The sequence below is a fragment of the Heterodontus francisci genome, chromosome 26, assembly GCF_036365525.1.
Source record: "Heterodontus francisci isolate sHetFra1 chromosome 26, sHetFra1.hap1, whole genome shotgun sequence".
Taxonomy (NCBI): domain Eukaryota; kingdom Metazoa; phylum Chordata; class Chondrichthyes; order Heterodontiformes; family Heterodontidae; genus Heterodontus; species Heterodontus francisci.
Genome location: NC_090396.1, coordinates 58755493 through 58827581, shown reverse-complemented (window position 1 = coordinate 58827581; position 72089 = coordinate 58755493).

The following is a 72089-nucleotide window of genomic DNA, read 5'->3' as shown; positions in this document are numbered from 1 at the left end:
GGCTGCAATGTTTGCCTACATAATAATAACAAATGGACAACCAAGTTCAATTTGCTTGTTATGTGGAGTTTTGAAAAACCCTGAGCACCTACAATTCCAACTCTTGTTTCTTTCATAAGCAATAAAATAAACTTGATTGTTGGATTGTATCACAACTTGGTGAAAATCAAATTGGTCATGATAAACAGTTATTTCTGATCTAATCCAGATATTAAGCTGTGATTACTTTTTCACCCTATTTTTTTTATTGAGGCACCAGCTCCTGCTGGGATTTGGGCTCCACAGGGACTGGCTGGTCTCCAGAACCTCACCCAAGCAGCCATTCGTCCTGTGTGAGGCCAGACAGTGAGTGTTTGGCAGGCCACCTGACTATGGAGAGGCAGAGGGCAGTAAAGCCCATTTGAGTTTGGCCTCACCCAGTGCCCTGACTCACTTTCACTACCTCACCTCCCCACGAGACTGAGGCACTCAGGCCCAGCGTAGCACCCAAAATGCTGTTCTGGTTAAGATCAGCTAAGTCAGCACACAACAGTGAAATAACTGAAATAAACAGAGATGTTATGACTCAGTATCACACTGGGTGATTACAGTGCCCACTAGCCAGGCAGCCGATTTAACACTTTGCTGGGACATACAGGGTGAATTTCTAAGATGATGATCCGGTTTGTCTTCTGTAACTTTGGCAGCAGAGCAGAAGCTCCAGAAGAATGGCGGAAACTGCCTGAAAATTTGCCCTGTAAAGCAAAATTTAGGGTAAACTCAATAACCTGTCACTTACAACTGGTTTAAAATACTTAACATCAGAACATATTTTTCTCCAATGTGAATTCCTATTAAATGACTGTTTTGAAGAAAAAGGTTAAATTAAATTATAATTTTTTTTTATTCATTCATGGGATGTGCGTGATGTTGGCCAGGCCAGCATTTATTGCCCATCCCTAATTGCCCTTGAAAAGGTGGTGGTGAGCTGCCTTCTTGAACCGCTTCAGTCCATTTGGGGTAGGTAAACCCACAGTGCTGTTAGGAAAGGAGTTCCAGGATTTTGATGGGGTGCCAATCAAGCGGGCTGCTTTGTCCCGGATGGTGTTGAGCTTCTTGAGTGTTGTTGGCGCTGCACCCATCCAGGCAAGTGGAGAGTATTCCATCACACCCCTGACTTGTGCCTTGTAGATGGCAGACAGGCTTTGGGGAGTCAGGAGGTGAATTACTCGCCTCAGGATTCCTAGCCTCTGACCTGCTCTTGTAGCCACGGTATTTATATGGCTACTCCAGTTCAGTTTCTGGTCAATGGTAACCCCTAGGATGTTGATAGTGGGGGATTCAGCGATGGTAATGCTGTTGAATGTCAAGGGCAGATGGTTAGATTCTCTCTTGTTGGAGATGGTCATTGCCTGGCACTTGTGTGGCGTGAATGTTACTTGCCACTTATCGCCCAAGCCTGGATATTGTCCAGGTCTTGCTGCATTTCTACATGGACTGCTTCAGTATCTGAGGAGTCGCGAATGGTGCTGAACATTGTGCAATCATCCGCGAACATCCCCACTTCTGACCTTATGATTGAAGGAAGGTTATTGATGAAGCAGCTGAAGATGGTTGGGCCTAGGACACTACCCTGAGGAACTCCTGCAGTGATGTCCTGGAGCTCAGATGATAGACCTCCAACAACCACAACCATCTTCCTTTGCGCGAGGTATGACTCCAGCCAGCGGAGGGTTTTCCCCCTGATTCCCATTGACCTCAGTTTTGCTAGGGCTGCTTGATGCCATACTTTGTCAAATGCTGCCTTGATGTCAAGGGCAGTCACTCTCACTTCACCTCTTGAGTTCAGCTCTTTTGTCCATGTTTGGACCAAGGCTGTAATGAGGTCAGGAGCTGAGTGGCCCTGGCGGAACCCAAACTGAGCGTCACTGAGCAGGTTATTGCTAAGCAAGTGCTGCTTGATGGCACTGTTGATGACACCTTCCATGACTTTACTGATGATTGAGAGTAGGCTGATGGGGCGGTAATTGGCTGGACTGGACTTGCTTTTTGTGTACAGGACATACCTGGGCAATTTTCCACATTGCAGGGTAGATGCCAGTGTTGTGGCTGTATTGGAACAGCTTGGCTAGGGGCGCGGCAAGTTCTGGAGCACAGGTCTTCAGTACTATTGCCGGAATATTGTCAGGGCCCATAGCTTTTGCAGTATCCAGTGCCTTCAGTCGTTTCTTGATATCATGCGGAGTGAATCGAATTGGCTGAAGTCTGGCATCTGTGATGCTGGGGACTTCAGGAGGAGGCCGAGATGGATCATCAACTCGGCACTTCTGGCTGAAGATTGTTGCAAATGCTTCAGCCTTATCTTTCGCACTTATGTGCTGGGCTCCCCCATCATTGAGGATGGGGATATTTGTGGAGCCACCTCCTCCAGTTCGTTGTTTAATTGTCCACTACCATTCACGGCTGGATGTGGCAGGATTGCAGAGCTTAGATCTGATCCGTTGGTTATGGGATCACTTAGTTCTGTCTATCGCATGCTGCTTACGCAGTTTGGCATGCAGATAGTCCTGTGTTGTAGCTTCACCAGGTTGACAGCTCATTTTGAGGTATGCCTGGTGCTGCTCCTGGCATGCCCTCCTGCACTCTTCATTGAACCAGGGTTGGTCTCCTGGCTTGATGGTAATGGCAGAGTGTGGGATATGCCGGGCCATGAGGTTACAGATTGTGGTTGAGTACAATTCTGCTGCTGCTGATGGTCCACAGCGCCTCATGGATGCCCAGTTTTGCATTGCTAGATCTGTTCGAAATCAATCCCATTTAGCACGGTGATAGTGCCACACAACACGATGGACGGTATCCTCAATGTGAAGGCGGGACTTCGTCTCCACAAGGACTGTGCGGTGGTCATTCCTACCAATACAGTCATGGACAGAAGCATCTGCAGCAGGCATATTGGTGAGGACGAGGTCAAGTATGTTTTTCCCTCATGTTGGTTCCCCCATCACCTGCCGCAGACCCAGTCTAGCAGCTATGTCCTTTAGGACTCGGCCAGCTTGGTCAGTAGTGGTGCTACCGAGCCACTCTTGGTGATGGACATTGAACTCCCCCACCCAGAGTACATTTTATGCCCTTGCCACCTTCAGTGCTTCCTCCAAGTGGTGTTCAACATGGTGGAGTACTGAGTCATCAGCTGAGGGAGGGCGATAGGTGGTAATCAATAGGAGGTTACCTTGCCCATGTTTGACCTGCAGCTGGTGGCCAAAACTTGACTCCATTATTTTGCCAATGTTAGTATGCTTGCATACATCTGGAGGAATAATACACCTCTTCATTCTGTTTGTCCAGACAAGGCTGAGAAGGTGAGATAATGGGTGGAGTTTTAACCCCCTAGGGTCGATTTGATGGGCGGCAGTGGATGGGAGGTTAAAAGTAAGAAACCTGATCCCAATATGCCCACTCCCCAGTTTTAACGGAGGTGGGTTGGAGACAGGCGACTATATTGCTCTCCAGAAACGGGCCAGTCAAATGAATATTTCAGTGAGGCTGCCTAAGATTTTGGGTTGAATTGTGACAGGGAAGGGCTGCATGTGTGGGAGGTTGGGGGTGGAAATGGAGCTTCTGTGAAGAAACTCAGAGTCCTATTTTCCCCACATGCTATAGAATTTTGATTCCACAAGGTGCGTGGTTTCACTTTGACAGGTTCCCTGCCCAGAGGGCAGCCTGATTGACAGGCTTGGCTACCAGTTAGGTGGGGAACGCTCCGGAAGAGGTCACAGCCGCAGGGATGTTGCTGCTGCTGCTAGTGGGGCTGTCCAATCTCCAACTACCGAAGGCGGGGTGGGGTATGGGGGTGGGGTAGGTCTGAAGAGGGTGGGCCAGGTTGGGGGAGGATTGGGAACGTGAAGAAGTATTTATCTTCTCCCTGAAGCTGTCCTCACCTCCCTTCAGCTGCCGGGTTTCCTGAGGCCTGGGAAACACAACCAGCCAGGGTTAAACCTGAAAAGCAAGCTAAATCAGAGGCTGCCAGTCTTATTAAAATATTTAATTGGCTGACCCGTCCCCTGACCTCCTGTTAAACCAGGAAGTGGGCAGGATGGAGGCAGGTTGGGGTCAGGTTTGAGATTTTAAAAGTTTCAACATCTCACCTGATGGAAATGCAACCATTTTTAGGGATTGAGGTTGAATTCTGTCACAGATTGAACGCTGACTGATTGGGTTTCCTGCACCTTGGGAAACCTGACAGCTGAAAGGAGGCAAGAACTTCCAACAATGCTTGTGGGCAATAAGCAGCAGAAGTGCTTTCCCCAGCAGCCCAAGCTAACCTGGGTGGCGAGTAACTCACCCCCTCTCTCCCCAGTGCCTGTCCACCATCTACAAGGCACAAGTCAGGAGTGTGATGGAATACTCTTCACTTGCCTGGATGGGTGCAACAACACTCAAGAAGCACAACACCATCCAGGACAAAGCAGCCTGCTTGAACAGCACCCTATTCACCACTTTCAACATTCACTCCCTCCACCTCTAGGCAGCAGTGTGTACCATCTACAAGATGCACTGCAGCAATTCATCAAGGCTCCTCCAACAGCACCTTCCAATCCCGCGACCTATACCACCGAGAAGGACAGGGGCAGCAGATGTATGGGAACACCACCACCTGCAAGTTCCCCTCCAAGTCACACACCATCCTGACTTGGAACTATATCGCCGTTCCTTCACTGTCGCTGGGTCAAAATCCTGGAACTCCCTTCCTAACAGCACTGTCGGTGTACCAACATCAGATGGACTGCAGCGGTTCAAGAAGGCAGCTCACCACCACCTTCTCAAGGACAATGAGGGATGGGCAATAAATGCTGGCCTAGTCAGTGATGCCCACATCTCATAAATGAATAAAAATAAGTGATCAGGCTCCCCATCAAGATCCAACTTCTCCCACCCCCATATCTAACTCCCCCTGCAATCTCAGACCCTGATCGTTGATTCCCGACACCATGTCTGACTACTTTCTATCCACTGTCCAATCCCTGACTCTTCCAGATCTTGGACTCCTTCACCAATGTCTGACCCCCCTCCTGCAAACTGTGACACCCCCTCAATGTCTAACTCACCTGCTTCTGATGCTCGATCCTTTTCTCCGACTCCTCTGCTTATGTCGCCACTGAATCCCTGCCTCCATGTAGGACTCGACTCCTGCCTATGGCTTAGTACCTTCAGTTTACCTGCTTGCCAGCCAAGCAGCCTCGTAATCTGACTGGCAGTGACCGGCAAATGGATTAAAAAATTTAAAATAGGTACTGTCCTTAAATTCGGCAGGATGTTTGGGAAACCCATACTAATAGGTTTCCTGCCCTCTCCTTGCATCTACTCTCCCCCCCTTACTCCATCCCCGTTATTATCAGGGCCAATGGGTTTACTACCACTTAAGCATCTGAAGTAACGAATGAGATAACTTGACAATTTTATTTCCACCAGATGTTGTCATGACTGCTGCTGCAGCTCCAGCATGCCCAGTGCTGTCGACAACAGAGGGTCATCAGTAGCCTGGGGCTCAGCATGGGCCTGGCCACCCACTGCCCTCCAACTGTCAGGGGCCTTGGCTGTCTCAGCCTCGATCAGCTGCTCGGGTGCGTGTACAGTGCTCTCACCAGCTTGTGACCGACTCTAAGGCCGACCGCATTCCCACTGAGCTGATTGTATCTGCGCTGGTGGAAGGTGGGGGAGTGTCATGGGACGCTACTTCCTCTGACGAAGTCTCTTCCTCTGAGGTGCAGGAGGTGGCCTGGGCCACCATTGCTGACTCAGAACATTGACCTGCAAGATACAATGAGGAGAGCACACTGTCAGTCTTTATGGTGAGCATGTAATGATTATAACAGCATTGTCTCAAACAGCACGATTTTCACAGTGATCATTGTGTACATCAAATAGATGCATGTTCACCCAGGACCCCGAGCTCAACGCCACCAACTGCACGGTCCACATGTGTCGCAGCCAGTTCAAAGGCCTCCTCCTCAGCCTGTGTCAGCATCCACATATCTAGCACTCCTCCACCAGTCCGACTCACCTCATGAGCATTGTGGGCCCTCTTTGCCAGGAGGAACCAGGAGGCAGATATTAAGCATGGCAGATCAACAACACGACACATGTCACAAGATGGGTGCTGGGCCCAAAGGTGGGGAAGGCTTAGTGTGCACTACTGAGTGAGGCACTCATGTAGGTGCCATGCTCTGAGCAGCAGACAAGGGTGAGTTCTTTCATACTTTCATCCAATCATGTCACATCGTTCCTCCCTGCTGAACCTCTCTGTCTTTGGCATGGCAGTGGTACACATGTGCCACTCTGTCTGGGGACACCCAGGTTCAGTGGGGCCATGATACAAAATGTCACTTACTTTTGCGGTGCGAAGCAGTTTGTTCATCCTCTTCCGGCACTGGACCCAATCACGCTGGATGGCCCCATGGCTACTAACCTTCTCTGCCACCTCCAGCCAGGCTGCCTTGGCCAGGCGGGATGGCCTCTTCTTACCATCGCTGGGGAAAAGGACCTCCTGCCTTGCCCACACAGCCTGGAGGAGAGTGAGCATGGAGGCACCGTCGAATTGTGGGGCCAACCTGGAGCACCCCTCTGCCATCTTCATATTTTTATCTGGTCCTTTAAATTCAAATGTTATTCCACAGTGTAACTGCTCTAACTTCTGGCTGCAAGGTTTTTCTTTCTCATGTTTTAAAACTAACGCAAGACTAAGGAAGAAATCTGTGCTGCTGCACTAGTTGTTTTATATATGACAGATAGACACAGATATAGATGTTGATGTACACTTTGTTTCTGCACCAGTTTATCTTAATTATTGATGTAATATTTCAGGTTTGTAATGCAGCTACAAGAGAAACATATTTTTGTGGTTCTTTGAGAAATAGTTTTAATTCCAGTTACATGTCTTTTCACATAATTGTTAGATAAAAAATGAATGCAGGTTCCAAGTGATATTAGTCTGTGGCTTTTCACATTCAGGAAATGAAAATCCCAAAGCATCCAGATATTATGAAAAAATGCTTTTATTTCTGAGAGAGTTTATGATAGAATTCAATCTCACTTTCATGTATATGCAAAATTAAGATTATTCACCCAGGTGCAGCAAGTCAACAAGAACAAAAGTTTCACTTGAGTGGAAGAAAAGGATCTCAACTGCACAGGACACTGGGACAAAGCAGAGTAAGTATTTGGCATAGAAACAGAAAGTGCTCGAGAAACTCAGCAGGTCTGGCAGCATCTGTGGAGAGAAAAGCAGAGTTAACGTTTCAGGTCTGCTGCCAGACCTGCTGAGTATTTCCAACACTTTCTGTTTTTATGCCAGATTTCCAGCATCTGCAGCATTCTGCTTTTATGTAAGTCCTTGGCAGCTGTCAGGAAGCAGGTGCTGGGGCACTTTAAATAGTGTCCCAACACCTGCTCCTCAGCTGAGCTGATGCCGATACCAGAGCCGGAAATCCTGTCCCCTCCACGTCATTTTGGGGGTGGGGGAGGGGGCGTGGGTTGTTTTCATAATAATGAGCCGCCGCACTGAATATCGCGGCAGCTCCGCAACGGGTGGCTCGCCATTTTATTCAGCCCACACTGTTAACTGTAACTTGTTATCAGAATTGTTCATTAAATTTGTTCAAAAGGTCATTCAACCTCATTATTCTGTGGAGATTTTCTTATCAAATAAAAATTGGAGTTTAAGGATGATAGAATCTAAATTCCTGCGATCTGTATAGCAGGTGGGGTCAAAAGACATCAAGTCCAATATTACTTTATGCATTGTTAGCAGGTCAAGCTCCATTCTAGATTTTTAATATCAATAATGATTGTTCCTTTAATGCAGATATCGAGCTAAAAGAAGCAAATAATGGCAGATAATAATAAACTGCATAGTGTAAGGAGAATTCCCATTGTGTGGAAAAGTGGAGGGGTTTATGGATGGAATTCCAGAGTGTGGGGCCTAGGTGGCTGAAGACATGGCTGCTGGTGCAAAGGGAGTGGGGATACACAAGAGTCCAGACTTAGAGGAATGGAGCGTTTTGGGGAGGGATTTTTGTGTTGGAATTGGTTACAGAGATAGTGAGGGGCAAGACTGTGAAGGATTTTAAACACACGGATGGGAATTTAAGTTGGAAACATTGGGGAACTGGGAACCAATATCTGTCAGCAAGGACTGGGTGAGAGGAGCACGGCCTAATGCGAGATAGGATACGGGCTTATCACTGTCGTTGACAAAAAGGTCATAAGGTGGTTCTAGAAACTTTAATTAAATTCAGTATTAAGGAAACATGTTTGTTCATATCTAAAAGTTACAGTGTTATTTAATTGGCTGGGTAGACACACATCACTACGTAAACACAAATGACATCTTCTGGCAGTTAGCTCCAAATAGCTTTTGATGAAAGATAATCGATCTGTTAACTGATTGTGTAATTGAATATATTCAAAAATCAAAATGGTGGTGAGATTTTGTGATGAAAATCTATAGACAATCCACAGTGAGCTGTAAATCACACAAGACTGATTAGATTCAAGCAGGCATTGACAGAAATAGGCTAAAATTCTGAATGGTGTCTTTCAGATGATCATTTGCCAATGTAACATACCACTTTTTATAAAACTAGCCAAATAATTTCAGTCGTTGAACTTATAATAGGGCAGGTTTTGACTTTGTATGATGCTAAAACAGAGGGGATAGTAAATCAGCAGCCCACTTTCCATCTCTCCGTCTTTTTATTTTCTTGGGCTCCGACATTTTCTTGCTGGAAACAAGCTGCAAGTTAAAGTCCACCCCTTAGTTTCTTATTTGTCTAGGCTGGTTCCACAAGAGGAGATCAATGACCTTAGCATCAGGAATAGCATGTACAGTTGAGTCAATAGCGAATGATTAATATTGAAGTCCATTTCAAATTAACATTGAAGCCTATTGCAGATTAACAGAAAATTTACAGCACAGAAGAGGCCATTCAGCCCATCGTGTCTGTGCTGGCTGATAAAGAGCTATCCAGCCTAATCCCAATTTCCAGCTCTTGGGCTGTTGCTCCGCAGGTAACGGTACTTCAAGTGCATATCCAAGTGTTTTTTTTAAATGCGATGAGGTAGTGAGTTCCAGACCCACACTCCTCTCTGGATGAAAAAATTGCTCCTCCACTCTCCAGTCCTTCTACCAATTACTTGAGATCTCTGCCCCCTGGCTATTGACCTCACTACTAACAGAAATAGGTCCTTCCTATCCACTGGGCTGTATTTTATGGATAATAAGATGATGGCCCATATGTGTGGGCCATGCCCCACCATTCTGGCATGATCTAGGATGCGGCAGCTCATTTTCATACGCAGGCCGGTTCCCCCCCCCCACCCTCCCAATCACGTGGTGGGAGTGGGCTTGGCGACACCAGCGTTAGCTGTCTCTGTGCAGGTGTTGGTGCTGTTTTTAAAGGGCTGTCAGACCTGCACAGAGCGGAAAAAGTTGAACACTAGACCCCCCTCCTCCGCCACAATACACTGTAAATCTGTGACCCGTTTCCCTCCTCCCAATACACAAAAATAAATGGTAACCCTGTTCCCCCCCCCCACCCACAAAACACGTAAGTTGAACATTTGACCTCTCCCCCACAATTGCACAAAGTGCAGAGGTCACCCCTTCCCCCCCACCACACTAAAAATGCAGAGTTGACTCCATCCTCACCTCTGTTGCACTAAAAATCCTTAGTTACCCCCTTCCCCAACTTGGTGGTTCCCTGGATAGGAAAGTGAAGGCGCTTGAGCACTGCCTGTCACACGGAGGATCGTGGACAGTCAGTAAGATCGCGGGGAATTGTATGTTATTGAAGACACGTCCTTCATTTAAGGCCTCAATTTTGAAAACTTGCCACCTCAAAAAAGGCGCAGTGAACGCATGACATGTGCGCCGCTGAGCCACCACGATATTTCGTGCAGCGGCTCATTTACATGGAGGGGGCAGAATGCTCGCCCCTTCCCGATGACGTACGGGGGCGGCTGCTCTGTTCCCGGCAACGGTGTCCGGCGCCACTGCACAGGCGCCGGTGGCCTTTTGAAAGGGCTTCCAGCCCTTCATATAAAATTAAATATTTAAAAAATAAAAGGTAAATGTTCATTAAGAGTTTCAATCCCCTCTCCCACCCCCCCCCTAACGACGACACACTTTATTGATTGGCTTTTCCCCCCAAAAAAACTTTTCTTTCGATCATGACCTTTCCCCCTCGACCTTTCTTTCTTTTAACCTTCAACCCCTTCCCACCATCCCCTCAACCGATCACATTCATTTTTGCTGCTCTCCCCCAGCCCTGAAAAATTTACTCCTCCTCCCTCCCCACCAGTGTCACACTTCGGATCTCCAAATGGAGATGCGAAGGCATGGGAATTCCGGCCATTTGCCAGAATATCAGTGTGGGACGGCCATCGGGACAAGGTAAGTGTTTATGCATTGATTAAAATTGATTTAAATATTTAAATGAAGGCTCTGCCACCGAGTGGCATGGGGGCCGCTCCGAGGCCTTGCTGCCACTGGTAAAATGGGGCAGGGATCTTCCTGGCATCGAGGCCTGTGGCGGGCCTCTCCTGGAAGTATTTTCCGGGTCCCCATCACGACCCCCGATGTCGGGGGGCTGGTAAAACTCAGCCCCAAAGATTTAAAGTTGGGTTCTATCGCTGAGCAGCGGGGGGGGGGTTGTGGGGGTGGGGTTGTGGGGGTGGGGTTGTGGGGGTGGGGTTGCTGCCATGGAGAGTCACAGCTGCCGGGAAGGTCAGAAAGGTCGGACCCGGCAATCCTGGCATCAGGCTCTGTGGCAGTCTGCTGCCACGACGATCTTCCAGCCGCCACCCCCACCACTCCCCCCATTGCCCTGCACCCTCTGCGCTGCCCCCCTGCCCCCAAGCACCCCCCCCCCCCACCAACGCCACCCTCCCCCCGCGCTGCCCCCCCCCCCCAGCAATTAACATTGGAGCCCATTGCAGAGCTAGCACATTCAGACTGCTGGGTCAAAATGCTGGAACTCCCTTCCTAACAGCACTGTGGGTGTACCTACCCCACATGGACTGCAGCGGTTCAAGAAGGCAGCTCACCACCACTTTCTCAAGGGCAATTAGGGATGGGCAATAAATGCTGGCCTGGCCAGCGACACCCACATCCCATGAAATGAATAAAGAACAAGATTCTGCTGTCCTGTCCTGTGCACCACTGGACACTGGCTAAGGGAAGCCTTGATGGAAATCAAGACGATTCTGCCTCTTACGGTGGATGAATGATTGCCTAGCAGAACCCAAACTAAACTTAAGAATAAGCTCAACATCTGTGAATGAACAATGGAAAGATAACTGGGTGATTACAACCTAAAAAGTACTTATGTGCCTCATCTTGAAGTTGAATTTTAGAAAATGAAGTTCCAATACCTTTTATGTGAACTTCAACAGCTCCATTATTCTTTTTAATAAAAGAGATTTATTTAAAAATTTCAGACATTTTCACTTTGGTATACATTAAAATTTCCAACTATAAGGACATTGAGAATTTTAAATTGCCCAGGTCTTTATTTAAAATGCAGTATCCAAGAAATAAAATCATAGTGACAATCCTCCCAAGGAGAATACACTTGGCAGTAAAAGATAGGAACCAAATAGATCATTTGACATATTTAGTAATCTAATACCTAGGCCCAGCAGCTATTGCTGCTCGTTTATGTGAGATAGAATCCTGAGTACTAATGCCTTAAAAGATAGAATGGCTGTGGCTGGACAGGCAGTAAGAAGCTCTCTGTGCTGAAGATGGGCAGTTTTAGCAGCTTAAACTCCAACAATATCCTGTACACAATTGCGGTTGGGGAGGGGTTTGGAAAATCAAGCCTATATTCTCCGGGCTTAAGTAGGTGGGATCCATATGGAGAGAGTGTGCATTTCATATTGGGCAAATGGATTCCCTAAAAGAGTGGTTTGGAGATGCTTCGGCACAAGTTACCACTTGTGTCAGACACCTGACTGAAAAAATATGAAAATCTGTTTATCAAATCATGTTGTTATTTTGATCTTATGTACTTCCGTTAGATATAAACTCTCAGACTATGAATTAATGTAATTTCCAGACAGTTTTTTGTTTGGGGAGAAATTTCAGTAACATGTTAAATGATATTGAAAATCTTTGGGAAGGGAAGCTGTGTTCAGGATCCTAAGAGTTGGATCACTTTAAGTCCTTTGTTGAGTCAGACATTGGGTCCTTGTCTTACATCCGTTCTTCCTAAATTCAAAAGAATTGGCACAATTAACAAAACTAAAGAAATATTTGTAAAACACAGTTTCTTCATGTTCCCATGCAGTATTTTCAAGTTGTTTTCCTGTATACTGGTGTCAAACTTAACTCTTTTCTGGAATAATTTCCTGTTACCCCAAATTCATAAAACATTTATCACCAAACATTATGACACTGTAAACAATTTGTTTGCATACATTATATGAATAACTGGGTAGCACATTCAGTGGAATTTTTTTTCATTTCCTATATGGGACTGGAATATTGTCAGATAGCTGTCAAATGGATTTCCACCATGTGATTAATGCTGAAAGTCTGAAGTGAAATATTTTACCTTCTGAATGGTCTCGACTGCTGTTCACTTCAATGATACAATTAATATTAATTCTGTAATGTCCTTTGAAACAGGTTGAGATAATGTCCAAGAAATGGCAAAGGCATTTTAAATGCAGACTTTTTCAGAGGCTTGGGTTAAAGACATTCTTGGGCCTTCAACCTCAAACTGCTCACCACACATCCACAGCATCTTGTAAGAAGGGAGGGAGATGCAGCACTGACCATTGAATAATTAAGCTCTGGTTGTAAAACTGCTGCAAAAACGCAGTTGACTTGCACTTACCTGGGTGGTGAATTTCCATGTGGCAAGTGGCACCACCATTATGGTAATGGAAATGGTGTTGCTCCCATTGGTGGTCAGGAGAGGTATTTATACAAGAGTTTCCTGGTCAGCTCATTTACATAGCCATTGAAGTAGTAGTTGATGTTAATCCAAGGTAAATCCTATTGGAGCAGTGCATGGAAATTAGAGTGCTGCTTTTAAAAAAAACCTAGTTTGGTTAAAGATTGTGGCATCAGGCTGGGGGTAAAAACTGGGAAGTAAGGAACAGAGCTTGGCTCACTCATGTGAGTGACAGTTTGATTATCCCACTGTGATGCACTGGGAATATGCTGAAAACAGCAAGGAAATTCACCCCCAAATGTAAAATGAAGCAAAACCAGTCCGCACTTGTGTTGGAATCGAAGCACTAGCCTTCAACACCTAGATTTATGTCCTGACTGCAGCTATGTGATTTGAACTTGAATGCCATTGTTACAACCAGGTGAGAAGGGGTCTAGGGGTTCCCTCTCAGCCTTTGCCTGGTTTAACTGGTTGCCGGTAAATCTGTTGGGGTCCAGTTCACGCTTCAGCTTGTTTCGATGTTGGAGTCTTTTGTCTCTTGAGGTTTATGTGGCTTCCATGGGTCTGGTGGCTTGGGAGAAAGCGAGAGAGAGAGAGAGACAACCAGGAGAGAGACTTGCTTGTTCCAGCTTCAGTTGCAAAAACTGCCTTCTGTATTCTTTTCTCTGTGGCACAAATAAAAACCCAAATTGGCCAGCAGGTCAGTGATGTGATCACTTCTGCGTTTGTGGATTGTATTGTCTTAGCAGGCCCTGGAATATGCTTCCTTACACCTTCAGTGTCTGGTAATCAAAAAATCCAAAAGGGTTAATTGGAGCAGGGAATAGTCCTTTGTCTCCACAAGCAGCATCTCTTTGTATGCAAATGTCCTTCCAGCCCAGGGTCTGGTGATCTTCAAACAGTTCATTTCTTCACTCCAGCAACAGTTTAAAATCAATGCTCATATGACAAAATTAAAATGCCTCATTCTTGGCACGTAGGGGTCTGCATGACAGTCATATTCTAAGATCACCAAACTTGAATGACTCCATTTTAAAGCTAATATAACCTGGTAATAGGCTATTAATGGAAGACCAAGGCACTTTATCTTTCTCTTATGCAAATATTCAGTTTTCCTTCATTTCAACTTTGACAGGTTTGGGAGAACCTGAACTGCCAAACAATTCAGATACTGAATACCAACCATGAGTGCAACAGGCAATGTTAACTACCCTATTTACACCTTCTGTGCAAATGACTGGAAATTCTTCTATTGAACGAGTTCATGAGAAAAATTCAAACAATATCCTGGCCATAAATCACATGTTTGACATTGCAACACTGACAAGTCCATGTCTGGATATGACCCACCAGACACCAGCTGCCAATTTTATCAATAAGGTCAAGTGAAAATCAAGAGTGATATAGTAAAACTGAACATTCAATCCGATCCACAATTCAGACTGATCTCCCTACATGACAAGGTGCAGACAGAAATTAATATTATTCTTATGATGGAAAAGGGCTGGTTGAAAAACCAAGTTGAATGTTACAGCGACAGTGTGATTGCATTACAGCTCAGGCCTTGACTCACCAGCGATTCAGCTCTGTGGAAGGCAGCCAGGGTGGAAGTGCTTTCATTACATGTACAAAGAGTGAATTTAGACCCAGATTAAAATCAGGATATCTTTCTGTGTTTCCTCATGAACTCATTCAACACAGGAATTCCCATTCAGTTTCATGTAGGGTGTAAATAGGGTATTGTGATTTTTTTGTGGGGGTGGGGCAGGGGGTGTCATGTTAATTTAAAGGCCTGGGAATAAATCCATATCTAACTTCAATTTAAATCTTTTGTTCTTTAATGTTGCTGTTCATTTCAAGACCCAGGGCAGCTGATCATTCAGACATCAGCTTATTCACCCTCTGGACAAGGAGTTATGAGAGTTATGGGGGGGTGCGGTAGACATTCAGCGGGGTACCCACATCCAATAGAAATGGAGTGGCAGCCCCACTCACAGCCCCTTTTTGCATCTAGCTGGTTTGACCCCCACCACAACTCAGGTGTCCATTTTTCCGGTTTTGTACTGGACAATCTGGATTTCATCATATCCGACCCCGTTCTGATACCGGACGCTCCTAGGCCCAATATTTTGAAGTTAATCGATAAAGCTCATTCAGTGCGCAAAAAATGCAATTGCAATGCTCCATGCACGTTTTAATTAATTATAGTAGCAGGCCGTATGTCATAAGCTCGTAGCCAGTTTTGTGTGTGCGCATGCGCATGCGCATGCGCAGATTGGCGGGTTGGAGGGGCGGGGTAAGCTCGTAGCCATTTTGGCATGTACGCATGTGCGGGGGTTGGTGAGTCAGGGGGCGGGGTCCATATCTGATATTCTGGGCCTCTACTAATGGCTATGCTACGACAACCCCCCAATCAGGCTAATGACCCAGTCGCATGAAAAAGGGGTTTTCATTATGGAAACAACCCAGAGCATAATCAGTTGCATATAAAATCAATGGGTGAAATGAGTTGCATTGCATCGGGGCGAGTGAGGGATTTTCCACATTTTTTCCCCCCTCATGGGTCTGGGTTTTTACCAGATTTTATACTTCTCCCAGGAGATCACTTGGCTTGTGAATGGACTGTCTGTATCAGGATGCATATGGCATTGCAGTTGTGTGAAAGAGGCTGGATGGTCTAGTGGCTCTTTTCCAATCTGTCATTGTCCATATGTTCATAAACTCCTAGGCCCAGAAGGGAAACAGAGGAGGATATTTACATACCAGCAACTCCATATCATCAAATCCAGTGTTTTATGAATTTTATGGAATCACTGAATATGATCTGCAAAACGCTGGTTATAATCCTGGAAAATCCCACGTAATAAAAACCACTGGATCAAATTATAAACTGAGGCAATTACAGAATGAGATCTCAAAACACCAGAATCCCTTATAATAAAAATAAAAATTGACTTATTCAGACACCAAAGACTAGCAGCCTTGGCTATATGTATCTGACGGTCAAATGAGCAGGAACGGACCCCACAAATAGAATCAGAATGCATCACAATTATGATGAAAGTTCAGTCTGTGAATGTTGTGAATAAGGCACCAGCAGAAACTCCAGGGAACAGTGTGAGATTGGTGATAGTGAAATGGCAGCCTGTTTCTGTACTTGTTCGATTTTCCTGTCCATTGAATTCAATGGAAAAAATGATGATTGTGCTGGTGTTCTTAGATGGGGAAATGATTGATTATTGCATGTGACTGGGATTGACAATTGCAGCTGCGAAACATTGTTTGTCACCATGGAAAAATAGCTGACTGATATTAATATGGTGTCTTCAATTATTCTGTGCAGATAAAGAACTTATGTTATATCCTGCAACAGACATATTTGTGTACAAGAACTAATCAAACCAGTTATGAGAAATGGAGATGGTTGAAGCTATTTAATTGATTCACTACCTAGCATCCTCTTTTCTAACAGAGCATGTATTTAATCGTCAGTAGTCTAGTTGATTAGACTAGGGCATGCAGCCTTATATTTGTGGTACGTTTGCACGATCCGTAGGCTGGAATTCAACTGGTGGTGCTTCAGAATTAGCGTAAAAAATAACCAAATATTAGACTTTTGATACAAAATTTTAATACAAGGCAGTCAGATGCTGAATGCTGGAGGGTGAGGCTTGTTCAGCTTGTCAGGGGATGGAGGGAGAAGTGCCTGTGAGTGGAAATGTTAACACCTCACACTCCCTAAGCATCTCGCTAAGGATTAACTGTCCACAAAGCTGTTAATGAGCCGAATACCTCACCCTGTAGACTGAGGAAGAGTGAATGAAGGAGTTAATTGGTGTCTGTGGAAAATAATTAATCCACACAGTACACAACTAGACCATGAATCTTCACCTTCCCCCACCTCCCCACAGGTGTGGTGTCACGTTTCCCCGGACCGGGTTCTGAAGCCGCGGGAGTGCTGGCTGCCGCACCGAAGACTGCGGCAGGCCCTCAAGATCACAGGTAAGTCTTTTTAAATTTAATCATTTTATTCATTTGAATATGTTAATTGTGGTCCCATCGCCCAGCGGCAGGGAGGGGAGACCACCACGGAGTCTCGCCACTGCTGGGAGGATCAGGCTGGGCCCTCCCAGTGTCAAGGTCCATGGCAGGCCTCATCCGGAGCTACCTTCAGGCACCCACTGCCACGGAACCCAAAACCTGGGAGAGAACAAAATCCAGCCCAATATCTGGTGTGAGTTCAGTACTTACCTTGAACCCTGATTGTCCACACTGATTTCAGTTTGTCTGCACCCATTTTTATGTTCTGGCATACACTAATGACATTGGCAAGGAATTTGGGTTGGCACATTTCGGGTGTAACATTCCATTTACACTCTCTCAGGAAGTTCCACCCGGAGTCGGTAAGTTGCTGGGCAACTGAATATGCCATTCATGCTGCTGTGGCTGTGTGTTTCTTACCTTGATCGAGTTGTTCCAAATCAGGGGCTGGATTTAACATTCCCGCCGCCGGGAGCGGTGGTGGTCGAGAAAAATGGTGGCCCGCATGTGTGGGCTGCACGCTGTCATGCTGCCACGATCTAGCATGTGGGGCGGCACAGTGGCGCAGTGGTTAGCACTGCAGCCTCACAGCTCCAGGGACCCGGGTTCGATTCTGGGTACTGCCTGTGTGGAGTTTGCAAGTTCTCCCTGTGTCTGCGTGGGTTTTCTCCGGGTGCTCCGGTTTCCTCCCACAAGCCAAAAGACTTGCAGGTTGTTAGGTAAATTGGCCATTATAAATTGTCACTAGTATAGGTAGGTGGTAGGGAAATATAGGGACAGGTGGGGATGTTTGGTAGGAATATGGGATTAGTGTAGGATTAGTATAAAAATGGGTGGTTGATGGTCGGCACAGACTCGGTGGGCCGAAGGGCCTGTTTCAGTGCTGTATCTCTAATCTAATCTAATCTAATCAATACGCTGGTCGGGCTGCGCCCTCCCAATCATGTGGTGGGGGCGGGCTCTGCGACACCGGCAGCAACGTCAGCTGCCTCTGCACTGGCGCTGGCACCATTTTTAAAGGCCATTTTTAAAGGGCATTTGAATATTTAAACCCGTACCCACAGTACACTGCAAATAAAATGTCGCTGATTTGACCTCTCCCCACAAACCGTACAAAGTGCAGAGGCCACCCTTTCCCCTCCACACTAGAAATACACACTTGACCCCATTCTTCCCCTGCCCACTGCACTAAAATTCCTAAGATCCCCCTTCCCCACCTCAGTGGTGGCAGCTTTACCTGTAGGAGAAAGTGAAGGCGTGTGAGTGCCAGCCACTGCACGGAAGATACCGGGCAGCCAGTAAGATAGTGGTCAATTATATGTAAACGTATTCAGGCTCTTTATTTAAATATTTCAAGTCGTGTCCTGTCGCTGAGCGGCGGGGGTGGGGGGCCGCCACAGAGCCTTGCCACTGCCGAGAAGATTGGCCCCAGCACTCTCAGTGTCAGGCTCCTTCGGGAGCTCAATAAAATTCAGCCCCAGGTGTCTGCAATTTGAGACTTGTGGTGAGGCCATCTGTATGTGGTGTTCCTCACTGGTCAAGAGACCTGTGACGATAATAAAACCCACACGGAGCCTGATTCCACATCTTAATCCCTTAGACAATGTATCAAATTGAAAGAAGAAAAAAGAAATATTCATGCCCTTTGCTAACAGAAATTTTTGGTTAGAACACAAGTTTGCCAGGAGGTCTTTGTGCTGCTATGTGTTATTCATGAAGCAACCTGAATAATTTCCTTTAATTTATTTGACGAGTAAATAGGGTGCAATATTTGTCAGCTTATAGCATGTATTCCAAAAGACAAACAAAGCCTTCTGTAAAAGTTTGCAACAATAGTTTTTCATTTGTATTATTTGCATGTCAGTGTTCACTTTACTTCTCATCATATTTTTCCTACTCGTTGAATGATTTCCACAAAAGGGGGACAGGGATGGAATTTTCGTGACTGTTGCTCACTTTTCTATTTACAGACTTGGCAACAGGGGCACTACTAATTCTGTACTGCTGTGCTACAGTGTTATCCAACAAATGGTGATCAGCATAGCCCAAGCTGAAATCAACCAGTGTAAAAGATCTTTTTTTTTCTTTTTGGGCCTCCTTATCTCGAGAGACAATGGATACGCGCCTGGAGGTGGTCAGTGGTTTGTGAAGCAGCGCCTGGAGTGGCTATAAAGGCCAATTCTGGAGTGACAGGCTCTTCCACAGGTGCTGCAGAGAAATTTGTTTGTTGGGGCTGTTGCACAGTTGGCTCTCCCCTTGCGCCTCTGTCTTTTTTCCTGCCAACTACTAAGTCTCTTCGACTCGCCACAATTTAGCCCTGTCTTTATGGCTGCCCGCCAGCTCTGGCGAATGCTGGCAACTGACTCCCACGACTTGTGATCAATGTCACACGATTTCATGTCACGTTTGCAGACGTCTTTATAACGGAGACATGGACGGCCGGTGGGTCTGATACCAGTGGCGAGCTCGCTGTACAATGTGTCTTTGGGGATCCTGCCATCTTCCATGCGGCTCACATGGCCAAGCCATCTCAAGCGCCGCTGACTCAGTAGTGTGTATAAGCTGGGGGTGTTGGCCGCTTCAAGGACTTCTGTGTTGGAGATATAGTCCTGCCACCTGATGCCAAGTATTCTCCGAAGGCAGCGAAGATGGAATGAATCGAGACGTCGCTCTTGGCTGGCATACGTTGTCCAGGCCTCGCTGCCGTAGAGCAAGGTACTGAGGACACAGGCCTGATACACTCGGACTTTTGTGTTCCGTGTCAGTGCGCCATTTTCCCACACTCTCTTGGCCAGTCTGGACATAGCAGTGGAAGCCTTACCCATGCGCTTGTTGATTTCTGCATCTAGAGACAGGTTACTGGTGATAGCTGAGCCTAGATAGGTGAACTCTTGAACCACTTCCAGAGCGTGGTCGCCAATATTGATGGATGGAGCATTTCTGACATCCTGCCCCATGATGTTCGTTTTCTTGAGGCTGATGGTTAGGCCAAATTCATTGCAGGCAGACGCAAACCTGTCGATGAGACTCTGCAGGCATTCTTCAGTGTGAGATGTTAAAGCAGCATCGTCAGCAAAGAGGAGTTCTCTGATGAGGACTTTCCGTCCTTTGGACTTCGCTCTTAGACGGGCAAGGTTGAACAACCTGCCCCCTGATCTTGTGTGGAGGAAAATTCCTTCTTCAGAGGATTTGAACGCATGTGAAAGCAGCAGGGAGAAGAAAATCCCAAAAAGTGTGGGTGCGAGAACACAGCCCTGTTTCACACCACTCAGGATAGGAAAGGGCTCTGATGAGGAGCCACCATGTTGAATTGTGCCTTTCATATTGTCATGGAATGAGGTGATGATAAGCTGGATAAAAGGGTTAGGGCAGAGCACTGTACTCACAATCAAGCAGCTTGCAAAGGAAGCCTTGTTGTGACAAAGGCCAAAGGATGAAAAAGAAAAAAGTGAATAAATGTGACTTATTTCCACTATTAATATTGAAGAGGAATCAAAACCAGTCAAGTTATTGCTTTCATTACAGTGCTTACATTTCTCTGCACTTAACATCAAGTGATAGATGCTGCTTATTTTTCTAATTACAGTATACTACAATTGAGTACAGTAGCATTGTGGTTACATTAATGGACTAGTAAGCCTGAGGTTTGGACTAATGATCCAGAGACATGAATTCAAATTCTACTACGGTAACTGTTTGGGATTGCTGGAATAAGACAACTTTGCATCTTGACGTGTATATCCAGTGTTATGCGATGATCGTCACACTTGTTAATTGTATATTAGTTGGGGTGGGTGGGTTCGTTGTATTCAGGTGCTCATTTATATAGGAGCAAGTTGAAAGTGTGGTTGTTGGTTGGAGGTGCATGATAATGTGTGTCTTTGTAAAGAGAAACTTGTAAGTGTGTAAAGACTAGGCTCTATCCTTCACCACCTGGCTAACTGAGTTGTAACAACACTGGACTGATTAAGCTCTGATATACTCTGATCACAGGGGAACATTGTGTTAAAAATTGGACACAATGGAATGGCTTGTGCTCAACTCACCTCGAATAGAATCCATTCTGGATTGATGTCAGTGCAAGAGTAAAAACAAATACAATAACATAGTTAATGTTAGGGCAAGTAACTGATGGAAAATGAAACATCAAAAATTTACGATGCAGAAAGAAGCCATTTAGCCCATTGTGTCTGTGCTGGCCAGGAAAGAGTTATCCTGCCTAATCCCATTTTCCAGCTCTTGGGCCATAGCCCTGTAGGTTACAGCACTCCAAGTTTTTTTTTAACCTTTTTCAAATGCGATGAGGGTTTATACCTCAACCACCCTTTGAGGCAGTGAGTTCCAGACCATCCCTCACCCTCTGGGTCAAAAAATTCCTCCTCAACTCCCCTTTAATCCTTCTGCCAATTAGTTAAAATCTATGCCTCCTGCTTAGTTCCCTCTCTGCTAAGGGAAATAGATCCTTCCTACTCACTCTATCTAGGCCTTTCATAATTTTATACTCCTGAATTAAATCTTCCCTCTACCTCCTTGATTCCAAAGAAAACAACCCCAGCCTATCCAATCTCTCCTCATAGCTAAGATTCCCCATTCCTGGCAACATCATAAACCTCGACTATACCCTCTCTAGTGTGATTACGCCCTTCTTGTGATGCAGTGACTAGAACTGTATGCAATATTCTAGCTATGGCCTAACTAGTGTTTTATAAGTTCTAGCATAACCTCTGTCTCTTATATTCTATGGCTTAGCTAATATAGGAAAGTATCCTGTATGCCTTCTTAACCACTTTATCTACCAGTCCTGCTACCTACAGGGATCTGTGAACATGCACTCCAACGTCCTTTTGTTCCTCCACATTTCCCATTTATTGTGCATTCCCTTGCCTTGTTTGCCTTCCCCAAATGCATTACCTCACACTTCTCCAGATTGAATTCCATTTGCCACTTTTCTGCTCACCTTATCTTCTTACAGTCTAAAGCTTTCTTCCTCACTATCAACCACATGGCCAATTATTGTAGCACCCACAAACTTTTTAATTATTTCAGTCTAAACGGTTGATATATACCACTAAAAGCAAGAGACCTAGTACTGAGTCCTGCACAAGCCCAATGAAAATGTGAAGCACATGCTGTATTCAAACTATTCGATAAGTATTACAATATTATTGGTCATTTCCTAATGATCTTCTAGGTCTCTTAGTAGTTTTCTAAGATTCAATTGATACCAGGTAGTTTCAGAAAAGTAGTTTTTATGGTCTAGTTCTGTTGACTTCTGTCCTCTGCTCCCCATGAGAAATAGTAGCAGTCCATCTGAAAACCAGTAACACACTGCAATATAATTCAAATTGGAACGTCAATTGAGATGGAAGTTTATCTCAGGCACTTTGAATGGGAGGTTGGCATTTTGCTTTCACAGCTCATGTTCTTCCTCGGGACAGTCTCTATGGTTTCTGCATATATTTCAGTTTGAGGTCCTTCTTACCACATTTAATATTATTATTTTCCATTTGCATTCTGGGGACAGATGTCTAAAGTTACAATGAATATTTTGGGCAGTTCTGTGAATATTCACAAGATGCCTCACCATCTCCCACCCTACAACCCCACCTAATGGCTGCATGTTTTAAAAATGATAATAGTAGGTGGCAAAGGTTTTTTTGGACTGCAGTCTTAGTCACTGCCTGTCTCTTCTGGGAATGGGCTTTGAATGCAGCACAAGGGAAAGGGAGTGAAAGACTCCTCTCACTGGTACGGTTTGAGTCACATGTGAATTGGGCTGACATCAGTTTTATCTCAAGGGAATATTACTTACCAGAAATGGCCATTAAATTCACTTAACTAACTTATCTCACCTCAGAGTGCTTACAGGAACATAGGAATGCAGAACAATTAATGTTCCAGTGAGAAAATTATGAAGCTGTTTGATGTTGTAATAAAATGTTAAACCACACTTTAAGTTTATAACTGCATGAGCAATTCCGTGCAAGTATAGAATGTATATTAAATGAAGCATATAAAAATCTTAGGAGAATTCTTTAGGTATAAACTTTCTGAATTTGTAAATTTGGGTAAAATTATTTTACTTTGGTCCTCCAAGTTAAAAGGCAAAAAGAAAGTCTTATGAAATAGGAGCAGGAGTAGACCATATGGCCCCTTGAACCTGGTCTGCTATTCAGTATGATCATGGCTGATCTTCTGCCTTGACTCCGCTTTCCCGCCCGCTCGCCTTATCCCTGGATTCCCTGAGTGACCATTAATCTGTGTACCTCAGCCTTAAATATATCCAATGATGGAGCATCCACAACCCTCTGGGGTAGAGAATTCCAAAGATTCACAACCCTTTGAGTGAAGAAATTTCTCCTCATCTCGGTCCTAAATGATTGACCTCTTTTCCTGAGACTGTGCCCCGTGTTCTGGATTCCCCAGCCAGGAGAAACAACCACTCAGTGTCTACCCTGTCAAGCAACTTCAGAATCTTGTATGTGTCAATGAGATTACCTCTCATTCTTCTAAACTCCAGAGAGTATAGGCCCAATTTATTCAGCCTCTCTTCATAGGACAACCCTCTCATACCAGGAACTCATCTAGTGAACCCTTGCTGTACTGCCTCCAATGCAAGTATATCCTTCCTTAAATGTGGAAAGAGAGTACTGAAAGAGAGTTCAGGATAGACCCACCCACTACTGACTCTCCTGAGGAGAAAAATTCAAATTTAGTGCTAATTAAACCTAACCCTCCCAGTTCGCCGACCTCAACAGGAATAAAGGCCCTAGGCAATCATAGAAAGGGTCAAACTGAAGGAAAACTTCCCCAAAGAACCACATGTTTATTGGGATGACAAAAAAGGGGCAGTTAAAGCAGCACTGCCACCAAGAAAAGACGGGCTGTAATAAGTTTTAGTATTTATGAATGAATGTGAATGAATGAGAGAGAGAGTGAGAGAGACACATGTTTTTCCCCTGTATCTTATATTTTCTCTCTCGACCCTTTAATGAAATGCTCTGGTTAAACATTGCATTTCATTCCGCTGGATATGGAGGTGTCAGGCAGGCCCCCCCATCTGCCAAGAATGAGGCATATTAATTTTGTCATATGAACATTGATTTTAAACTGTTGCTGGCGTGAAGAAAGGACTTGTTAAAAATCACCAGACACTTGGCCGGAAGGACATTTGCATACTAACAGTCAGTGCTTGTGGAGACAAAGGACTATTCCCTAGTTCACTTAACCCACAATGGATTTTGATCACCAGACATTGAAGGTGTAAGGAAGAGCATTCCAGAGACTGCTAAGGTGATACCATCCACAAAAGCCAGGACTGGTTAAACCAGCTGATCACATGACTAACTGGCTGGTCCAAGGTTTTTTGAACTAGCCACAGAGAGAGTTTGAATTCAGAAAAGATTGTTTGCTCCTGGACTGAGAAGACCTCTCCTGTCTGCTCCCATCTCTTTCTCACTAGCCTCTGGATCCACTGAAGAGATGTGAACCTCAAAGAGAGAAAAGTCTCTTATACTGAACAAGGTTTAAGAAGAATACTGGGCCCCAACGAAAAGCAAGATCTACCTGCAATCAAGGACTTTACAGCAAGCTTGAACAGTAACCAAAACCATCTTCAGATATTGCCTCAAACTTCTCCACTGTATTTCTTCTGCTCTTTTCTGTCTCTATCTGCATTTGTGTATTGTGTATTCATGCTAGCGTGGGTGTGTCGTGTATCCGTAGGTGTTAACCGAATTTAAGTTTAAGTTTAATAATGTTCAACCTTTCTTCTTTCAACCTAAGAAAACCTATTTGGTTGGTTTCTTTGCCTTACAATTGGAAAGTGGTGAACATGGATTCACTAAGGGGAGCTAAAAACACAGTTTTAAAAATTAAACCCTGTTACGGTAAGACCAGGTGAAGGCTGAGAGGGGACCCTCAACCCCTTTCTCACCGAGTCTTAACACAGCACATCCACTATCTCTGCACGTACCTCTTTTAGAACCCTCGGATGTAGGCCATCAGGTCCTGAAAATTTGTCGGATTTTAGTCCCTTAAATTTCGCCAATATTTTTTCTCTGCTGATATTAATTACCTTAAGTGCCTCACTCATATTAACCTCTTCGTTAACCTCTACTTCTGGTATGTAATTTGTGTCTTCTACTGTGAAGACAGGCATACGTCTTTGTTCATTGTCTCTGCCATTTCCTCATTCCCCATTTTGATTTCTCCTGTCTGTGCTTCTGAGGGACCAACATTTACTTTAGCTACTCTACCCCTTTTATATACTTGTAAAAGCTCTTACAATCTAGTTTACTTTCTTTATAATTTTTCCCTTTTTATGAACTTTTTGGTAGCCCTTTGCTGGTTTTTAAAACACTCCCAATCTTCAGGCTTACTATTAGTCTTTACCACATTATAAGTCTCTTTTAATCTAATCACTGTCCTTAACTTCCTGAGTAAGCCACTGATAGATCTTCTTGCTCATTTTTTGTTTTTAATGAAATGTTCTTTAGTTGAGCATTTTGATTTGTTTCTTTAAATGTTTCCAGCTGTTTATTTACCGCCATACCTTCTAGTCTATTTACCTAGTCAACTTTAGCCAGGTCTCCCCTCAGAACTCTGTAATTGGTTTTCTTTAAGTTTAAGATTCTTGTTTGGGATTGGTGTATGTTGTTTTCAAACTTAATATGCTATTCATCTTCCAGCTGACCTTTGTCAATTTGTTTGGAACAGTCTATATGAAATCTAAAGTCCCCCACAATTATTACTTTGCTTTTGTTACAAACTCCAATTATTTCTTGCTTCCTGCTCTGTCCAATGATATAACACTGTTGGAGGACCTATAAAGTACTCCCACCAGCATTTTCTGACCCTTGCTATTCTTAATTTCCATCCATACTGAGTAAACGTCCTGATCCTCCGAGCCAAGATCCTTTCTCACTATTGTCCTTATGTCATCCTTTACTATCAGAGCTATCCCTCCTCTTTTGCCACTCTGTCTTTTTGAAATGTTGTGTACCCTGGAATATTTATTTCCCAGCCTTGGTCACCTGATAACCATGTCTCTGTAATGGCGATTAGATCTAAACCATTTATCTCTATTTGTGCCACTAGTTCATCTATTGTATTGCAAGTCCTTCACATATTCAGATAAAGAGCCTTTAATTTTTTTACTGCTATTATTTGCATGGATCCTATTTGCTGATGCACTACTACTGTTAAACTCTCTGTCCCTTCCGTTACCACTTTGCTTGTCTTTACCCAAATGGCTACACTGTTCTATTGTCTCGACTCTTCTTTTTAGATTTCTAAATCACCCTTCACCTGAATCCTCAAACCACCACCTCCACCCACCAAGCTCTTTCAGTTTAAAGCCCTATCCACGGCCCTTGTTATACGATTCACTAGGACATTGATCCCAGCCCTGTTTAAGTGGAGCCGTCCCAACAGAACAGCTCCCTCTTTCCTGAGTAGCAGTGCCAGTGCCCCATGAATTGAAACCCCTTCTTCCCACACCACTCATTGAGCCCCATGTTAATTCTCTAATCTGTTTGATCCAATGCCAAATGGCGCATGGCTCAAGTAGCAATCCAGAGATTATTACCTTTGAGGTTCTGCGATTGAATTTGGACCCTATCTACTCAAACTCTTCCAGCAGAACGTCATTCCTAGTTCTGCCTCTGTCATTGGTTCCTACATGGACCACGACAACTGGATCCTCCCCCTCCTGCAAATTTGTCTACAGCCGCATTTATATAGTGCCACAGGACATCCCAAAGTGCACTACAATGAAGTACCTTTGAAGTGTAGTCACTGTTGTAATTTAAGAAATGCAGTGGCCAATTTCTACACAGCAAGCACCCACAAACAGCTGTGTGATAATGAATAGATAATCAGTTTTGTGATATTGATTAAGGAATAAATATTGGGCAGGACAAAAGGGACAACTTTCTGCTCTTCTTTGAAATAGTGCCATGGGATCTTTTATACCTGAGGAGGCAGGCAGCAATTCAGTTTAACCTCTCATTTAAGAGTGAACACCTCTGACAGTATACCCCTCCCTCAGTACTGCACTGGAGTTTTAGCCCAGATATTTGTGCTGAAGCAAGACTTGAACTCATAACTTTCTGCCTTCGAGGTAAGAATGCTACCAACTAAACCACAGCTGATACAGGGGCAAGCCTGATGTACCCAGCAGCTGTCTCCGCCCTGTCTGCCTCTCCAAGTACCTCCGCATTCCACACTTGCTGAAAGAGTGTTGGGATCCCCAATAACAACAATTTGCATTTGTATTGTGGCTTTAACGGAGTAAAATGCCTCAATGCACTTTAATGTCCCCAAATTACAGAATATAACAGTATACTTGATTAAAAAAGTCACTAATTTTGCAGCCAATTGGCAATTAACCAAGCATGATGTCAGCCAAGATCAAGTTTCTATCAGCTCAGACCAAGTGGTTAGCAAGGAAATTACCTCATATGAGTCAGAAGCAGAGTTTGAACATAATTGTCAACACAGGTCATTGTGAGTATCCTATGTGTAATAACGGCAAACTAATTGATTTGCAATGGGAATGCTTACACAGGTATGCTCACAGGATTAGAGACAATCAATTGATATCAAATATACCTGCTGTGATGATTAAAGCCTTCTTTAAAAAAAAAAAGTTGGCCAAGGGTTAATGAAAGTAATGGGCCAGATTTTCAAATCCCGCCAGGGGCAGGAACGGCTGCGAGCATGATTTGAGGTCGGCACTGGGTCCTCCCCGCCTACGGAATGCGATGCTATATTTAAAGTGCAGCCGGCAGAGAAAGAACGGGTTGGGTGTCCATATCCGATTAATTGCCTGTTGAGCTCATTAAAGAGCTCATTAACAGGCTTGTCAGTTTCAGGGAAACATTTTTAAAGGCTGGGAATGGGGCAGGTGCCAGGTACGGGTCGGGGGAGAAGGAGAAATACGACAGGGTTGTGAAGATATGAACAGTGTGGAGGGCCATGAGGGCAGAGCAGCACAGTGGGGGGCTGGTGGAGCAGGAAGGTGCTACCCAAGACATGGGGCTGGAACTTGTGGAGCCGCAGGCCAAAATGGCAGGGGAACCCCACCTCGGCCTTTCTGAGATCCCCGGCGCGATCTTACATTGTTCTGGCACTTAGGCGCCTGGCGCCAGGATACTTGTCCCTTTAAAGACGGGGATCCCACCTCCAAGAGCTGCCAGCCAATCACATGGCTAGCATCTCATAAGTATTGGCAGCGCCACTGGGAGCCATGGCCACTGCCGGTCCTGCAGATGCCTTGGAACCCAAGCCCAGTACTGGAGATGCAGACCCCAGGTAAGTTAGGTGGGGCTGCCAGAGCCAGTCTGGAAGGCCCCGGTGAGAGGCGGGTGGGAGGATAGGCATTAAGTGCAGGGGGAGGCTTGTCCAAGGAGCTGGAGTTTTTCCCAGTGGGGTTCACAGATTACCCACGGAGGAGGGACCCCCCCCCCCCCCCAAGCTCGCAGGGAGGGTGTCTTCTATTACTGGGCGACCTCCCCGAGTGACAGAGGCATCCCACTGCTGGATAAATCCCAGTTGTGGGGGAAGAGGCCCTTATGTGGTCGTTAATGGACCACTTAAGGCTCTCAATTAACCTCTGGGCAGAAAGGCCATCATTGGCCTATCCTACCCCCGACATAATCGCTTGCCCCCTGCCTCCCGTCACAATTCTGTGGGCCCCCCCACCTCTGACCCTGTCTTATGGGGGTCATAAAATCCAGCTCATCAGGTGCACAGCCCAAGAGTCAGCCAACTGCAAATGACAGACTGCCAGTGCTGTAGGACGCATGCGCCTATCCAGGCAGATGGTCTTTGATCTGTATGCTCTGATCCACAATGACCTGAGACCTCACAGCCCCCATGGCAGTCCCCTAGATGCAGTCGTCAAGGTCTCAGGCAATCTGACCTTCTCTGTGAACGGGTTGTTCCAGGGATCAGCTGGGGACTTAGGTGGCATCTTGCAGTTGGCATCTGATTAGGTCATCAGGCAGGTCACGGATGCCCTTTTCAGGAAGGCAGGGACTACATCCACTTTGACACAAATGCGTCTGCACTGGCACGGAGGGCATTGGGTTCAGCCTCCATCAATGCATTCCCCCAGGTGCAGGGCATCATCACTTGTGGCCATCAAGGCACCCAATGACCTGCCAGCAAGATCCATCAACAGGAAGGGCTTCCACTCCCTCAACGTCCAAATGGTCTGCGACCACAACAAGAGCTTCTTCTACCTGTGCGCTCACTTTCCTGGCAGCTGCCATGACTCTTTCATCCTTTGCCAGTCCAGGCTGCCTTGATGTACTTCACTCCTTTTTCAAAGCGAGTGGATGGATCCAAGGGGATAAGGGAAATCCCTTGAAGAGATAGCTACTGACCCCTTTACAGGAGACCCAGACAGTGGTACCGGGGCGATAGAACCAATGCCACCTTCTCAGCAGGCCAACCATTGAGCAGGCCATTGGGTTTCTAAAGGTGCTGCTCTAGTGCTTGGATCGGTCGAGCGGCAGCCTCCAAAATGCTCCTGTGAGGGCCTTGCTCATTGTGGTGGTCTGCTGCACTTTCCATAACACGGCCCTCTGGAGAGGTGTGGACCTTGTGGACAGTGCGGCCTTGGAAGGAGACAGCTCATCGGGGGAGGAGCAGGACGTAAAAGAGGAGGAGGAAGAGGGAGCAGGGGGATAACACTGAACAGAGAGGTGCTCCTACTGCACGAGGAGGTGGTTTTCTCCTGCCACCCTCTAGGGAAGTGAATGTCCCTCCTCTCCCTCACAGCCTCCAGCATTAGATCCAGGTGGGCATCGATGAAGCGAGGGTCTGCCCTGCCCCTAGTGCCAGGCCACCAACTCCCCTGTGACATCTCGCTTCCCTCTGGTGCTTCCCTGTGGTGCTCTGGCAGATCTCTCCCTCAGGACAACCAGCAGCCTCAGTGATGGCAGCTGTGGGAGTTGACATGAGCCCCACCTGATCTAGTTTATTCATTGAATTCTTTGAATGAAGGAATACTCTGTGGCCTCTTTAGCCTGTTTTTCCTTTACAGCGTGTAGTGTAGAAGCTTTGTTATCCGAGAGTGTGCAGTTTGAAAGCTGCAAAGTCCATTTGGCATTCAAAGGATTAAGCCATCTATAGGAAAGAACCTATAGATGGCTTAATCTATAATCCAATTATCCAGAGGGTCACGTACAGCCTCACTGGAGACTGAGGAGTTCTTTGTATTTTCCTGTCGAACATAGAGGTCACATGTGTTTCGAGCCTTGGCCAAACTGTGTGGCTGTCAGTAAGGTACTGAAGGGAAAAATGGTCACTCTCACTGTAGGCCTCAGTGGCGTCTTTCACTCTGCCAGTTACGCAATGTCTTTGAGGTTTATGTCAGGTTTTCACTGCTTATTACCACTGCCAAAATGCTTTGTACATCTATTGTGATTTGTAGATGCAGGGATTCAAATCAAAGGCCTTTAAAGAGTCTTGTTAAAACCTTTTGAATTATTTTTAACAAAGACAGGAGTTATCTTGGTGTTGCAGAATATGTGGCCGAGGACTGATAAAATTAAGTTCTTACAGATAATCCCTTATCAACATTTTCTATCAGAAAGATCTTGAACAAACAACAACAATAACTTGAATTTATATAGTGCCTTTCATTTAATAAAATGTCCTAAGGCCCTTCCCAGGAGTGTTTATCAAACAAAATTTGACACCGAGTTACATAAGGAGATATTAGGACAGGTGATCAAAAGCTTGGTCAAAGTGGTAGGTTTTAAGGAGCATCAATGGTGAAGCAAAGAAAATTGGGATGCACAAGAGGCCAGAGTTGGAGGAGCACAGAGATCTCAGAGAGTTGAAGGCCTGTATGAGGTTACAGGGATAGGGAAGGATGAAGCCATGGAGAAAGTTGAAAACAAGGGTGAGAAGTATAATCGAAGCTTTGCCAGACCAGAGCCAATGTAGGTCAGCGGGCACACCTGTGATGAATGAATGGGAGTTGGTGCGTGTTAGAGTGCGGGCAGCGGAATTTTGGATGAACTTAAGTTTATGGAAGGTGCAAGATGACAGGCAGGCCAGGAAGGCATTGGAATAGTTGAGTCTGGAGCTAACAAAGGCACAATGAGGGTTTCAGCAGCAAAGGAACTGAGGCAGGGACAGAGGTGGGCAATTTTATGGAGGTGAAGTAGGTGGTCTTGGTTATAGCAAGGATATGGGGTCAGAAGCTCAGCTCAGGGTGAAATAAAATGCCAATTGCCAAATGATTCAGCCAGTTTAAGATTCAATAAGTTGCACTGTAGATGCACTAAGATTTTTGCAAAGGGGGGTAATAGAGAATGTTGTCTTTAATATCTGACAATTAAAAGTTGCCAAGGCCTTGGTGAGAGTACAGAGGAGATTTGCTACAATGGTTCCAGGGATGGGGGATCTTCAGTTATGTAGAGAGAGTAGTGGAGAAGCTGGGATTGTTCTTCATAGAGGAGAGAAGGTTAAGGGGAGATTTAATAGAGCTGTCCAAAATTATGAAGGGTTTTGATAAAGTAAATGAGGAGAAACTGTTTCCACTAGCAGGAGGGTCGGTAAACAGAGGACAAAGATTTAAGATAATCGGCAAAAGAACCAGAGGGGAGGTGAGAAGTCATTTTGTTTTACATAGTGAGTTGTCAGAACCTGAGATCCACTGTCTGAAAGTGGGGTGGAAGCAAACTCAAAAATAGTAACTTTGAAAAAGGGAACTGGGTATATACTTGAAAAGGCAAACAAATTATGACTGTGGGGAAAGAGCAAGGGATTGAGACTAATTGGTTATTTCTTTCAAAGAGCGTACAGGAACGGTGGACTGGATGTCCTTCTTTGTTGTTTGATTTTATGATTCTAAAGAGCATGAAACTAATTTCTGTGTCACATGAATGGAAGAGAAGCATAAAATGCCATAGATTGTAATCTTCTAAATTTTTCAGTAGTGTAATTCTCAATAGTTTCCTTTGTTAAACAGTTCAGTTTTGACAGATGTTAAAACTTTTCTCATTGAGTGTTTAAGTATAAAATTACACAAAGATGCACCCAGTCCTACAATCTAGAAACATATTCATATGATTTTTAAAAGGTATGATAAAAACTTTTCCATTCATGATTGCAAATATGACTCGTATACAATTCTGTATTGGATGCTTAGATTTCCAGTTTAATGAGAGTGAATAGTATTTTTTATAAGAGGAAACTTGCAGAAAGTAAAATGTAGGAGGCTAGGTGGCACACTTGCTCAGTAATGCAGCCTAAAACACAGCCCTTATGCAAAATGAGAGCTGGTATAATGAAGTTTAATTAGAGTTAAGGTTACATTGCAAAAATGTAATGGCTGCAGGGATGGTGCAGGAGGGAAGGTTTTGGTTTCCTGGATAACTGGGGCTCTTTCTGGGGTAGGTGGGACCTCTACAAACAGGATGATCTTCACCTGAACCAGAGGGGTACCTATATCCTGGGGGGGAGATTTGCTAGTGCTCTTCAGGGGGGTTTAAACTAATTCAGCAGGGGGATGGGAACCTAAATTGTAGTTCCAGTGTACAGGATGTTGAGAGTAGTGAGGTCAGGGATAAGGTTACAAGGACGCAAGAGGGCACTGGCAAGCAAGAACCTGGTTTAAAGTGTGTCTACTTCAACGCCAGGAGCATCCAGAATAAGGTGGGTGAGCTTGCAGCATGGGTTGGTAGCTGGGATCTCGATGTAGTGGCCATTTCGGAGACATGGGTAGAGCAGGGGCAGGAATGGATGTTGCAGGTTCCGGGATTTAGATGTTTCAGCAAGAACAGAGAAGATGGGAAAAGAGGGGGGGGGGTGGTGTGGCATTGTTAATCAAGGAGAGTATTACAGCGACAGAAAGGACGTTTGAGGACTCGTCTACTGAGGTAGTATGGGCCGAGGTTAGAAACATGAGAGGTGAGGTCACCCTGTTGGGAGTCTTTTATAGACCTCCAAATAGTTCCAGAGATGTAGAGGAAAGGATAGCGAAGATGATTCTCGACAGGGGCGAGAGTAACAGGGTAGTTGTTATGGGGGACTTTGACTTTCCAAATATCGACTGGAAATACTATAGTTCGAGTACTTTAGATGGGTCAGTTTTTGTCCATTGTGTGCAGGAGGGTTTTCTGACACAGTATGTAGACAGGCCAACCAGGGGCGATGCCACATTGGATTTGGTACTGGGTAATGAACCCGGCCAGGTGTTAGATTTAGATGTAGGTGAGCACTTTGGTGATAGTGATCACAATTCGGTTAGGTTTACCTTAGCGATGGGCAGGGCAAGAATTATAGCTGGGGGATAGGAAATTATGATGCGATTAGGCAAGATTTAGAATGCGTAGGATGGGGAAGGAAACTGCAGGGGATGGGAACAATCGAAATGTGGAGCTTATTCAAAGAGCAGCTACTGCGTGTCCTTGATAAGTATGTACCTGTGAGGCAGGGAGGAAGTTGTCGAGCGAGGGAGCCGTGGTTTACTAAAGAAGTTGAAGCGCTTGTCAAGAGGAAGAAGAAGGCTTATGTTAGGATGAGACGTGAAGGCTCAGTTAGGGCGCTTGAGAGTTACAAGCTAGCCAGGAAGGATCTAAAGGGAGAGCTAAGAAGAGCAAGGAGAGGACATGAGAAGTCATTGGCGGATAGGATCAGGGAAAACCCTAAGGCTTTCTATAGGTATATCAGGAATAAAAGAATGACTAGAGTTAGATTAGGGCCAATCAAGGATAGTAGTGGGAAGTTGTGTGTGGAATCAGAGGAGATATGGGAAGTGTTAAATGAATGTTTTGCATCAGTATTTACAGTAGAGAAAGAAAATGTTGTCGAGGAGAATACTGAGATTCAGGCTACTAGGCTAGATGGGATTGATGTTCACAAGGAGGAGGTGTTATCAACTTTGGAAAGTGTGAAAATAGATAAGTCCCCTGGGCCAGATGGGATTTATCCTAGGATTCTCTGGGAAGCTAGGGAGGAGATTGCAGAGCCTTTGTCCTTGATCTTTATGTCGTCATTGTCGACAGGAATATTGCCGGAAGACTGGAGGATAGCAAATGTTGTCCCCTTGTTCAAGAAGGGGAGTAGAGACAGCCCTGGTAATTATAGACCTGTGAGCCTTACTTCGGTTGTGGGTAAAATGTTGGAAAAGGTTATAAGAGACAGGATTTATAATCATCTTGAAAAGAATAAGTTCATTAGCGATAGTCAGCACGGTTTTGTGACGGGTAGGTCGTGCCTCACAAACCTTATTGAGTTTTTCGAGAAGGTGACCAAACAGGTGGATGAGGGTAAAGCAGTGGATGTGGTGTATATGGATTTCAGTAAGGCGTTTGATAAGGTTCCCCACGGTAGGCTATTGCAGAAAATATGGAAGTATGGGGTTGAAGGTGATTTCGAGCTTTGGATCAGAAATTGGCTAGCTGAAAGAAGACAGAGGGTGGTGGTTGATGGCAAATGTTCATCCTGGAGTTTAGTTACTAGTGGTGTACCGCAAGGATCTGTTTTGGGGCCACTGCTGTTTGTCATTTTTATAACTGACCTGGAAGAGGGTGTAGAAGGGTGGGTTAGTAAATTTGCGGATGACACTAAGGTCGGTGGAGTTGTTGATAGTGCCGAAGGATGTTGTAGGGTACAGAGGGACATAGATAGGCTGCAGAGCTGGGCTGAGAGATGGCAAATGGAGTTTAATGCGGCAAAGTGCGAGGTGATTCACTTTGGAAGGAGTAACAGGAATGCAGAGTACTGGGCTAATGGGAAGATTCTTGGTAGTGTAGATGAACAGAGAGATCTTGGTGTCCAGGTGCATAAATCCCTGAAGGTTGCTACCCAGGTTAATAGGGCTGTTAAGAAGGCATATGGTGTGTTAGCTTTTATTAGTAGGGGGATCGAGTTTCGGAGCCACGATGTCATGCTGCAGCTGTACAAAACTCTGGTGAGACCGCACCTGGAGTATTGCGTGCAGTTCTGGTCACCGCATTATAGAAAGGATGTGGAAGCTATGGAAAGGGTGCAGAGGAGATTTACTAGGATGTTGCCTGGTATGGAGGGAAGGTCTTACGAGGAAAGGCTGAGGGACTTGAGGTTGTTTTCGTTGGAGAGAAGGAGGAGAGGTGACTTAATAGAGACATATAAGATAATCAGAGGGTTAGATAGGGTGGATAGTGAGAGTCTTTTTCCTCGGATGGTGATGGCAAACACGAGGGGACATAGCTTTAAGTTGAGGGGTGATAGATATAGGACAGATGTGAGAGGTAGTTTCTTTACTCAGAGAGTAGTAGGGGCGTGGAACGCCCTGCCTGCAACAATAGTAGACTCGCCAACTTTAAGGGCATTTAAGTGGTCATTGGATAGACATATGGATGAAAATGGAATAGTGTAAGTCAGATAGTTTCACAGGTCGGCGCAACATCGAGGGCCGAAGGGCCTGTACTGCGCTGTAATGTTCTAATTCTAATTCTAATTCTAATTCTAATTCTAAAAACATGGAGAATCCAGCATTGCAACAGCAATACAAGCATTTCACAACTGGATGGAACATGTTAAGATATAAGGCTCCATTATCTTGAACTGTTCCTCTCTCTTTCTATCCTTAACTATTTTCTTCCTTCTTCAGGTCTCTATAGACATGCAACATTGCCAGGTTGAGAGGGTGGATTGTTAACATGCTCCTAAGCTTCTGTCTTCACCAGCCTTGTGCCAACACACATTGTGACTGATGTGGTGTTTTGCCATTCGTTGTTTTTCATCACCATGTGGAGATCACTGCCTAGCAAAGTCTCAAATCAGTGTTTGTTACTTGTCTGATCTGCAACCAGTGACTATTCTTCTTAAGAAGGGATAGGTGAGGGATTACATGTCTCTAAGGTAATGCACCTGGCAATGGAAGGCTAGAACCAAGTCAACCCCTGCGCCAGACTCCATACTTCAATGCTTGAACCAGGCAGATCTGAAATTCTCTAGGGCACTGTCAATGATTGACCAGCCAGTTTGGCTCGTTAATAGCGCTTTGAGGGGCAGACTTATCATTTGGGCTTGGATTCTTCCCAACCAGTTTAAGGTAGCCTTGCAAGTCAGTGTCCTAATAGGCAGGTTTGTTCTGACTGACTAAGAAGCTCATAAGTGTTCTTTGTTGGTAAACTAGATGGGTTTAGTTGAATAAACTCCAGCAGTGTTTATGCACATGGATAGGATTTTTAAAAATTCATTCCTGGGATGTGGGCATCACTGGCTATGCCAGCATTTATTGCCCATCCCTAATTGCCCTTGAGAAGATGGTGGTGAGCTGCCTTCTTGAACCGCTGCAGTCCATGTGAGTTAGGCACACCCACAATGCTGTTAGGAAGGGAGTTCCAGGATTTTGACCCAAAAGCTTTTGGTGTAAGCTTTGGCTGCTGCCAACCTGTGCCTAAGCTCTCTGAACTTGCGAATCTGGGGTTTGTCCTTACAAGGAGAGAATTGGCATTCCATATTGAGAAAATAAAACTCTCCCTATGTGGTTTTCTCAGTAAGTTGGTTTGGAGACTTTCAATCATGATGATTTATTTTATTTGTACTCTGTATGTTGGTTTGATGATTGACCTTCAACAACCACAGCCATTATTCAGAGATTTAATCCAGCCACTGCAGAATTTTACCTTTGACATCCATTGATTTCAGTTTTGTTAGGGCTCCTTGATGGCATACTTAATCAAAATCTGCTTTGATTTGAAGGCAGCAACTCACATATCCTCCAGTATTCAGCTCTCTCATCCATGTCCGGATTAAGGCTGTGATAAAGTCCGGCATCAGCAATTTTGATGGCACCTAAACTGAGCATTATCAAGCAGGTTATTGGTGAGTACGTGTTGCTTGATGGCACGATTGATTGATTACTCCTTCCATTTACTGATGATGGGGAGGAGACTGATCGGGCAGTAATTGGCTGAGATAAATTTATCCTGTTATTTGTGGATAGGACATCCACTGGTAATCTTCTGCATTGTCGGGTAGATGCCAGAGTCATAGATGTACAGTTTGGCTAGGGGAGCAATTAGTTCTCGTTCACAGGAATTCAGCAGTATAGCCAGGCTTCATAGCTTTTGCTGTGCAGTGCATGTCTTTATATCACATTTATATATATCATCTGCAGAGCCCCAAAAAGCTGGCAATCTCTTGGACTCTACTTGCTCTCTCCACCTCATGGCCAAGAATATCATTTTATTGAGTGAGATGTTGCAGCTCTGAATTTGTAACCTAGCGTCCATGATATTGAGTCACTGTTACTCTTCACTTACAATTTTAAAAAATGTGTAAGTTAAGTTTCCTCATGAGACTGTTCTGAAAGCTCTAATTTTTACATTTTATTATGGAATAATTTGGGAAATAATTTTCTTACTTATAATCAGCCTCAACTCCCTTCACATCACCTCTCACTCAGCTGGAGTGGCAGGTGAGAGAGTCAACCTTGAATGTGTACTGCTGCACCATGAAAAGTAAGGGTCTGGGAGTAGGAGAGAGCAGCTACAGTTCACTTGGCCTGTCTTGGCTTATCTCGCCCATCGTGATACTGATTTATAACCAACTGACTTACAAAGACAAATGTTAATTTTATGTTTGTGTTGATTGTAATATCAATGATTCCACCACTAATAAATTTAAATGAAGGCACAGCCTCTTTTAAGGATTATGGAACCCAAACAAGCCAGTGAAATGGGCAAGATGCTGGTTACACTTTTAAATATATTTCCAAGTGTCGAATATGCTTTGACTGAGCTGGTGCCCTTTGTAATTTGCTTGTTATTCATTTTTTCGATAATTCTCTCCTGGTCTATATTGGAGTGCACCTGTTTTTTGTAGTCTTCATTGACAGAATGCCACACAGATGGTGAAGTGTTCTTGACTGAGCATGTGCGCTTGATTAGTCACACAAGCCTTAGTATGCCATTGCTAATAGGTTTGTAATACTATAATAAGCAGTGTTGATAAGCATTTTGTGCCAAAACTCAGGGAGAGTTGCCAGTCATAGGCCCACACACATATTCTTTGCTGTTGTAGTGGAAAAAGAGATGCTTTACTTCTTTTTCAATTCTGGAGTTTTATATGCAGCAAACTAAGCATAGGGTTAGTCAAAGGAATGGTAAAATACAGTCAGATCAATCTTTATTTTAAATTAATTAAATGGTTAGGGGAACAGCTAGATCTCTGCAAAGCACCTCCTTCACTTAACCAACTAAAAGTGTGTGCTTCTCTCAGTAAAGCTTTATTATCTTGGTTAAAGGGTGAATGCAATTGGGCAATATCATGATCATTAGGTACTTCATTAGCTTGGAATGTTTTGGGATGAATTTCTTTTCTTTCTCTCTTTTCTCTCTCTTTCCTTTTTTCTTGCTAACTATCAATAATCAAGCCAATCTGAGTATAGAGATAATATTGCAATGTCACCTGTGGGATACAGAAATTATTCCATGAACAAGCTAACCTCAAGTCATAGGCAACCAAGTTGTGAATGGGCTACAGAGCACAGGTTACAAGTGTTGCAGTTTCCAGGTCATAGGCAAATACCCAGTATTTTAACTTTACCACAAAATCAAGGCTCTGCTGTATGACCCCTTCTCAATTTTTGAAACCTTGCTAAATGAATTACTAAAAACATTTTATACAGTTGCTTGTTTTCATAATGTTACATGAGCACTCAACAGCGGATATTATGCATTCGGTAATGCGACATTGCCACGGTATGCAACTAAAGATCAAGGTAGTGTACAAAAATATGACAACAACAACTTGTAATTAAATAAAGAGCCGTGAGGTTATGCTGCAGCTCTATAAAGCCCTGGTTAGACCACACTTGGAATATTGTGTTCAGTTCTGGTCGCCTCATTATAGGAAAGATGTGGAAGCTTTAGAGAGGGTGCAGAGGAGATTTACCAGGATGCTGCCTGGACTGGAGGGCATGTCTTATGAGGAAAGGTTGAGGGAGCTAGGGCTTTTCTCATTAGAGCAAAGAAGGATGAGAGGTGACTTGATAGAGGGGTACAAGATGATGAGAGGCATAGATAGAGTGGATAGCCAGAGACTTTTTCCCAGGGTGGAAAGGGCTATCACCAGGGGGCATAATTTTAAGGTGATTGGAGGAAGGTTTCGGGGAGATGTCAGAGGTAGATTCTTTACACAGAGAGTGGTGGGTGCGTGGAATGCGCTGCCAGCGGTGGTAGTAGAAGTAGATACATTAGGGACATTTAAGCGACTCTTGGATAGGTACATGGATGATAGTAGAATGAAGGGTATGTAGGTAGTTTGATCTTAGAGTAGGGCCGAAGGGCCTGTACTGTGCTGTACTGTTCTATGTTCTATGTTCTAATATATAACATAAACATAATAAAACGTCCTCAAGAGCTTTACAGAGGCTTATAAAACACAATATAACACCGAGCCACATGAGGAGATATTTGGGCAGATGACCAAAAGCTTGGGCAAAGAGATAGGTTTTAAGGAGTGTCTTAAATGAGGAAAGTGATGTAGAGAGGCGGAGAGCTTTAGGGAGGGAATTCCAGAGCTGAGGGCCTTGGCAACTGGAGGCACAGCAATGGTGGAGCAATTAAAATCGAGGATGCTCAAGAGGCTGGAATTATAGAAGTGGAGATACCTTGGAGGGTTGTAGTGCTGGAGGAGATTACGGAGATAGCGGTGGACGAGGGATTTGAAAACAAGGAAGAGAACTTTATAACTGAGGTATTGTTTAACCAGGAGCCAGAAAAGGTCAGTGAGCACAGGGGAGATGGATGAATGGTATTTGGTCCAAATTAAGACACGGATAGCAGAGTTTTGGATAACTGCAACTTTATGAAGGGTAGAATGTAGGAGTCCGGCCAGGAGTACATTTGAATAGTCAAGTCGGAAGGAAACAAAGACATGGATGAAGGTTTCAGGAGTAGAAAAGAGACAGGTGATGTTATGGAGATGGAAATAGGCGATCTTAGTGACAGCACAGATATGTGGTTGAAAGCTCATCTTGGGGTCAAATATGACACAAAGGTTGCAAACAGCCTGCAGTCAGCCTCAGACAGTTTCCAGGGAGAGGATTGGAATAGTGGCGAGCAAGCAAATTTTGTATGGGGCCCAAAGGCAATGGCTTCAGTCTTCCCAATATTTAACTGGAGGAAATCGGCCCCATACCGATCTTGTGGCGGTGGTGGCAGCGGCGAGGCCTTGTGGCGGCCGCCCTGCCACTTGGCGACGGGACCCGCGTTAAAATATGTAAATGCCTACTTATCATGCAGCCTGCAATGATTCTTCCAGCACGTTGCAATATTCATTCTTGCCGCTGGCAATACTGTGCCTTCGAATCCCCATTCGGAGAAACGTGGCGCGACACCTGTGGGGAGGGGGGAGGAGGTCTTTTTCTCTGTGCAGGAGTGGGGGGAGCGGGGTTAGAATGCCTCAGATTGGTCGGGGAGTGGGTGATGGTAAGGGATAAAGGACAAAGATGCCTTTGGGGTAGGGAGAGGTCAACTTTTCAATATAGGAATTTCGGGGGGGGAAAAGGGCAGGAATGTTGTGATATGCCACTGACAGGGAGGGGGAGGGGGTGGGGGGTGAGTAGGAGAATGCATGGAAAGGTCATTTCATTCATTTTTACAAAACTTTACATTAACTGGCTCTTTAAATTTTAAATGTACATTGAGGGTTGTAAGCCCTTTAAAAATGGCACCGTCATCGCGGTGGGGTGCGTGCTGCAGCCATGCAAATGAGCCTCTGTGTTTGAAATCACGGCGGCTCCGCGCGTGGGCCCCGTGCGCACAGGCCGCAATTTTTATGGCCGCCGCCTATTTCGGCGGCCGAGTCTTAAAATGCAGCCCCAGAAGGAACGGTGTGGAAATGGGAAGAGAATCCATTGATGGAGATTAGAATCATAAGCCAGAATTTTACCAGCCATAAGGAGATGGGCTGGGAACGGGAGGGCTCGCAAAATGGTGGCAGAAGGTGTCGGGAGGAAGGCCAATGTCTTCCTTCCACCACGGGATAGTCCCAGAAGCGGAAACTATAGCAATGCAGGAAGGCCATTTTAATTCAATTAATTGGCCAAATGATATCCACTTTCCACCCGCTTTAGCATCATAGCAGCATTGGGACGGGCCCCCACTACGTAGGGACACCAGCAGTTTATTGAGGCGTCCTCTGAGCGGGTTCCCTGGGGGAGGAGTCTTCTTTTATGGTTGCTCCATGCCCATGGAGGGGCCCTCTCACCCCCACGGCTCCAATGCTGCTGCTGGAGGGTGCCTGGCTCCAGCAGATTAAAAAACATTTCTTACCTGCCCTTTGAGAGTGCCTTAAGATGGAGGCGCCCTTTCCTCCCTGCAGCATCAACACTGGCCACTCTATCAGTGGCACTGCTGAGGTTGTCGAGGCTGCTGAGCTGCTGGCCTTTTGATTGCGCTGGCAGCTCTGAGAGGCAGGTAGCTCTCCTTAATCGGATGGTTGTCCTGGTGGTCGCCTCTTAATTGGCTGCTGTTGGTAAAATTACCCTGGGTTTCCGCCGTCTGCCCAAGTAGGCTTGGAATCCACTTTCAGTTGCATAAAATTCCAGCCATAGAACCTTAGAATTGTTACAGCTCAGAAGGAGGCCCTTCTGCCTGTTGTGTCCATGCTGGCTCCCTGCAAGAGCAACTCAGCTAGTCCCACTCCCCTGTCCTTTCCCATTAACCTTGCAAATTATTTCTCTTCAGGCGCTTATCCAATTCCCTTTTGAAAGCCATAATTGAACCTGTCTCCACCACACCTCAGGCAGTGTATTCCAGATCCTAACCACTCACTGCGTAAAACATTCTTCCTCATGTCACCATCGCTTCTTTTGCCAAACATCTTAAATCGGTCTCCTCTGGTTCTCGACCCTTCCACCAACAGGAACAATTTCTCCCTATCTACTCTGTCTAGACCCCTCATGATTTTGAACACCGCTATCAAATTTCCTCTTAACCTTCTCTTTTCTAAGGAGAACAACCTCAGCTTCTCCAATCTATCCACAGAAGTGAAGTCCCTCATCCCTGCAAGCATTCTCATAAATTTTTTCTGCACCCTCTCTAAAGCTTTCACATCCTTCCTCAAGTGTAATGCTCAGAATAATATTCCAGTTGAGACCGAAACAGTGTTTGGTAAAAGTTCACCATAACCTATTTGCTTTTGTACTCTATGCCTCTATTTATAAAGCCCAGGATCCTGTATGCTTGCTTTCTTAACCTGCACTGCCGTCTTCAACGATTTGTGTCACCCTGTTTCTGCACCCTCTTTAGAATTGTATCCTTTAATTTATATTGCCTCTCCTCGTTCGTCCTACCAAAATGTATCACTTTACACTTCTCTGCAATTAAATTTCATCTGCCAGGTGTCTGCCCATTCCACCAGCCTTTCCATGTCCTCTTGAAGTCTATCACTATCTTCCTCACAGTTCAAAATACTTCCAAGTTTTGTGTAATCTTCAATTTTTGAAATTGTGCCTTGCACACCCTCGGCCATTAATATAGATCAAAGAAAGCAGTGGTCCTACTATTGACCCCTGGGGAACACCACTGTGTACCTTCCTCCAGTGTGAAAAATAATCATTCACCACTACTCTCTCCTCCTGTCACTCAGGACTTTGTGTCCATGCTTTTATTCCATCAGCTTCAACTTTGCTGGGTAGCCTATTATGTGGCACTTTATCAAACCCTTTTTGGAAGTCCATGTACAACACAACAACCACATTAACCTCAGCGACTCTCTCTGTTAGCTCATCAAAAAACTGTATTAAGTTAGTTAAACACAACTTGCCTTTAACAAATCCATGCTAGCTTTTCTTAATTAATCCACACTTGTCAAGTGATCATTAATTTTGTCCCATATTATCATTTCTAAAAGCTTTCCACCACCAAGGTTAAACTGACTGGTCTGTAGTTGCTGGGTTTATCCTTATACCCATTTTCGAACAAGGCTGTAATATCTACAATTCTTCAGTCCTCTGGCACTACTCCTGTACCTAAGGAGGATTGGTCCGTGCCTCCCAATTTCCACCCTTACTTCTCTCAGCATCCTCGGATACATCCCATCTGGTCCTGGTGACTTATCAACTTTAAATACAACCAGCCTTTCTTAAACCATATCTTTATCAACTGTTAACACATCCAGTTTCTCAACTACTTCCTCTTTCACTATGACTTTGGCAGCATCTTCTTGCATGTTTAAGATAGATACAAAGTACTCATTTAGTACTTCTGGCTGCAATTAGATAGATAAGAATGGAACCAGGCCTAAACATAACACTTGGCCTAAAAAAATGATCATTTGCAGCAGGCCACATAAAACCTGCAATTTTCTCTGAATTAGTTAAGTATATATTTTGACTGCTGCTGATCCTAGGAGAACACATAACACCACCGAACAAACTCCTCTGTGTGCTATTTTAACTCTGCTTTTGAGCTGTCTACTTTAAACAGGAGGGAGGTGAATATTTACAAATAAAACTTTTAAGAGCAGAGAAGTCTGTGAAATTTCTGCTTGACCCCTGAAAGCAGTTAGAAAATAACATAGGATATCAATCTATTAATTTAAATTGATCAATCCTGTTTGATGCCATTTCACAATGATTATGCAACTGAATTGTGATTCATTCCAGTTTAGTAATAGATTCACATTGACTAAATAAGTAGGTATCAAATTTGTGACCACGCTAAGCAGCATGAATTAAATAGTTATCCTGATACAAATACAGAAAAAACGTGAAATAACAATATGAGGATGGTCAGTGTTGATTCCTCAATGTGCAATGATAAATTAACCCTGGAACTATCTGCCACATCATAGTCCCTGTCATAATGTCCATCACCGAACTAGCACTTAGAATTGATAGTTGCTCAAGTATACTTTTTATTTGGGGAGACGTGTTTGAAAATGTTTCTATTTTCTTGTCTTTAAATTCCTTTCCTTACTGTTTTTGAACTTGTGTTGGGCTGTGACCCCTCAGACAACAGAATTCTAACTCCAAGTGACCATTTTCCATGTAATAATAATTTACAGTGGGACTTCTAATTGTAGCAACTGCCACATTCAGGCATTGCATCCACATGCTTGCACTTTCAGCAGGTGTTGCAAGGCAGTATTCGCAAGTGGGAACCCTTTTTACCACGCTACTTATCCCAAACTCTGAGACCAGCTACTAGTTTGACAATTGTCCTGGTCTTGCTTAGCTCAAGACACACCAGGATCAAACCTAAGAATATCCTGATATCTGTGGCTCAGTGCATCACCGTGGAGTTTCAAATTAATGGGCTACAGTCTTCATTTAAATAGTAGAAAAAGGAATTTGATACAAATACATCAAATACATGAAGCATTTTTACAATAATGACAGTAATTTTTTCTTATAATTCCTAATTGTTTATTACCTCACAGTTTTTCCACAATGATGCGTGTACAATCTAACTCACTGTTTAATATGTACTTATTTATTTTAATTTCAGATTGAAAGCACAATATACGGATGTTGACTTTGCCAATGTACTAATACTCCTGTGCAGCTTTGAACAGGTACAAAATGTTCACTTGTTTTGATGCAATCGATGCTTGTGCATTGTAATCTACTGCTTTAACAACTCCAAACAGTCATGGCATATCTGCAGTTGTTAGAAACATTCTAGAAATTGAGCTTGGCATTTAACTGTATGTATCCATGATCCTTGGTCATGCAGTCAAAGATCCATCTATCATGTATTTAAGATCTTCCCAATATGTCCATGACCCATCTACAAAACTGAACTTCCAGTTGTTCCAATATTGCCACATTTTTGTGAAAACTATCTCCATTGTTAACGACATCCATCTTTTGGACTAGAAACTGCCTCTGCAAACATCCTGCTGTAATTATACCATAACACCAAGGTGCTGCTGAAGTGCCTCAGTTTTACAGCTCCCAGGCCTATACAAGAAACTGCAATGCTTTGCACTCCAAGTTGGAAAAAAAAATCCCAGCGTAACTAAAAATAGTAATAATACTAAATCAAATAAGGACTGAAGGGATATGGCGATGGGGCAGGAAAATGGAGTTGAGGTGGAAGATTAGCCATGACCTTATTGAATGGCGGAGCAGGCTCGAGGGGCCGTGTGGCTTATTCTTGCTCTTATTTCTTATGTTCTTACAACTTGACCTTACTTTTATAATACAATACCTTAAATGATCATCTACAGTATATGGACTTAAAGGGAGGCTAGATAAATACATGAGGGAGAAAGGAATATAAGGATATGGTGATAGGATGCGATGAAGTAGAATGAGAATGGAGTCTTAGATGGAGTAGCTGGGTTGAATGGCTTCTATTCTATAAATGCTATGATATATACAAACAAAGCATGGAGTGATCTCCAGATTGTATTGCACCTGAAACAGACCCTGTAAATATAGCATTAGTAGGATAATTGATTATAATTATGCTGAACCTAAGGTTACATGATGGATCCCTAACCACCTCCCCCCCCAATCACTGAGCATGGTTTCGATCCCCTCCTCCCGATGAGCATGGATGTGGCTCACTTCTGCCCCACATAAGCAGGATGTCAGCCCCACCCGCAATGAACAAAATTTGACCTTCCCCCATCGTGGGCTGCGTTTCCTGTTCCTAACCATCCATTGGACGGCAGTCACAAACTCCACTGACTGCAGTTGCTGCTTGCAGACTTCTCTTACCCTGCTTCATCTCCCATTTTACTGCAACTCACAGACTGTATTCTTCATCTACAGCCCTTCCCTTGATCCCCGCCCCTTGTATTTCTCCATCTCCGATGGCTGAATTCACCTTTCTCAGCATTCTTTTCCTCTTCCTCTCTGTCACCTTCCCTCTTACTGTCTGCTTCCTTTCTTTCTATTGTCTTCTTCCACTCCTCTCCCTCTTTTCTCTTTTTCCCTCTCCCCCTTCTCCCTCACCTTCTTTCCTTTCCTCCTCTTTGCTCCCCCTCCTTTCCTTTCCTGCCATCTACTATCTTCCCTCTTCCTTGACTATTCTTCCCCATCTCCCCCGCATATTTGCCTTCTCCTCCTCCTACTCTCCTCTCCTTGCCCCCACATTACTTCCATTATTCCCCTCTGACCCTGCTTGATCTGGAGCATCCAAATTATTCTTGACAGCCTGTGTGTGACATCAGAGCTGGATGAGTATTTCATATTTATATCTATCTATAACTTTAATAAAAATCATTTTCTGTGCACCCTTCTTCAATTTTTCTCCTCTCAACCCTGCTTTCAACTGAAGACTACACTTGATGTGACTCCCTGTATGCATTGCCATGGGACATTGGCTTGTTATTCATAAATTTATCATGCAATTCCTTTGACAACTTGTACAGCAGAATGAAATACTCATGAAATTCACCACTTCCATGCATTATATAGGCATCCTTATGACTACTCCTTTGGGGCTGTTTAGCTTTCAGCAGGTGGCTGGTTGAGATTCCAGTAGTATACGTTTGTGTTTCACAATTTCACATGAAAAAGGGAAATTTTAATGCTACAATCACTACAACAGACATAGGCATGCGGGTGTGTTTTGTTTTGCGCTTCTGTAAAAATCAAAACAAGCTGATAAGGTGGCTCTTGCTCGAGGCTTGTTTATTCTGAGTAGCCAGTATACAGTCTAGACAACCGAGGCAGAAGGAATACCATGCAGTGCACTTTGTTCTTAATCTAATCAGGCTGGTTGATAGTACTTTCATGATGAGACATTTTCTACAGGGGATATGGGTTATAATTGTCAGTGAAACCAGGGATTCAGCACATGGCATTGCTAAAGTTCACCAAGAATTCTGCAAGATCCACCCAAGCATCTGCATCAGGGAGTTTGGAAACACTTACAGGAGTGGAACTGCCTGATTCAGTTTTCTTCTTGGTAGTTGTAATTGTAATGATTTTAAATCTGAGATTGATGGATTTTTGCTCGATGAGGGTCTAAAAGGATACGGAGCCAAGGCAAGTGAATGGAGTTAAGATGCAGATCAGCCGTTTCATTGAATGGTGGAATATTGAGGCGATAAATGGCCTATTCCTGTCCCTATGCTCCTGTGTTTAGTGTTACACCATTTCGCCGACAAGTGCCATATGTGACCACTATTCCTTGCTAGCTAGACATTTTATTTTGAGTTTACGTTTGCAAAAGTCAATTTTATTTGCTTATGTCAGTTTAGTCATTTCTGATTACTTTGACTGGTGTAATAGTTTGCTTTTATCCTGAATAACTACCCACACCGATTGATATATAGGGTGACCCTTTCATCAGATATCCTTTAGAAATTATGGTAAGAAAAATATAATGCCATCACTATAATTGCACACAACAATACTAGTCTTTTTTGATAGCTGTAAAAGAGCCAAATCAGGAGCTCCATTAAACCTATTGAAATTGCTGTTGGCAATACCAGCAGATTAATGCTGAATGCACTCTTCCATTTGTTAACTGAGCCACCACCCATTTAAAGTAAGCAAGTTGTTGCTTGCATCAGTGCAGCAGAGAGAGAGCAATGTTAGTCAAGTGCGTTAAGTGCTCATCCACTAATATTACCAATGCTATTGCTAGATTACTGGTCCAGAATTTCCTTGGAGCTACTCCTGTTCTGCCACCGTACTTTATCAAACTGCGGCAGAAAACCCCATTTACGTAATTTCTCCTGAATTTGCGGTGAAGTTACAGTGGAGCAGGAGCAACTCAGAGGAAATTCTGTGCCACCACTGTTTCCAGTAAATTAGAGCAAAGGAGTTCTTTCTAAATTGGGGACAAGTTAAATTGTCAGAAAAAAATGCTCTTTATATTTTGTTACAGGTGTATTGACTCCTGTTTTTTTCCAATTTGGTTGCAAGGCATCCTGATTTAGTGCACTTATCTCGAAGCTAATCTCCATGTTGTTCCACTATTGGCAGACAGGAAGCATGGTCCAGCAAATTAGTATTGGCCCTGCCACTTTTGTCTTCCTCTTGCTGTTTTGCAAGGGTTCATCAAGTAACAAGTTCTCTTACTTATTCTCAGGATGTGGGTGGTGCAGGCAAGATCACACTTATTGTCCATTCCTAGTTTCTCTGAGAAGGTGGCGGTGGGCCTGCTCCTTGAATTACTGTAGTCCTTGTAGTGATGGTGCTTCTACAATAGTGGTAAATAGGATATTCCAGGATTTTGCCCAAACTGTGATAAAATATGTCAATATCTATCCAAGTCAACATGATGAGTGACTTGAGGGGAACTTGGAAATAATGGTGTTCCCAAGGTGTTGCTGCTCATGCCTTTCTTGGTAGTAGAATTTCAGGGTCTGGATAACCTAGGTGATTTGTTGCAGTACATCCTGCAGCCAAGAGTGCACTGGTGATGGAGGGATGGGTGTGGAGTTCAGTGGAAGGGGTGCAGATCAAGTGGAATGCTATACCCAGGATGGTGTTAAGTTCCTTAGCATTGTTGAGACTGTGCCCATCCAGGCAAGTGTGAAGTTCCATCACACTCTTGATGGAAACCTTGTAGATGTTGGGCAGGCTTTGAGGGCTTCATGAGGTGGACCTAAACCTGACGAACGAAAGGTGGAGACACTACATCAATTTGATCTTTAAAGGTGAAAATTAGTACTGCATTGTGTAAAGGCAATTGAATTCACATTAACAAGCTCCTGAAAAGAATGAAGACAACTAGTTTCATGAGAGAATACCCTCTTTTACAATATTGCACCCGATAAAGTAATACTATGGGTGCAGGCGTTGCCTGAAAATCCAAAACAAATTTGCTTCTCTCTAAACAGTAGCCGGTCACCATGTTAACAAGAATAAATCGGAGAACTGCCTACAGTTAATTTTAATCAGATGCATCTGGAGTTGCTGGTTATAGTGGGAATGAAATGAAAGCTGTACATTCCTTATGGCAGTGTAATAGGGTGCTCTGTTCACTTACACCCCTGCTTGCAGGAGTTATAGGCAGGATATTTTATGTGGTTCCTTTGTTCATGAGGGAATCATAAATGTTATGTACTGTATCAGAGGTCAAAGTATAGCAGAGACTGTTGTGGTGAGACTAAAGTGTTTAGACTATCTACTTTTAAGGTCTCTATGTGTTTTTCCCCTGCCTTTGATCAAGGTTCCCAAGTAAATAGAAGTTAAGGTGCTATAGTTTATCAAATTTACTTCTAACAACCATGAAATTACCTTGTGTTTACTTTGAAATGAATTGCTAAATCACTTAATAAATCCTTTTAAGATTATGGCTGATTGCCTGGTTATGAAGCTAACTGTGAGGATCTTACTAATTAGGAAATATTACTATAAAAGGTTTCTATTATACACGTTGCAATAGCTCTGGTTATATACATTTACTTTTTTTAAGCTGAGAACATTTTTACTACAAATCTGGCATTATTTGTACAAGAGCTATTGGACTGCCAAGGTAATTAAAAATATTAAACTTCTTGCAGAATTTTACAATGTATGGCATTCCATCCTGATAGGAAGCACATTCATTATTTCAAAAATGTATTTACAAGTTGCGTTTTAAAAATTTCTTTAGAACCTTGTTTTAAAATTAATTTTATATAATACAACTTGACCTATCTTGTGACTGAGCTCCACATGGAGATTTTTTATTATGTTAACGAAAGTGCCTCTGCGTTTTGTTAAATATATTTTTTGACGATTCATTTTTGAAACATTGAAGATATATTAAACTTTGGTGTTTTTGAAGGGGTCATGTAAAGGCCACTTGACTTTGAAAAACAGTCCCTGGAAATGTTTTTAAAAGAGGCCCTGAGGGGCCTTGTGAGGAAAACAAGCCCTTCTGGGAAACCACCTGACTTCAAGCAACAACAACAAGCCTTTCCAGGAAACCACCGGACTTCCAGCTCAATAGAAAACGGAGAACTTTGGATACCTGGAGAAGTTGTTTACAAAGGAGTGACAGGTCAAGATTGATGGAGGTCAAATGGTTGACCTACTGTTGCCAGTTTTGATTTTGAATGGTTTTGAGTTGGGGTTGAACTGTATAAAAAGGAAGAGAAATTCCAAGGAGAAAAGAGAATTCTCAAGGAAGGAGAGAAGACCACAACCCAGCCCAGCTTTCCAGCACCTCTCTAAAAGACCTTGAGAAGTCCACTGTGTCAGCTCATCTTGTCTCCTGACTTTAAAGAAAAGCCTGCTAAATTAATTCTCAACTCCGCCTGAAAAGAACTGTTCTAAAAGATCCCAGTGACCTGTCTACGTGTACTTGGAGGCCAGACTGTATGCCAGTTTTGGAACACAACTTACTTCATCTGCTGTTTCTTCAAGAATGAACATGTATTCAGCCCGAGTTTTTTTGTCTGTAATAGAGCTCTAAAATCAAAAATCCCGTTATTTGTCTGGTTTACCAGTGTATGTGTGTGTGTGAGTGTGAGGGGCTATGGTAAAAAGGGAATTTTAATATTTCAATCTGAGTGTTCATGTTTTATTTCATTACTGGTTAAGACTTGCTTTATAATAAACTGATAATTTTGTTGTTTATTAAAGAAACCTGGTTGTTGTGTTGTATTCTGGGATAAAAATAGAGTGCATGATTGACTGTATCGGTAAATGGGAGAAAAATTTAAATATATGTTGTGACCCATGGAGAAGTGGAGCTAGAGTAAACAGTGCACTCCTCTGCCTCAGTCATAACATATAATTGGGGGCTCTTTGCGGGATAAACCCAACGCCGATGATATACAATTGTAAGTGGGGTAATTTATTGAAAAAGGAAAAATAAAAAGAACCTGGTTTCTTGTGCAATAGAGTAAAGTCTACACCACTGGAATGTCATTAACAGTTGCTGCAACTTTTCTGGGGATGGAGGATGTATCCCTGAGTGATTTGAGGAACTAAACCAAGGTTAAGCTAATAGCATTGGCAGCAAAATTGGAGTTAGAGTTAAAACCAATAGCTAAGAAGGCAGAAATAATTGAAGTAATAGCGCAACATTTACAACTGGAAGAAGAAGTAAGCAAACCAGAGGGTAGTGCAGTTGAATTAGCTAAAAATCAGTTACAGATGAAGCAACTGGAGCTTGAACAGAAAAAGGAGGAAAAAGAACTGAAAGAACTTGAACTTGAATGAGGACTGACAATGAAGAAACTTGAACTTGAGGAAAAGGAAAGGGAAAGAGAAGAAACGAATTCAAATTTAAAAAAAGACAAAGGGGTGGAATTGACTCTAGTGAAAGATCTTAGTTTAGTTTAGAGATACAGCACTGAAACAGGCCCTTCAGCCCACCGAGTCTGTGCCGACCATCAACCACCCATTTATACTAATCCTACACTAATTCCATATTCCTACCACATCCCCACCTGTCCCTATATTTCCCTACCACCCACCTATACTAGGGGCAATTGCTAATGGCCAATTTACCTATCAACCTGCAAGTCTTTGGCATGTGGGAGGAAACCGGAGCACCTGGAGGAAACCCACTCAGACACAGGGAGAACTTGCAAACTCCACACAGGCAGTACCCAGAATTGAACCCAGGTCGCTGGAGCTGTGAGGCTGCGGTGCTAACTCTGGTGAGGAAAGATCTGACTCCAGCCCAGGACCCAGTGGAGAGCTGTTTACATTAGTACAAGTCCTCCCTAAGTTTGAGGAAAAGGACATGGAGGCATTTTTAATTTTTTTTGCAAAGATAGCCAAACAGATGAAGTGGCCAAAGGAAAGCTGGACACTGCTTATGCAAAGCAGGTTGATGGGCAGAGCTCATGAACTTTATGCCATGCTTTCTGAGGAGGCTTCTGCAGATTATGAGATAGCAAAAAAGGCTATTCTTGCTGCGTATGAGTTAGTCCCTGAAGCGTGCAGGAAGATATTTTGGTACCTCCGGAGATTGCCTGGGCAGACTTATATAAAGTTTGAGATGGTAAAGCAAATTAATTTTGATAATTGGATACAGGCACTAAAGATGGAGGCCAGGGAACCTTAGGGAACTAATTCTCCTGGAAGAATTTAAAAATTCGCTCCCTCCGGTGGTAAGAACCCATATGGAGAACCAGAAGGTTTCAACAGCCAGAAAGGCAGCAGAAATTGCTGATGATTATGAGCTAGTTTATAAGCCCAAACTCTTTGTCTGTCACCCCCATGAACCCGAGAAGGATAGAAGCTGGGAGAGTGAAAGGAAGGCAAGTAGCCGGAGAGTGGAAGGGACAGCTGGGAATGCCCTGGGATCTCCTCCTCAGACCAGAAAGGAAGGTGCTGAGGGTAGAAGTGAGGTTTGCAAGCCTAAAAGTTATCATTGTCACAAGATGGGACACCTTTGTGCAGAATGCTGGAAGTTGCGGGGTAAACCCATGGGATTTATTGGGGTACACAAAGCCAATACAGAGAAAGGGTCCCTGACCAAGAGTATGACAGATCAGGCTGTAGCTCTGACTGCAGCTGTAAGACCAAATATGGAAACCAATACGAGTGCAGGGTTGTGAATCAGATAACTGAGAGTTATAGGAAATTCTTGTCAAAAGGCAAAGTAACTCCTTATCTCTCAAGTGAGGCAGGCAAACCTATAGTTACATGTAGGGATACAGCAGCCACCCAAACTCTTTTGCTGGGGAAAGGCATAACATTTCCACCAGAGAGCACACTGAATGAATGGTATTGGTGGGGAGTTATATACCCTTACCTTTACATACGAACATGCAACGGTCATAACAATTAATAGTCATTGACTGAATGAGAGACGGAGTTCAATTGTAATTTTGTCCTATATAATAATCAATGCTTTAATCCATAAACATTTCCTGCAAGTGCATTGCTCCATTCATACTGTTCTGCTCTTGGACTTATTTTTGTGAAAATAAACTGAGGGAAAACATGATAAGGGTCTTGTTATGCTAGGCCCCCACCTGCCAAGAATGAGGCACATTAATTTTGTCATGAACATTGATTTTAAACTGTTACTGGAGTGAAGAAAGGACTTGTTAAACAGATCAGCCGTGGCTGGAAAAGACATTTGCATATTAACAGACAGTGTTTGGAAGGACAATACAGCCATTCCCTGACACTCAATTCACAATGTACTTTTGATCACCAGACGTTGAAGGTGGGGGAGCTCGCATTCCAGGTTGACTGCTAAGATGGACGAATACGCAAACGGACATGGTCAAAACAGCTAGTCACATGACTAACCTGCTGGGCAACTTGAGTTTCTGGAATTTGTACGAACAGTTTGGGCAGAAAGCTGTTTGCTCCTGGACTGAGACGATCTCTCTCCTGTCTGCTCCCATATCTTTCTCACAAGCCTTTGAATCCACTGAAGACACATGAACCCCAAGAGAGAAAAGTCTCCGACAGTGAGAAAGGTTTAAGAAGAATACTGGGCCCCAATGAAAAGCAAGATCTACCTGCAATCAAGGACTCTACAGTGAGCTCGAGGAACCGTAACAACAACTCTTCAGATATTGCTTCAAACCTTTCCACTTTATTTTTCTTCTGCTCTTTTCTATCACTATTTGCATGTGTGTATCGCATATGCACGCTAGCGTGGGGCGCGGCATGTATCCATAGGCGTTAACCAAATTAGAGTTTAAGTTTAATAAATTTCAACTTTTCTTCTTTAAACTTAAGAAAGCCTGTTTGTGCTGGTTTCTTTACCTTCTAATTGGAAAGCGGTGAACAAGGATTCACCAAGGGGGAGCTAAAAACATGGTGTGTTTAAAATAACACCCTGTTACAGTAAGACCAGGTGAAGGCTGAAAGGGAACCCTAGACCTCTTTCTCACCTAGTTGTAACAGTCTTTAAAATGAAGGTGTGGATAAGGTTTAATTATGTGAGCTATTTAAGATGCAGGAATAGTACTGGACACATGCACAAAATTCAAAAGCTTTGAGCAGGGTTATATTTTTCCATAAAATAGTGGACATTTGGAACATGTTTTTTTTAATTTGTTCATGGGATGTGGGTTGCCCTGGCAAGGTCAGCATTTATTGTCCATCCTTAATGCTCCTGAGAAGGTGGTGGTAAGCCCAAAGTGTCATTAGGGTGGGAATTCTGGGATTTTGACCCAGTGACAGTGAAGGACCGGGGATATAGTTCCAAGTCAGGATGGTGTGTGACTTGGAGGGGAACTTACAGTTGGTGGTGTTCCAGAGGGTTGCTGCTATAGGGTCAGTTGACATTATCAATACAGAGATGGATCAATATCTGTTGAGAAGGAAAAGGAGGATTATAGAGGATTGAGGGTTCTTAATAAAAGATGTCGCTTGATATTTCTTGTTGGGAACTACGGGAAGGAGCTCAACAACTAATTTTCTAAATGCACACTTACTGGTGGGTTACCTCATCCTCTAGTCACACAGGTCAGGAAATTATGGGCACACCAGCCACAATTTTTCGTAATCAATAGATAAATTTTCCCATGACCACTGGCAGCAGGCATGACTCCCACTGGTAACCCACATTTGGAAACTTCACCTTTTAGTGTTAAAGTAGGAGAACAATAGTTGGTTGAATCCTTCTAAAACCATATTCTGTGTATTCCACCTCCACAATGCCAGCACTAAAGAAGAATTGCTAATCTGCATGGATGTTCAGAGACTAAAGCATGATCCCAATCCAACATACTTGGGAGTGACTTGGGATAGGTCTTTGTCCTTCCAGGAGCATCTGAAGAAAACAGCAGCACAGGTCAAAAACAGAAACAACCTATTAACCAAACTTGCTGGATCAATGTGGGGCGCTGCTGCCACAACACTAAGCACCTCAGCACTTGCCCTATCGTACTCAGCAGCAGAGTACTGTGCACCTGTCTGGCATAGGTCATCACACACACATATATCTTGTTGATACTCAATTGAATGCAGCAATGCATATCATAACTGGAACCCTCTGCTCAACACCCCTCCCCTGGCGTCCTCTCCTTGCAAACATCACTGCCCCACATATCCGTCAACTGACAAAAACCCACAAAATGGTTGAAACCATCTGTGTTGCACCTTACTTACCACTCCATAATGACATTTTCAATCCACCTACTGCCCGCCTTCCATCTCAGCGTCCCATTTGGAGCAACCTTCCTGAGCAAGATCCACCAGCAGACATGCTTTGGATCAAGGAATGGGATGCACAGGAAGTCACTAACAAGTTCCTTATGACAAATGCCATCTGTCCAATGGCAGGCTTTGAACTACCACGGTGAGAGTGGTCCTTGCTGAACAGGTTCAGGACAAGCCAGTGTCCCCGCGCAGCCAACCTCCACCACTGAGGCTTCGGTACAAATCCCTTGTGCATTTGTGGAAAGACACAAACAATGTTGCACAATACTGAGGAGTGTCCCCTCTACAGACTAAGTAGTGGATGAATCACCTTACACTCAGCAAATGAGGAGGCTATCGCTTGGCTCTGGGAATTTGCATTCGCTAAATAAAATAATAAAATGGTTGATGGGGATGAATGGAGACAATTAATGATACAATGCTCATACAAGGGCTCAGGATGGACTAGAACTGATAGCTCATATGGCCTTTTCATGCTCTGGACTTTTTAAATGCCCTCAGTATTTCCTTTCAGAGGAGGCAGCAAGGCGTAAACATGAAAAACTATATCTGAAGACATTCTGGATTTCAAACAGTGTAAAACAGGACTACTTGCTTGCAGTCTATTTATTACTGCTATACTCAACAATGCCATAAGCAGTCTTAAAGGAGGCCCGTTTATTTACTTCTCAAGATATGGTGAGTTAATCACCATGTATCCACCAAGATGATGGACGGCCTAGTCTGAGTTGCTCTTTGCAGATAGATACATCAGGAAAGATATTCAATTTATCACTAACTGATTCCTGAAACAGAGCTGTGGCCTCAGGGAAACAACTCAACATCAGGAAAACTAACAGCTTGAACCCGACCATTGTAATCCAGTTCAATCATCTGGGAAATGTGCTTTCCAACAATACACTTATTGATCAGGAAGTACAAGCAGGTATCACAAAGGTCCCTTCCACCTACTTTATTCCCTTCCTATTCTATGAATCCTTCTGGGTTGTGACTTCAGGATCAGGAAACTGCTACAGCCAGTTAACATAAATCCTGCAAGGAGAGGACAGCGCATAATGCAAGGGAATGGCAGGTCATTTGGGGACAAGCACAGACCTCAGCACATTAGTTCATCACATAAAGGAGGCACTGAAATACAGTGGAATAAGCTCTGGCCTGGCAATTAAGGCTGGAGAAGTGGGAGTGGAACTGCGATGCATCAGGGAGGGGGAAAGTTACCTGGACACTTTGTTCCAGAAGGCAGTCACACCCCTTAGGATAAAGTCTTCTGATTTGTTCAGTAGTCAGGGACAGGAGGGTGAGACAGCGAGAGAGGCAGGTAAGGGGATCGAGAAGGCAGAAGTGGAGGAGGCTCAGCCTTTGCAATTGTCCAACAGATTTGAGGTTCTTTCAGCTTGTATGGATGAGAGCGAAGACTGCAGGTGGATGAGCAAACTGACCATGGCACCGTACTACAGGAAGCCATTCAAGTGGGGGGAGTAAATAGGAATGTAGTGGTAGTAGGAGACAGTATCACCAGGGGGATAGACACTATTCTCTGCAGCCAAGAGAGAGAGTTCAGAAGGCTGGGTTGCCTGCCTGGTGCCAGGTTTTGGGACATCTGCTCAGGGCTGGAGAGGAACTTGCAATGGGAGGGGGAGGATCCACTTGTCGTAGTATATATAAATGATTTGGAGGAAAATGTAGCTGGTCTGATCAGTAAGTTTGTGGACGACACAAAGGTTGGTGGAGTTGCGGATAATGATGAGGATTGTCAGAGGATACAGCAGGATATAGATCGGTCGGAGACTTGGGCGGAGAAATGGCAGATGGAGTTTAATCCGGACAAATGTGAGGTAATGCATTTTGGAAGGTCTAATGCAGGTGGGAGGTATACAGTAAATGGCAGAACCCTTAGGAGTATTGACAGGCAGAGAGATCTGGGCGTACAGGTCCACAGGTCACTGAAAGTGGCAATGCAGGTGGATAAGGTAGTCAAGAAGGCATTCGGCATGCTTGCCTTCATCGGTCGGGGCATAGAGTATAAAAATTGGCAAGTCATGTTGCAGCTGTACAGAACCTTAGTTAGGCCACACTTAGAATATTGCGTGCAATTCTGGTTGCCACACTACCAGAAGGACATGGAGGCTTTGGAGAGGGTACAGAGGAAGTTTACCAGGATGTTGCCTGGTCTGGAGGGCATTAGCTATGAGGAGAGATTGGAAAAACTCGGATTGTTTTCACTGGAACGACGGAGGTGGAGGGGCGACATGATAGAGGTTTACAAAGTTATGAGTGGCATGGACAGAGTGGATAGTCAGAAGCTTTTTCCCAGGATGGAAGAGTCAGTTACTAGGGGACATAGGTTTAAGGTGCGAGGGGCAAAGTTTAGAGGGGATGTGCGAGGCAAGTTTTTTACACAGAGGGTGGTGAGTGCCTGGAACTTGTTGCCGGGGGAGGTGGTGGAAGCAGGTACGATAATGACGTTTAAGAGACATCTTGATAAATATATGAATAGGAAGGGAATAGAGGGATATGGGCCCCGGAAGTGCAGAAGGTGTTAGTTTCGGCAGGCATCAAGATCGGCGCAGGCTTGGAGGGCCGAATGGCCTGTTCCTGTGCTGTACTGTTCTTTGTTCTTTGTTCTTTGTGGTCTACGTGGGTACCAATGACATAGATAGGACTAGGAAGGAGGTTCTGCATAGGGAGGATGAGTAGCTAGGTGCTAAATTAAAAAGCAGAACCTCAAAGATAATAATCTCTGGGCTATTTTATGAGCCACGAGCAAATTGGCATAGGGTAAATAAGATTAGACAGTTAAATGTGTGGCTCAAAGATTGGTGTTGGAGAAATGGGTTTTGATTCATGGAGCACTGGCACCAGTACTGGGGAAAGTGGGGGCTGTCTACACCTGAACTGTTCTGGGACTAGTGTTCTGGCAAGTCTTATAACTAGGGCAGTAGAGAGGGCTTTAAACTAAATAGTGGGGGCAAGGGATCAAGTGAGGGAAGATGTGATAACTTAAAGAGAGAGGAGAAGGCAAGAGAACAAGATAGCAATAAAGATAATGATAATCAGAGTGTGACAGGAAGGGACAGTGCGTACAAACTCAAGAGTGAGCCAGCAGATAAGACTAGAGGTTGTGACCTAACCGAGTTGGTGAGACCGCATCTGAAATACTATGTGCAGTTTTGGTCTCCACATTTAAGAAAAGATATACTTGCACTGGAGGCAGTGCAGCAAAGGTTGATTAGATTGGTCCCTGGTATGAGGGGTTTGTCCTATGATGAAAGGCTAAGTAAATTGGACCTGTATTCTCTGGAGTTTAGAAGAATAAAAGATGATTTCAGTGAAACATATAAGATTCTAAAGGGGTTGGATAGGGTAGACACTGAGAGGTTATTTCCACTGGTGGGGGAATCTAAAACACGGGGACACAGTCTCAGGATAAGGGGCTGATCATTTAGAATTGAGCTGAGGAGAAATTACTTCACTCAACGGGTTTTGAATCTTTGGAATTCTCTACCCCAGAGGGTTGTGGATGCTCCATTGTTGAATATATTTAAGGCTGGGATAGTCAGATGTTTGGTTTCACAGAGAATCAAGGGATATGGCGAGCAGGCGGGAAAGTGGAGTTGAATGGCGGGGAAGTGGAGTTGAATGGCGGGGAAGTGGAGTTGAATGGCGCGAAGTGGAGTTGAATGGTGGGGAAGTGGAGTTGAATGGCGGGGAAGTGGAGTTGAATGGCGGGGAAGTGGAGTTGAATGGCGGGGAAGTGGAGTTGAATGGCGGGGAAGTGGAGTTGAATGGCGGGGAAGTGGAGTTGAATGGCGGGAAGTGGAGTTGAATGGCGGGAAGTGGAGTTGAATGGCGGGGAAGTGGAGTTGAATGGCGGGGAAGTGGAGTTGAATGGCGGGGAAGTGGAGTTGAATGGCGGAGCAGGCTCAATGGGCCATATGGTCTATTCCTGTTTCTATTTCTTGTGTTCTCGTGTTGAGTCAATAATGTGCCTTGCATTGGTTCATGACCACAAAACTTATGTAATGTTCTTATGTAAACATTAATTTCCCCTCGATTCAGTCAACGTAGATGAGAAACCAACACGTGATGAGACACAGAGCACAAGGAAACCAGGCGATGAAAGGGGAAACCTGACATAGATGAGTGGAAGCTTAAGAAATGTCAGCCTGTAGATACACAGATTATAGAATAGAATCATAGAATGGTTATCTCACAGAAGGAGACCATTCAGCCCGTCATGTCCATGCTGGCTCTCTGCAAGTGCAACTCAGCTAGTCCCACTCTGCTGCCCTTTCTCCGTAGCCCTTCAATTTATTTCTCTTCAGATGCTTATTAAATTCCCTTTTGAAAGCCTCTATTGAATCTGTCTCCACCACACACCCTCAGGCAGTGCATTCCAGATCCTAACCATCGCTGTATGAAAAAGCTTTCCCTCATGTTGCCATTGGTTCTCTACCTACTCTCTCTGGACCCCTCATGATTTTGAACACCTCTATCAAATCCCTTCTCAACATTTTCTTTTTAAGCAGAACAACCCCAGCCTCTTCGATATATCCACATAACTGAAGACTCTCATTTCTGAAACCATTCTTGTAAATCTTTTCTGCAGTTCCTGGACAGCCTTCATATCCTTTCTAAAGTGTAGTGCCCAGAATTGGACACAATGTTCCAGTTGAGGACGAACCAGTGTTATAAAGGTTCATCATATCTTCCTTTCTTTTCTACTCTATTCCTCTACTTATAAAGGCCAGGTTCCTGTAAACCTTCTTAACCACTTTCTCAACCTGCCCTGCCACCTTTAACAATTTGTGCACATATACCCTGAGGTCTCTCTGTTCCTGCACCCCCTTTAGAATTGCATTGCTTGTGGATGATAAACTGTAGTTGATGGCTTGGTTGGTTTTCTTTCCTGCTTTACAGTCAACTCCAAACCTCTGCTCAGTATCGCATCAGATTATCAGATAGCAATAGCTGGGATTGGGAGATGAGCAATGGGGAATCTCATGTTCAAGCCTGCCTCTCATCCTTTTTGTTTGGATGACAACAAGGTAGTCCATTAACCCACTGGGCTCATACTTCAACATTCTGTATGAATTCTGAGTAAGCGAAAAGAATCAAAACAAACTTCACAGGGGAATGCTTTAAAATGTTAGTAAAAATCTAAAAACAGCCCAATCACTCCATAAGCGAACCAAACTGCTTCAGATGAATACTGCCTGCGGGGCAACTCTGTGGAGATGACCCCGTCTATCACTGAATGTCTGCCTCACCTCCTCATCACTGATTCAGTGAGAAACCCTTCAACCAAGAATTTCTGTGAAGGAATGAAAGAAAGTAGAAAGGACAGAATGGGGGCAAGTATTTTACACTGAAAATAACCTTATACTAGAAGTAGCTTCTCTATTAAAATGTATGCTTTTTTTACACAAATGACAAGTTAGGGTCCCAGTGAGTGAGAGGCTTTAACTGGCTCAGTGATAAATAATTACAATATAATCCTTCAGGTCTGTGAATGCAGTGTTGCTAGGCCTAAGGTACTAGTAAAACAGTCCCAATTCTAAAGGTTGAATTATGCAAATAGTGGAATGCAGAATAACATAAATTTATTTTTTACAGTTTGTGCACCCACATGTGTGTGATATGCTTTAAACAACTAGCACGACCAACTTGGAAAAATGATGCTGAAAGCTTTGAAAGATATTAATCCAGCCCACCTGGATTGACAAATAAAAGCTCGATAAAGTGAGAGGCCAGCCCATCCAGGACTGGCAGCTGGCAGGCTCTGTTGGGTCTTATTAACAAGCCGCTTGCCGACTTCATGCTAGAAGCAATTGGGAAATCAATGGGAAAAGTGCATCTAGCATTCAGGTGTTATTGAGTGAGAGACCAAAGCTTTCATAGCAGAGTTTGTGTTCTTACATGATTCTGCTTTTTAATTGAATAGAATTTTGTTTCTTTCAGTGAAATTCTGAAGAAACTGGTGGAATTTATATTTATATAATGGCTCACTTTTAACTCTGTATAAGTGAATGGGTTTTGAATGGTTTAAAATCGGGTTGTCAGGCTTGTTGTATCTGTACCGTTTGAAGATAGTCCTTCTGTGGAATAGAGGGCAGCCCTCTTCTCTCTCACTTCCTGGTTCATCATCTCCACTATTGTATCATCAACCCTGGCAATATGCAGGCTTGCAGTCTTCACTTTGTAGCAGTTTTGTTGCAAAAGCTCCTTCCCTGTTGTCTGTTTCGTGACTTTTTTTCCTCCCACAAAAAATATTCATGCCTTTTTTTTAAAGAAATTCACAGACAGTTGCCTTGGTTGGGCAGAAATGGACTGTCAAAAAGGTAACTATAAACTATATTGAGCAGTCATCACATTTAAACAGATTCTATCATATTTTCTTCAAAGTGAACAACAAAATAACTCTGGACCCAGAAATGAGCTGAAAATTATGGGGTCAGTGGGTAGGGCCAAAAGAAGTGGTGGGCCTTTTGTGCCTAGTGTGCTCTCTCTAGGATATTGCAGTGGCTTGGAGAGGGGTTACAAAACAGAATTTGTGTTTCCCCCAACCCTGTGACCCCCTCATCCTTCCCTCATCTCTGGGATTCATTCTCTGATTCCACCCTAGACACCTGAAATTCGGGCCCACTTGCACTGAAGTTGGAAGCTGGTACACTTAATTTCCTTTGGTGTGTATTGATATTGTGCTGGGTCCACTGTAGGATGAGGATATGGGAAGGCCAAGCCTTGGGCCTGCTCCCTTTGACATGCGTGCTCAAGTAAGGGGTTGATTAACACTCTACCCCTTACTAGACCACATAAGAACTTCCGAAAATGGCAGGGACCTGGTACAATGGGTCTCTGGCATTGTCCAGCAAATTCTGCTGGTTTTCTGCTGGAAGGTGGGTGGGACCCCTGAGGATTATCAGCCTCTTCCCCTTTAATTCATCAAAGAAGCTATCTCATATTATGAAGACCTTTAACATAATGAAAACAAATTATAGTGTATTTTTTGGAGAAAAAATTAATACAAATGCACAAGGAACTAAGACATGATCTAGACTGTTTCTCCTCAGTAATCGTGATTAGGCCATGCTGGTAGTCTAGGTGGCTGATTGCTGCTGTTGTTTCGAGGAAGGTAGACAAAGCACATTAAGTTGACTATTGATTCGTGGAGATAGATTCATTAATACATTTTTGTGGCTCTTCAAACTGATTTTGAACAACTACTAGGTTTTTGCCACATTTGCAAATCCAGAGTTTTCTTTAAAAAAAGTCAGACTTTGAAGTAATGGCTAACTAGTTCTCCAGTAAGAGGAAATGTGTTAAAGTACTGCTCACTGGGAGGGCAGTATATTACAATAAAACTTTATTTGCAGTGAGCACTCCACTTAGTGCTTAAATTGGCAGAATTAAGCTGGCGTCTATTTATGCCACCCCACGTAATTTCAGGGCACTGTAGCACTCCAAAAAATGAGCTAATGGTTGCTTACATCCAGATATGGGTTTTTGGATAAATAACATACGTTTTAATTTAATTTTTGATCTTATAAATCTCCAGATACAAAAGGTAAGTTTTAAATACTATTTTGATTCATCTTCTCTGCCTAGTTTCTAACAAAGCTGGTCAAGACAACTTGTCTGATGGTGTCAGATTAGCCTCTACTCTAACTGGCACCTATCAAAGACACTTCAAATTATTACACCTGTACAAATCCAATAAGGCAGCTGCCAGCAGTTTCCATAAGTAAGAGCTTTCAAATATATTGTCAGCATATTTTAAAGAAATAAACGAAGACAGATTTTGGGGGAAGGTGTTGGTGGGAGGTGGGGGGATGGTTGTAGGTCATCAGCAGGCAGACAAGTTGGCAGCAGCCAGCAGTTGCTTTTAAGTGGCCTCCAGCAGACCCTTTAGGATGACTGGTCAGGCAGCTCAAGACCAGGAAGTATCAGTCGGAGCTTCTGCACTGCAAGGCCCAAATTGCCTCACCCGAATGGGCAGAGGAACTATTTTCCGATATTAAAACGAGGGCGGTGTACATTGCAGTCGGCCGCCAGGAATGCCTAAGTACAGGCCCCGATCAATTTAGCAGTGTTCTGAGTGGCCATGCGGATAGAGTGAGAGCTGTTGCCCTGCTAAACTGGTTATCATTGCATTCGTTTTACTGGCATAAATCAGGCACAATGGTGTTGGATTTAGGCCTCACTTAACCACCAACTCTCCAATGTTTCTTCAAGTTGAAAGTCCAACCTTTTATTCACTTCTGCAGTCCTGACAGTATAACTTCTGGCTGGTGCAGTGGGCTAGCACCCTGTTTTTGCCTCTGGAACCTGTATTCTAATCCCGGCTAACCTGATCAGATGAAAGTCTCTCTTTACTGACTGTAGGGGTTCAATGTGAAATATGTTTGGTCAAGTACAATGTTCTTCCTTGTTTGGACAGCGAAAATTCTTCCGAATTCAGACTAATAGATAATCTCAGTCAGAGAGGCCAACAACAACTAGTACTTAATAGCGCTTTTAATGTTATAAAAAGCTCAATGCAATTCACAGGACAATTATAAAACAAAAATTTCACACCAAAACATATAAGGAGCTATTAGAAAGATGACCACAAGCTTGGGCAAAATGGTAGGTTTTAAGGAGCGTCTTAAAGGAGGAAAGAGAGGATAAGAGGCAGAGAGATTTAGGGAGGGAATTCCAGAGCTTAGCACCTTGGCAGTTGACGGCACGGCTGCCAATGATTGGAGCGATTAAAATCAGGGATGTTCAGATATCTCAGAGGATTGTAGGGCTGGAGGAGATTACAGACATAGAGAGGGACAAGACCTTAGAGGGATTTGAAAACAAGGATGAGAATTTTAAAATCAAAGCTTTGCTTCACCAGGAGCCAGTGTGGGTCAGCGAGCACAGGGGTGATAGGTGAATGGGATGAGTTAGGAGCAGAGATTTGTATGGCCTCAAGTTTATGGAGAGCAGAACATGGGAGACTGGCTAGAACTGCAATGGAATAGTCAAGTCTAGAGGTAATAAAGTCATGGATGAGGATTTCAGTGGCAGATGAGCTGAGGCAGGGGCGGAATCAGAAATAGAAGTAGAAATAGACGACACGTGCAATCATGTGGATATATGATTGGATGCTCAACAGAGGGTATAACATGACATCAAGGTTGCGAAGAGTCTGGTTCAGCCTTAGACAATTGCCAGGGCACAGGATGGATTTGGTGGCTAGGGATGGGAACTTGTGGCAGAGACAAAAGACTTCCCAATATTTAGTTGGAGCCCGACGTTGTGGGCTTGATAGAATCCAGCCCAATATGTCCAACCCTGGTAACTCCATTCAGTGTGAATTATAAACCTGTTGTACAATGAGTTAAAGAGTAATGCAAACACTTGAGCATTTGACCCATTACTTCTTAACTAAAGGACTATTAACATCTTAATACTTTTTTTGATGACTTTAATACTCATAAAGTAGGACGTCCAGGATTTTCTTGGAGAAAAGTTGGCAGATATATCGATAAAAGTGGTGCCATTCTCTGGTCTCCAGGGTTCCTATTTGCAAAGCAAAATACAATTACTCTGAACCTGTGACCTATCTGGCAATCCACGTTATAGTAAATACATAAACTTGTCTTGGACAGTGACTCTATTGTGCAAATGTTGGGATCTGTACCCATTATGCTGTATTAAATTATGCCACGAGCAAAATTATCATCCCAATATTTTAAAGTTATTTTGATCACAAGAAAGCAGAAATGCTGCTGATGGTTTTGGACTTCATCCCATCCCTGAAAGGGAACATACTTTTGATGGCAGAAAGTCACATATAAAGCAACCAAAAAATTTCAAAATATATGTTAATGAGAAAATTGAAAAGCCATCAGAGGACACGCTGAACTCCACCCAAATATAATGTGTTCTGATGAAAGGTCACAGATCCGAAACGTTAACTCTACTTCTCTCTCCACAGATGTTGCCAGACCTGCTGAGTATTTCCAGCACTTTCTGTTTTTATTCCACCCAGATGTCCCAGGTTATATCTCTCTGTTCATCATTTTAGCAAAAAAAGCAGCTTTTCATTAACAGTAGTGGAATGTCAGCAGAAAAAATCTAAGTCTTTAGCACATAGAAGCAAAAATGGGTCTGAAGAGATAAATTAAGGAAAAAGCACATTTTTCCTTTTTATAGTCTTGCTAAAATCATGAACAACCTGTGCAGAATTATAGGGTGTTGCCAGGGGAAGGAGGGGTGTTAATAAACAGGAACACTGCACTCCAAGTTCTAGTTAGTCCACCAAATGAAAGACTAGATTTTGAAATAGTATCTGGATTGACTGAAGTGCTTTGCTGCACAACATGAGTTATTTCTTGAATAGGAAGGAGATAGCAGCTCAGAAGCAAAGCTGAGTGAGTCAGTTTTTCTAGTATGCTTGAACTGGTCAGGAGGAAGGAAGGGGCACTTGAATATGTGGATTAAGGGTCAAGAAAATTATAACACTCTGTTCCATACTGCACAATATTGCCAGAAAGGCTATCGACTTCTCCGCCCTACAACTCCTGGAAGAAGAGGAAGAAAATACAGTATAGCAGCTGCAGCATATGTAGGAGCTGATCATATGATAATACTATCCTTTCTGTTGGAAGGAGATTTGAATAAAGGGGAAGACAACATGGCCAATTAAGTAGAGTCTCCGTGTGAGTTATTTCCAGTCCAAACACCACAGCAACCACCAGCAACAGTTAAGCTGGAAGAGGGAGAGGTGGATGAGACTTTCATTCTTTCCAGTGAGCTCTATAATTGGATATTTTATAGTCTCAGAACTGCTGGTTGCTTTACATGAGGATAATTGAATAGTTAACCTACTATTGGGCAACTGATGTCTTCTTTTCAGCCGAGTTCAAGAAGGCAGACTACAAGGGAATTCAATGTTTGAGGGCGTGCAGTTTTGTTCTGTTTACCCCTTGTGATCCATGAACTCCTGAATAAGCTCTTGTTTATGTGTCCTTTTCTTTGCCTAAATCTCATTGTCTCTCTACTTCTCTCTCCCCCTTTAAGATGCACCTTAAAACTTATCTCTTTAACCAAGGTTTTGAACATCTGTCCTACGATGTGGGTTGGTGTCAAATTCTGTTTCATAGTGTTCATTGGGCTGTTTTAGTACGTTAAAACAGTGTATAAATACAAATTGGGGCCATTTTCTCCCAGGTCGTTGGTTGCTCAGACAACTGGTGAGCTGCATGGGAGATAAAATATTTTCATCATTGACCAAACATGATTGATCTGCATCTCCTGCACTAGATTCCTGTAGGCTTGTTACTTTTAGTGGAAGCGACCGGAAACATCCACAGCCACAATAATGAAAAATAATAATATGACTTGCATGTATATAGTGCCTCACCAGATCCATCAGGAATGTCTAAAGTGTTTCGGAGTCAGAAGGTTGTGGGATTAAGTCACACTTCAGAGACCTGAGCACAAAATCTAAGCTGACATTACAGTGCAGTACTAATGGAATGCCGGAATGTCGGCCATGCTGTCTTTTGGATGAGATGTTAACCAAGGCCCCATCTACCCTCTCAGATGGATGTAAGGGATCCCATGGCACATTCGAAGAAGAGCAGAGTAAATCTCCCTGGTGGTCTGGCCAATATTTATCCCTCATCCTAACTAAAAAAAAGATGATCTGGTCTTTATCACATTGCTCTTTGTGGGAGCTTGCTGTGCACAAATTGCTCTGTTTCCTTCATTACAACAGTGATACACCTCAAAAGTACAGCATTGTCTGTAAAGTGCTTTTGGATGTCCTGAGGTCATGAAAGGTGCTCTATAAATGCAAGTCTTTCTTTGTCTTTTTCATGATCCAGTGAACAAAGATAAAATGGTGTCAGTCTAATCTTTTTCACTTGGTTGCAAGTTTATATTTCATGGAGTCATAATGGCACAGAAGGAAGCCATTTTGCCCGTGTCCATGCCAGGTCCCTGTAGAGCAATACTATTAGTTCCGTTCCCCGGCTCTATCCCCATGACCCTGCAAGTTTATTTCCCTCAAGTGCCCATCCAATCTCCTTTTGAAATCATTCATCATCTCCGCTTCTACCACCCTTGTAGGCAGCAAGTTCCAGGTCATTACCAATCACTGCGTAAAAAAGGTCTTCCTCACATCCCTTCTGCATCTCTTGCCCAAAACCTTAAATCTATGTGCCCTGGTCCTTGTACCATCAGCTAATGGGAACATCTTTTCTTTGTCTACCTTATCTAAACCTGTCAGAATCTGGTGTACTTCTATCAAATCTCCCTTCAAACTCCTTTTTTCCAAGGAGAACAACCCCAGCTTCTCCAATCTCACCTTAGAGCTAAAATCCCTCATCCCTGCAACATTCTGTTAAATCTTCTCTGCACTCTTTCAAGGACCCTCACATCCTTCCTAAGGTGTGGTGACCAGATCTGGACACAATAATCTAGTTGTAGCCTAGCTAGAGCTTTATAAAGGTCCAGCATAACGTCCCCGCTTTTGTACTCAAGACTTTTATTTATGAAACCAAGGTCTAATTTGCTTTGCCAGCTACTCTCTCAATATGTCCTGCTACCTTCAAAGATCTCTGCACATGAACTTCCAGGTCCTTCTGTCCCTGCACTCTCTTTAGAACTGTGCCATATTGCCTTTCCCTATCCCTTCTGCCAAAATGCAGCACCTCACACTGTATTAAATTCCATCTGCCACTTGTCTTCCCATTCTGCTAGCCTATCCTGTTGTGGTCAATTGGTATTGTCCTCACTGTTTGCTGCACCTCCAAGTTTTGTATCATGGACAAATTTTGAAATGCTACTTTGTATTCCAATCTCCAAGTCATTAATATATATCAAAAAAGCAGTGATCCTATCACTGACCCTTGGGAAACACCACGGTCTACCATCCTCCAGTCTGAATAGCAACTATTTACTACTACTCGCTGTTTTCTGTCCTTAAGCCCACTATTTTTTATCCAAGCTGACACTGACCTTCCTATTCCATAAGCTTCAATTTTGTTAACTAGTCTTTTATGTGGTACTTTGTCAAAGTCTTTCTTATAATCCATATGGACAACATCCACTGCATTCTCCTCACCAACCCTCTCTGTTATTTCATCAAAAAATTCAATTAGATTAGTCAAACATGATCTGCCTTTGCAAATCTATGCTGGGTCTCCTTAATTAACTCAAACTTCTCCAAGTACCTGTTAATTCTTTCCATATTGTTTCTAACACCTTGCCCACTACTATGTTAAACTGACCCACCTATAGTCATTCAGAATGTCTTTACACCTTTTCTTAAATCAAGGTTGTAACATTTGTCATTTTCCAATCTGCTGGCACGTTCCCAGTATCTTGGGAAAATTAGAAGATTATGGCAAACCCTTCTGCTATCTCCAACTCCACTTCCCTTAGCTATTTGGGATGCAAGCCACCTGGACCAGGCGACTTATCCACTCTAAGCATAGCCAACCTTTTCAGTGCATCCTGCTTATCATTTTCACACCATCCATTACCTTTGCCATCCCCACTTCTACTGATATTTTGTCCTCATTCTCTTCCTTCGTAAACAGCGACACAAAGTACTCATCCAATATTCTAGCCTTGTTCTGCGCCTCTACGTATTGTCATGCTAAGCCCCCACCTGCCAAGAATGAGGCACATTAATTTTGTCATGAACATTCATTTTAAACTGTTACTGGAGTGAAGAAAGTACTTGTTAAACAGATCAGCCGTGGCTGGAAAAGATATTTGCATACAAACAGATGGTGATTAGAAGGACAAAGCAGCCATTCCCTGACACATTCAACCCATAATGGGCCTTGATCGCCAGGTATTGTGTGTAAGAGGAGCATTCCAGAGACTGCAAAGGTGATACGATCCAAGACGTGGTCAGACCAGTTAGTCACATGACTAACCTGCTTGGCGACCTGGGATATTCTGAATTGTACAAACAGTTTGAACTCAGAGTTTCTGTTTGCTCCTGGACTGAGAAGATCTGTCTCCTGTCTGCTCCCATCTCTTTCTCACAAGCCTTTGAATCCACTGAAGATACATGAACCCCAAGAGAGAAAAGTCTCCTACAGCAAACAAGGTTTAAGAGGAATACTGGGCCCCAAAGAAAAGCAAGATCTACCTACAATCAAGGACTCTACAATGAGCTCAAAGAATCGTAACAACAACTCTTCAGATATTGCCTCAAACTTTTCCATTTTATTTTCCTTCTGCTCTTTTCTGTCACTATTTGCATGTGTCTATCATGTATGCATGCTAGCATGGGGTGCGTATCCGTAGTCATCAACCGAATTAGAGTTTAAGTTCAAGTTTGATAAATTTCAACTTTTCTTCTTTATACCTAAGAAAGCCTGTTTGTGTTGGTTTCTTTGCCTTATAATTGGAAAGCGGTGAACAAGGATTCACCAAGGGGGAGCTAAAAACACGGTGTGTTTAAAATTAATCCCTGTTACAGTAAGACTAGGTGAAGGCTGAGAGGGATCCCCAGACACCTCTCTCATTGGGTCATAACAGAATGTATCACCCTCTTTGTCGCGAATAGGCTCCACCCTACCTCTTACTACCTGCTTACTATTTACTTGCCAGTAGAAGATTTTTGGATTCCCTTTTATGTTAACTGCTATTCTATTCTCATATTCTCCCTTTGCTACTCTTAGTTTCCTCTTCACCTCCCGTCTCAACTTACTGTATGCCGCTTGAAGAATTCACCTGACCTGCATCACTAACTCTTTTTGTTTCATCATATGCTCCATCTTCCTTGTCATCCAAGAAGCCCTGGCTTTGGTTCCCCTCCCTTTTCCCCTTGTTGGAATATGCCTAGCCTGTACCATTTAGAGGACACTGCTTGCTGACAAGGCTCCCTGTGTAAGTCATCAGGCCATGATTTAACAATGACGTTGTGGGGAATGAATGAAATATCCTGCAGTTTTGCTTGATTATCATTAGGATGAGGGAGTTATTATAAAGCACTTTCCTGCAGGAAATGAAAGGGGTGGAATAGCAACTGTGATAGGGTGGGTTGCAGAAGGTCTGTGAAAGGGCAGGACTTGATGTATTGAAACATTTCTTCCCCTTCCATGTTCTTAGAGTTCTCAATAAAAACCCCACCTTGTGATGATAGATTATTTATAACTTGTTATGAGTCTTTTGCTCAGTGAATTCACATGATATTTGTGGTGCAGATTATTAACAGGCTGCACAGTACTTATATGATTAACAAGAAATGCTGGAATCACTCAGCAGGTCTGGCAGCATCTGTGGAAAGAGAAGCAGAGTTAACGTTTCGGGTCAGTGACCCTTCTTCGGAACTGACAAATATTAGAAAAGTCACAGATTATAAGCAAGTGAGGTGGGGGTGGGGCAAGAGATAACAAAGGAGAAGGTGCAGATTGGACCAGGCCACATAGCTGACCAAAAGGTCACGGAGCAAAGGCAAACAATATGTTAATGGTGTGTTGAAAGACAAAGCATTAGTACAGATTAGGTGTAAATACACTGAATATTGAACAGCAAGCAGCAAGTGCAAACCTGAAAAAAAACCTGAAAAAAACAGTGGGTAAGCAAACTGAACAAACTAAGATGAAATGAAATAAATGCAAAAAAAGATTGTAAAAAATGTAAAAAAGAATGTAAAAAAAAGAGGAAGAAAAAATAACTAAAAATGAAAGTAAAATGGGGGGCTGTCATGCTCTGAAATTATTGAACTCAATGTTCAGTCCGGCAGGCTGTAGTGTGCCTAATCAGTAGATGAGATGCTGTTCCTCGAGCTTGCGTTGATGTTCACTGGAACACTGCAGCAATCCCAGGACAGAGATGTGAGCATGAGAGCAGGGGGGAGTGCTGAAATGGCAAGCAACCGGAAGCTCAGGGTCCTGCTTGCGGACTGAGCGGAGATGTTCCGCAAAGTGGTCACCCAGTCTGCGCTTGGTCTCCCCAATGTAGAGGAGACCACACTGTGAGCAGCGAATACAGTATACTACATTGAAAGAAGTACAAGTAAATCGCTGCTTCACCTGAAAGGAGTGTTTGGGGCCTGGGATAGTGAGGAGAGAGGAGGTAAATGGGCAGGTATTACACCTCCTGTGATTGCAGGGGAAGGTGCCCTGGGACGGGGACGAGGTGGTGGGGTTAATGGAGGAGTGGACCAGGGTGTCGCGGAGGGAACGATCCCTTCGGAATGCTGACAGGGGAAGGGAGGGGAAGATGCGACTGGTAGTGGCATCACGCTGGAGGTGGCGAAAATGGCGGAGGATGATCCTTTGGATATGGAGGCTGGTGGGATGAAAAGTGAGGACAAGGGGAACCCTGTCACGGTTCTGGGAGGGAGGGGAAGGGGTGAGGGTAGAGGTGCGGGGAATGGATCGGACACGGTTGAGGGCCCTGTCAACCACAGTGGGGGGGAAATCCTTGGTTGAGGAAAAAGGAGGTCATATCAGAAGCACCGTCATGGAAGGTAGCATCATCAGAGCAGATGCGTCGGAGACGGAGAAACTGGGAGAATGGAATGGAGTCCTTACAGGAGGTAGGGTGTGAAGAAGTGTAGTCGAGGTAGCTGTGGGAGTCGGTGGGCTTATAATGGATATTGGTAGACAACCTATCCAACGAGATGGAGACAGAGAAGTCAAGGAAGGGAAGGGAAGTGTCAGAGATGGACCATGTAAAGGTGAGAGAAGGGTGGAAATTGGAAGCAAAGTTGATAAAGTTTTCTAGTTCGGGGCGGGAGCAGGAAACGGCACCGATACAGTCATCAATGTACCAGAAAAAGAGTTGGGGGAGGGGGCCTGAGTAGGACTGGAACAAAGAATGCTCGACATATCCCACAAAAAGACAGGCATAACTAGGACCCATGCGGGTACCCATAGCAACACCTTTTACTTGAAGGAAGTGCGTGGAGTTGAAGGAGAAGTTGTTCAATGTGAGAACAAGTTCAGCCAGGCGGAGGAGGGTGGTGGTGGATGGGGACTGGTTGGGCCTCTGTTCCAGGAAGAAGCGGAGAGTCCTCAAACCATCCTGGTGGGGGATGGAGGTGTAGAGCGATTGGACGTCCATAGTGAAGAGGAGGCGGTTGGGACCAGGAA